The 60,948-nt window shown below is 37.7% G+C and overlaps 1 protein-coding gene and 1 pseudogene across 1 annotated transcript; both read left to right on the top strand.

The window, feature by feature from the left end:
- Window positions 1-213: 213 nt before the first annotated feature.
- LOC140227396 (uncharacterized) lies at window positions 214-25,779 on the top strand. The gene is made up of 14 exons (XM_072307803.1): window positions 214-338; window positions 5,741-5,876; window positions 8,654-8,707; window positions 9,452-10,004; window positions 11,757-12,071; window positions 14,279-14,355; window positions 14,948-15,099; window positions 17,225-17,342; window positions 18,277-18,463; window positions 20,205-20,405; window positions 21,626-21,757; window positions 22,812-23,187; window positions 24,199-24,325; window positions 25,247-25,779. The coding sequence occupies exons 1-14, from the start codon at window positions 271-273 to the stop codon at window positions 25,289-25,291; spliced, it is 2,541 nt and encodes an 846-aa protein (XP_072163904.1). The 5' UTR covers window positions 214-270; the 3' UTR covers window positions 25,292-25,779.
- A 7,458-nt stretch (window positions 25,780-33,237) lies between these two features.
- On the top strand, window positions 33,238-34,978 carry LOC140227395 (very long chain fatty acid elongase 6 pseudogene; annotated as a pseudogene).
- Window positions 34,979-60,948: the final 25,970 nt, after the last annotated feature.

The raw sequence follows: 60,948 nt of genomic DNA, 5'->3' as shown, positions 1-60,948 counted from the left end.
CTCTGAGTGAGGTTGATGTGATTTACACTTTTGTATGACAAGATTTACACTTTGTTGTACTGTGTGAGCCATACATGTGTACTGGTATGTATGCAGATCAAGAAACAGCTAGGTATGGTACAAAACATTGTAACCTTCTGATTCTTGCTATGAGCATCTGACACAGTTCCTGTCCCTCCCCACAAATAAGTTTTCCCTTCATCTCTTACTGCAGCGGAGCAGCAGACACCCCCTGTCTTTGTTACTTGACCACTGACCACTGGCACCAAGATGAGTGACCATCCAGACCACGGATCATATGGTACCATGGCTCCTGATACCAAGTACTGTAGCAACTGGTGAGTGAAATGTTACTAAAAGTTGTATTTTATAGAGATATTTATGTCTCGCAGTCATACAACTGAATTGCACAAAGAATGGCATGGTAAAAAAGACAATGATTACACAAGTATTCACATCAAATAAAGAGTGAAGTATACAGAAATGAATAAACTGAGATGTTATCACAGAGGATGTACTGACGGGGCAAGCATTGACACACGTCACACAATGACTGCTTATTTATGGACTATGTATGCATGTTGTTCTCTGCTTTTACTTTTAATACTGATTTGAGACTGGTTTCTTCTGATTTAGCTGGCTTGCGTGTTCTAATATCTACAGACATACAAATATACGCTGTAGGTAACATGGTATAGTTATTAAATCTTTCTCTCATCATGAAGAATGCATCAAATCAATAGAGGGACAACACATGAAGAAAATGTTAACTGTGTTAGAATAGTATATTGATAACTAAAGAGTATTGTTTATTTAAAGGAATGGTACAGTATTGGTGGAGATGAGAATTAGGCTTTTAACTTTTGCGAGATACCAAGAAAACACATGAAATAGTACAGAGCATACTGTTTTAAGAGGAATTCAAAGTTTACTTGATGAAAATTGGGTTTGGAATGACTGAAACATCCAAAAACAAAGTAAAACAAAGCGATCGTAATAAAAGGTGGATCCCACACTTTATTAGAATCGTTCTATTTTGGATATCAGCCATTTCAAAACCAATTTTCATCAAATAAACGTTGAATTCCTCATGGAATTACATGCTCTTTCATAAAGAGGTTTCTCATTATCTCACCAAAAAAATGTTCGAAACCTGAAATTAGGTCTCAACCAAAACTATACGATCCCTTTAAGCCAGTATTAAAAAATGGATATATTCCAAGCAAAACAAGAGAAAGAAAGAAAAAAGTAACAAAAGCAAAATCTTGCTTTTTCACCTTTTTCCACAGTGTTATTGTGGACATTGTTGTACAATGTATTATAGTGCTTAATGTGAAATCAGACAAATTTTGATATTATTGTCATTGACAATCTTTCGGAAATCAGAAAAGTATTGAAAGAACTATGTATGTACAAACTGTATGTATCACGATGTATACATATTAGCAGATCCATAACAAAACTCTGAAAGTCATATTTGATCAAAAGTTTTAAATGAGTTACAAAATGACTTGGTATGCCTTGTAATATTTTTATTTTGATATAAATATGTTTACAACTCAAGTCAGAGATTGATGATTCCTTTATCAGCACACATTTGTAATGTTGATGCCTACTTTAGGTGTTCTCATCATGTTGTAAAGCTTTTTGTTGCACTAAACACACATTTAAGGAGTCGAACTCCTTGAACACACTTCCTGCCCCAATGTACAGTGCACCCACAGGCTTAAGGTCCATAGGGCTGCTGAGTGTACATAGTATCACACCTTTCTTGGGGATTCCCAGGGATACAAAGGCCATGTATTACAAATAGCGTGACCTCGAGCCCCAACATGTAGAAATCGATTGCACAAGGTGCATTTGGCAGCTTAGTTTGCTGTGCAATGATGTTGCACAATAGATTTCTGACATTCAGTGCATGATGCAATCTGTTGTGTTTCCAGTTGATTAAATCTGATGACTGATTACTCTCGATTTATGAAAACATGTTGATCATTGGGGTCCTTGGGCAAATATGGAATATACACAATGTACAGTATACATCTGTATTCCCTTCAAAAGCTGTCATTGATTTTTTAATATGAAATACTACACATTCTTTTAGCCTAAAGTTCATCTTGGGCAGTATGTAAAGTAGCATCAATGTGTACAATATGAAAAACCCTTTCAGCAGCTAAATGGATCTATGAGTTTTAGCTACTGTAAAAGTGGATATTTTTTGCGCTTGATTGCTTAAGAAGAGTTCCGCGTGTTTTTAATTCTGTAGAATGAAGACAGAACTATTGGAGCATATAGCGAGCAAAAATATTTGTGTGCTTTTATTTTTGCGCGAGTTTCTGATTGCGTGAAATGCGCGAAAATTTCAACACTGAAAATTTCCACTTTTACAGTATATCAGCCCTATGATGTCGTTTGATTGAAAGACTTCCTGAAAGAAGCATAGAGATGCAATAATAATAATAATAATTCACAACATTTATATAGCGCGTTATTACATAAAATGTCTCTAAGCGCTATGGGAAAAAGAAAGCCATAGAAAGGGAAGAAGAGGAAAGGAAAGAGAGAAAGAAGAAGAAGGTACAGTTTCAGTAATGGTATAAGACATGCGACACAGTCATAATACTACTCAATAAACAAATACGTTTTTAACATGGATTTAAATTTGTCTACTGAGTCTGTTTGTTTCAGTCATTCAGGTAAACTGTTCCAGAGTTGAGGTGATGCTGACTGAAAAGCTCTAGAACCATAAGATTGTGTATTGACAGGAGGAGGTATTAAAAGTGATTTGTTGTTAGACCGCAAGTTCCGGGAGGGTAGATATTCAGTTATCAACTGTTGAAGATAAACCGGTGCAATATTTCGCGAACATTTAAAAGTTAACGAAAGAATCTTGAAGTTAATTCGTTCATGGATTCTTAACATATGCAGTTCTCTCAGTAGTGGGGTAACCGACTCACGTGAACGACGTTTAGCAATAGGCCTGGCAACTGAATTTTGAACTCTCTGCAATATTAGTACTACAATTGATTTTCCACTAAACTGCCTGTGGTATTCTCAGTAAATGCATGTAGGACTAAAAAGTAGATTACTACATCTTTGACCACATGACAAACTTTCTAAAGCAGCTCCTACAATTGTACTCTCTTTACCATACCAACAGTGTATAATGTAAACCCCAGTTTACAATGAGGGAAATGCCGTGGACAGATAAAAGCAATATTCTTGTGTGTAATGCCAGCTGCAATCACTTTTCATGTGTCGTTCGTCATGTGACCCTGCACCACAAAACCAACAAAAAGTCGCCAGACATGGATTTTTAGTTAAAGGCAGATTCTTAAAGAGCAGACTCTAAGCTTTAAAATGATGTATAACTCAATTCAAATGAACCCCACTAACCTATCTAAATACTAGAAAGAAAGCACACACTCTAGAAAAGTGTGAACTGAGAAAAGAGGCTCTGAAGTACATGTACAGGGTCTATTAAACCAAGCTGTGCTAGCTGTGTAATGAAAGGGACAAAACACAGGATGTAAACCAGTGGAGCAACAACAATGAAGGGATTATCAGATTAAGCTGAAAGTGAGCATGTTCTATTTACACATTCTGTCCATGATTGATGCCAACTTTCAAAGCAGTAGAGTTATCCTTTCAAAAGTTATTAGACTGGAGTGTGTAAAGGATTTCAAGACATGAAAAGGGGACTCTAAGACATACCTGATTATTCTCCCCAAAAAAAGGGTTGTAGAAAAACTGCTGAAAATAGGCATGTACACTTTCCCATTCATGTTATGATCCCAAACTAAAGAATAAGTATCTAATAGCTCTGTCAGAAAATTTGAAAAACTCAAGATTGACTCGGTTGACCCATTTCACCTTATTTGAGTCCTCATGTAAAATCAAGGGGTGTGACTTTTTGTTCGTTTTGTGATGCACAGTTACATAATATGGTCTATTGCTGATCCATTGGCAGTATGGTCAGGTTGTCACTACTGTTGGTGCGGAATCTTTATTGGGTTTATGGGAACAATTTCAAGTTTGTGATTGCTTCATTCCCTTCGAGTGGCCCAAATGAGAGTCTGCTCACAGAAATGGGAGTCCATGGGCCCAATTTTTTGAAATTATTACAAATATGTTCTGCTAATACATTATAATTTTCCTTGTTTATTTATTAAGTGGAAATGAAAATAGAATCAAGAAAAAAATAATAAAAAGATTAAAAAAAAAAAAATAAGGTCCAAGGGCCAGGCCCTTGAGGGCTCTACCCTAGATCCTTCTCTACCCTAGATCCAGATGTAGTAGAGTACATATTGTACCTACACATAATATAGATGTTAGTGGCAAGTTAAGATAAAATGATGATATGTGATAGACAGTGGTAAATGTTCTTTGCTGACACTTGATGTGTGTTTGAATTACAAGCACTAGCTAAGAAGAAAGTCAGTGGATGTGCCATTTAGCCAACAGCACACAGTAAGGTTTTTCAGAAGTGTGTATTTTGCATAGATTCAAGGTTTAAAGATAATAAAAAGTTTTGGTACCTCAAAAATTTCCTTGTCTTAGTTTGTGTTTCAGGTTAAAGTACCTTTCATATAACTAACACTGTGAGACTTACTCACCCCAAAGTGCTCTCATGTCTTAGTAATCATGCAATTAACTGCGACCAGCAGCCCCATACGCATAGCGACCAGCAGTCCCATACGCATAGCGTAATCGGGCTTCGCATAGTAGCATTCAGGATCATGACTGATTTAGTATCGCGGGATAAATGTTAACTTAAAATCCCAAAAATTCTTCAATTTGAAGACTTACCAATTAAGGTGAAGTATTGAAAACAGGCTTAGGGCAACGTTTGGTTCTGCCTATAGTCCCTTTCTTTTCGAATTCATGACTGAATGTGACTCGGCCGAGAGGACCTTGGGAGAGCTACATACACCATGTACACTGAATACTACAGCCAGTGCATGCGAACACATCACATGCGCACCAATTTCAAATCCCATATCAACGGATAAGATGTTTGTGTGCGCATGCGCTGGCCATAGTAGTCAGTGTATGCATCGGTCCATGGTGTATGTAGCTCTCCCAAGGTCCTCTCGACCGAGTCACATTCAGTCATCAATTCGAAAAGAAAGGGACTATTGGCAGAACCAAACGTTATTCAAAGCCTGTTTTCAATACTTCAACTTAATTGGTAAGTCTTCAAATTGAAGAAATTTTGGGAATTTAAATTGACATTTACCCGCGATACTAATTCTGTCATGATCCTGAATGTTACAATGCGAAGCCCCATTACGCTATGCGTATGGGGCTGCTGGTCGCAGTTAGCTATGCGTACAATGGGCTGCACGCTGCTGGTCGCAGTCAGTGGTTTCGTACAATATTTATCGACGCTGTACGGCGACGGCTCTGGTACGAAACCATTATTGCATGATTACTAAGACATGAGAGCACTTTGGGGCGAGTAATTCTCACAGACAACGTACTTTAACGTGAAACACAAACCAAGACAAGGAAATTCAGGGAAACTTTTGAGGTACCAAAACTTTTTATTATCTTTAACTGTCAACTTCAGTTTGAGATGATTAACTGTGGGATATGTCACCAATGTTTTAAAGAGGTTTCTCTATCAATGAAATATTAGTTCATGCTCTTTATCATATTAAAATGCTGATGCAATGTGTTCTCTAAGATATGTGTACAGAATTTCTTTGACTTTTTCTCCTATATTCCTTATGTGCAGCAAACGTGACATAGCCTCCAGTAACTTCTTGATGCATGAGGTTCATTGTAGAAGGAATATCAGCCTCTGTCAGACATGTCAAGAACCCATCCCAAGGTCAGAGATGGAGACTCACTATGAGGAGTATCACAAACCAGTGAGTAACAGCCTCTACACAGCACTATTTCAAGGACTAGATGTGACTTGTTGGCTAGACTAATTCCTCACCAAAATGTCATATTGCTGCATAGTGTTTTATAAAGTCATTGTATAGTGAACAAATATGCCATGCACTGAGAGCCTCTAGTTGAAATAATGGACTCTGACTTGGCAGAGATATCAGCTGTTTCCTAAGGGGAGCAGCCCCAAAGAAAACTGTGCAGTTTCTGTCACCCCTGAGTCCATAATTTGACAACAATGTAGAGGCCCAAAATTTGTTTTATATCTCCAAATACATCTTTAACAGAATTACAGAACATTTTACTGACAATAAATGTTCCTCTGATTTTATTGTTTGTGTACACAGTACAGATGATCATACAATGTACAATGCACAGTGGACATGATTATTACTATGCCCATTGGCCTGATATCGATATTACACGTACAGCTCACTGTACACAGGCTGTCAATGAAAATACCCTGAATATATGCCATCATACTAGTGGAATAGTTTGACAGTACAATGCATACCATGAATATGACATCATGATATGGCACATTTTTCTTTTGACATTTTGTCTTTAGTATAGCAATGTTAGCGTATGTTTGGCCACATAATGCTATGCAGACCAGTTTATAGTGAACAGAATTTCAGCAATGAAGGATATATCAATAGTAAGATATAATTTCTAGCCATGGTCATTTATTGTAAATCTACATTCTGATTGTTTCAGTTGAATAACAAGAAGGTGATAGAAGGCATTTGTTCCCACATGAATACCATAAAGTCATTGGGTGAGAATGATAAGGGCATTACGGTGCCTCGAACACCAGAAGCGGGTCTAGAGGGGGGTGGGGGGGGGGTTGCAACCCCCCCCCCCCAAAAAAAAAATAAAATAAAAATAAAAATAAAAATAAAAATAAAAATCTGGGGACCATTTTTTCTTAATCTTATCTTTTTTTTTAAACTTGTATGTTTATTTTTTTCTATTTATGGCAATGACCTCTATACCAAAAATAGTGGTGTTTTAGATGCAAGAAAACGCCACTTTCACACACAGATTTTCAAAAATTCTCCCTACTGTGGGAGGGGGGACACCCCCCTCCCACACCCTCCCCCCCCCCCCCTTCACTCGCTCTGCTCGCTCGGGCTCGGTCGCTACGCTCCCTCGCATACCGCCCCCAACCCCCTCCTTTATAAAAAGCTAGATCCGCCCCTGAACACTGTGGCTTTAGTGGCAACTTAAAGGGTGCGTACAGTTCTGGTTGAGGTGAGGATTTAGCTTTTAACGTTTTGCAAGATGTTCAGAAACTACTCTATGAGATGTCAAAGAGCATGCAATTCTATTAGGGGTATCAAAAGTTTATTTCATAAAAATTGGTTTTGAAATGGCTGAGATATCCAAAAACAAGGTGAAACAAAGAGATCCTAATAAAATATCACTTTCTTGGAGATCTCAGCCATTTGAAAACCAATTTTCATCAAATAAATGTTGAATCCTTCTTAAAATTACATGCTCTTTCATATTTCATAAGAGGTTTCTCATTATCTCACTTAGGAATGTTGAAAACATGAATCCCCACATCAACCAGTACTGTAGAGTCCCTTTAATGTAATACTGTACATGCAGTATAAATACAAGCTGTAGAAGCTAGAGTCATCCCAGCTGGCCAGAGTCTCACAGAAGAAACTTGACACAATCAAATTATCACTCAAATCCTTACTAAAAGTAAAACATCTTTTTCATTCATTACTTCCAACAACTTTGGATTATAACATGTCACAGTCGAGTAAATACATGAATCCTTTTATGCACTGATTTTTGGTGTGGGGAGACTAAGGGATCGCCTGCGACATCTGTCCGTCCTCCGTCCGTCCGTCGTCCGTCCGTAACGCTACAAAAACTGGAATAACTCTCTACTGAGGACTTCAATTTCAATGAAACTTGGAGGGAAGAGTGGTTATGCCAAGTTACACATTTTACTAAACATGAAGGTCACCTCAAGGTCAAAGGTCACAGGCAGAGGTCAATGAACTTTAGGGGCCAATGTTAAGTTTTTACGGCGTGTTTCGATTATGGCACATAACTTTTGATGTATATGTCCGTTTGTGACCAAACTTGGATGGTAGATGTCCCTTGGGGAGTTGAAGGTCACCACAAGGTCAAAAGTCACAGACAGGGGTCAACAAACTTTTAGAACCCAATATTAAGTTTTTATGGTGTGTTTTGATTATGACTCATAACTTTTGATGTATAAATGTCCGTTTGTGACCAAACTTGGATGGTAGATGTCCCTTGGAGAGTTGAAGGTCCCCACAAGGTCAAAGGTCACAGACAAGGGTCAACAAAGTTTTAGGACCCAATGTTAGGTTTTTATGGTGCGTTTTGATTATGGCTCATAACTTTTGATCCCTGTGTCCCTTTGTGACCAAACTTGGCTGGTGAATGTCCCTTGGGGAGTTGAAGGTCATCAAAAGGTCAAAGGTCACAGACAGGGGTCAACAAACTTTTGGGGCCCAATGTTAATTTTTTAGAGCGGGTTTCGATTATGGCTCATAACTTTTGATCCCTTTGTCCATTTGTGACCAAACTTGGATGGTAAATGTCCCTTGGGGAGTTGAATGTCGCCCCAAGGTCAAAGGTCATAGGCAGGTCAATGAACTTCCAGGTGTTAAGAAAACATTAATTTCTTCTACTCAAATGGGCGAGACACAATTTGGCACTTGTCTTGTTTAATAATTTCTTGTATCTTCACCATATTCTAATCCAGGTGCCCTGTAAATGTGGACAAATGATTGAGAGGAGTAAATTGGAAGACCATGAGGTAATTTTTCATGTTTCTTCACTTTTCCTTGTTTTGTGATCTTCCTTCTCTGTCATTTTTTTCTTTCAGAAAATCCAAGAAAAAGGGAGGAATTCAAGGTTGTACTACAATTATAGTTGTACCTGTACTGTTTACAAATTCTTTTCGGGAATGCTCCAAATTGTAGCACTTAACCACATTCTATTCCAGCTGTGGCATATTTGATGCAAATGTGTAATAATAATTCCCACTCACATAGAATAATTGTTTGTGTTTGCTTGTTTGTTTTTTTGTTTGTCTTAGAGGGTAGTTAGTGACAGATCATATCATTGTTGTACAAAACATAACGTCGCTGGGGCAACAAGAACTCGTATCTACAAAAACTGAACGTCAAATGTTCAGGAGAGCAATAAAACATGGCTGTCAAAGCACTGTATCGAATGGGAAAGCCTTTCCTTTGACATGCCGTGGTGGCTTTATTTTGGGGGTAAGACAGCTATGATTTGGACCGGATATCACTTAAGAATATCTGACCATTAGTCCATAAAAGTCATTTTCACCGAAATTCAGATTCGAGGTCTTGTTGCCCCAGCGACGATAATAACAAAATGCTCATATCATCTGTCATGAAAATAGACCATCATCAAAATTGAATGTATCATTCTTGTTATGGGTTGCCTAAATGCAAGAGACCACATACAGGGTTGTTTTATCTTGTCTGTTAATTTTAATACTCATTGAATGCTTCCCACATTTCTCATGCAGACAAATGATTGCCAGCAGAGAAAAGAGCACTGTGAATACTGTGAGCTGGAACTGCCCCATGTTGAAATGGTGGAGCATCTCACGTATTGCGAGAGTCGAACTGAGCATTGCCCGAAATGTCAGCGATACATCCAAAATCGAGACAGGAAGCAGCATGAGCTTTCTGATTGTGCATTCCCAGAACACAAGCCACCAGCCAGGCAGACGTCCTCTTCATCCACTGGATTTGGTTTCTTTGATGATGATCTTGAAGGTTATGATGAAACTACTGTTCATGCAGTCACCAATAGGTTTGCACTTCCACAGTATGTTGAGAGCAGCTATACCCTGCCCAGAATGAACAGCAGGACTCCATACAATGTGAATACTAGTCACACCATGTCTCGTGACCAGTTCTATGGAGCAAATGCTGTGTCTCGTCTTGACAGTGAGGGCAACAAACAAGAAAAGGGAGGAGAGGGTCGTAGTCGAAGGCAGCGAAAAAATCAAGACCGCGTCCAGAACATCTACAAGAACACAAACCAGAGGAGACCTGTGGCTAGCAAGAAGAAAGGTGTGATTTAACTAAAATGTTCTCTTTGTTTGTTATTTGCAACAAAAGAGAACATGTACAGCTTGTAGAAATATCATAAAATAATGCACTAAAGCAAGAGTAGCCTTGTCCAATGTAAACAATGCACAGCTCGCTTAACCTCAATCTTAACCCTAAAGAGGCCAATCATTTTTGGCTATGCTAAATCCACATTTAGCATAGGTGTGGTATCCCAGCTTATTGATTGCCACAAAGCATGTAAGAATGTATAAAAATCAGTGCTAGATGTGTTACAGATGAATCAACACAAAGTTAGAAAGCATTTTCAGAGTGTCATGTACATGAATGTAATCACTGTCTTATCCAGTCACACCTCGTCAGCCCTGGGGATACAGTGCAATTAACTCACTGATAGAGGCCAAAGCTCTTGAATTCATAATGGTCATCGAGCACTGCGCGGAGGGAAGGACAAAAAAAATCTCGAAAGTTCACCTCCTCATATCTCCCTTATTTTATCACAAAATCCCTTGAAACTTCACACATATATCTAATATGGATATATCATCCTTCATATGATTTTAGGGCGAAAATGCTGATGTATATTTCGAGATATGTGTGTTTTTCTGTTTGAGTCGACCGTGGGAAAGGGTTACAATTTTTTCTGGACATGAAAGTCTCCGCCTCCATGATGCATTTGATTAACATATTGCTAGTCTGTATACACCAGACTCACTACCTGCGAAGTTTCGTGTTGGAGCAATTAGTAGTTAGGTGAAAATAAGAGCAAAAAGACAACCAAATTTAAGAGAGAATACTGGACATGCACAACTAGATTATCCTCCTGCACATGCGTTCTCTACTGGTCAGTGCACGCTTAACCAATCAGCGGTGTCAGGTTCGGCGCAATGCGACAGGGTTCGGTTTTCAGTCCACAGGGTGGTGAGTGGGCAAGAGAGGAACCCTGCAATGTGCTTCAACTGTTTCAGGCAGCATGAAAACCGATACATCGGACTGCGTACTGCTTACGCTGTGGGTTTTACGCGGGTCACAAGTGACAGTGATCTCAATTTTTTTCTGGACATATCCGTGCGCCAAACGATACAGAAAAGATGTTTGGAACACAGTATGGATATACTACCATATTAGTCATATACCAAAGTTTCATTTTGGAGCAATGAAGGAAAATGCGAAAAAATAACACTTGTTTTGAGACCAAATTTTCTGTTTTGGAAGCTAAGTTTCAACGTTATTTTCACAGGTTTATCCTCAATAAAACCCAAAATAACTAACATTGCAAGTTAGAGAATAGTTTCTTCTTCAATTTGCTGTATAGATTTAATCATTTGATGGCTTCTGAGGTGAGATACGTTTGTATTGCGATTGTCCTGCAACACTTCCCCAGCGGTTTTGCGTACACGAGCTGTCTACTTTATGTGAATGTGGCTTCAAGGTCATGCTTTTGGCGAGTTGATTGCACCGTATCGCTGCGCCTGTCATGTTGAAAATAGGTATGAAATATTCTGACATCACTCTACCAGTATGGGAGGGAATCGTGCATTATGTATAGTTATGTATTTCAGTTATTAAAAATTATTTGCATTATAATGAAAAGTCTTTGCTGTGACTGTTTGCATCATTTTTCTCTGGTTTTACCACTCTTCCTATTGTTTATGGTCTACATTAATGATGTGAAATCAATTTGATTTATTCAATGAGGAAAAGGAATTAGAGGGAAATGTTTCTTAAAGGATTCTCTGATTGTGTTGTTATCAGATGCCACAAAGCCCTCAAACACCACAGCAGCTGACCAGTTGGAAACTGATCGACTTCTGGCCTTGCGTCTAGCCAACGGTGACAGTGACTTCCTGGTTTATGACCCCTTGGTTGGCCCCTTGGTTGACCCCTTGGTTGATGTAGATGACCTTTCTACAGGGGTTGACCCTCCAAGGAGAGAACCAGACAATGACCTTTTTTCCCAGCTGACACAGATGGGATACGGTAACACTTCCCCAACCAGAGGAAGGACTGGTAGTTTGAGCCGCTCTCTGTCTTGGCAGACTGGCTCTGAGGGAGGTGTAGATGATGCAGGTAACTCTCCTTTCTCCACACTATGTCATTCCAGACATGAAATCAGATTTGAACATCATTTCCTCTTTGTCATCATTAACTGTTTCCATCAGCTTGAGAGTTATTGCTGTCATTGTCATGACAGTGTAAGCATTTGAGCAATCTGAGCATTTGTCATTAAGGCTAGGTTCACATAGGAGTATACTATTCGGGTATATGGTGCACGTTTTCGAGGGCACAGGAATGGCTTGACTCGAACAATAGGATTTGCTAATACCGGGTCACATAAGAGGGCACTATTCGAAAATGCGGTATAACTGCGTATAGTATAGTATAGTGGGAATCATGCTTGTTCGATTTTCGTGCAGCGTATACCATCCTGTTCGGGTGTGACAGCTGGTGTTCTGAATGTGTGCTTTGGTTAGATAAGGTAAGTTACAAATTACAATAGGATTTCTTGGTACTCTTTTTATCGGAATATTTAATTAATTACTTGATTATTCTTATAATAAGTTGAAAATAATGTGGAAATAGATTTAATCCAAGAAAACATTGTTTATAAAATAATTTCTTTATTATTTCACTTTTGCTATGAGTTTACAGAGCTGGGATGGGGGAGTAGAATTAAGCTACCCCACCCCCCATAAAAAAAAAAAAATGATGTCATCAAAGTAAAAATAGGAATAACTGATAAAATCAATTAGGCTGATACATGTTTGTTAAAATAAATATTTGGAAACATAAGTGCAGTATTTCCAATCACATTCCCCATCCCCCCCCCCCAAAAAAAAAAAATACAATTTTAGTTTTCAGTGTGTAAAATCATATGGCTCAAATAACCCCATCTCGATCGACTGGCTGAACTAACCCCATTAAAAATCATTAAAAGTTGTATTTAGAAATTCAATAATTTGCAGGAGTGATTTCTTTGCTGTAAGTTAGTCCAAAACAAGTTTATTTTCGAATATCAATAAGTTACGTAGAAAAAAAAATGTTTTCCTTTCTTTTTTTTTAACAGAAATTAACTTCAGGTAGACGCCAAAAAAAGTAGGACATGCATGCTACCTTATGTGACGTATTGAATAGTGAATAGCGAATACTGTATACTTCTGTGTGAACCCAGCCTAACAGTCTTTGCAAGGAAATCATTTAGATTGGAATGTTTTTATCAGTCTGTAATAAACAAAGAATTATGCAAAATGTACTCCATTAGTGAAGGTGGGCATGCCAACAGCTATGGAGTACTGAAATATTTGTTGAATCATAATTGTATCAGCTATTACTCACTGATTAGTAATGGAGACTGTGAGTAACTTTATTGGCTCCATATGTTGTGAGGACACTCCTATGTCTGAAATGTGTTGGATTCTCTACAAATGTAATGATATTTTTTTGTGGTAATTTGATATAATGGCTTTGTTATGGTGTTGGAAAGATGGTAAATGCTGATGTCATAGTACAGAAGACAAAAGAAAAATCTATTTGATGCTTAAAAGAAGTGTGGATAACAATCAGTTTTGTTATTTTGACCGCAACAGGATTGTATACTGAGTCGTCTTGAGTCATAAATGCTGAAATGTATGGTTGGTAATCAGCAGAGTGTGTGCTAATCTTTGCTTTGTTTGTAGTATTGATTTATGTGTGACTGTCACTGTATGTCTTGAGTTTTGTTTTGAATAAGAAGCAGTATTGTGTGTTCAAAACTAGTTATTATACAGGTTTATTCTTACATAACCATATTGTACAGTGGTAACACTCCACCCTTCATATCATGTACCAATAAATCCAGAAATCCCAGAAAATGGCAGTCATTTCCCATATTTCTCTCTCTCTATCCATTTCCCATGTCGTGTAGTTTTGCACTGTGTGAAGAAAATTGCTGAACTTTGTAGAAAAACTATTAGACAAAAAGAGGGAAAGATAAACTAAGAATGAGAATGTCACATCTAATACATTTGCATTCACAACCATGATAAGAGCATGTTTGAGTTCATCAGTTTTTTTTTTAAGCTTTAATTCCAAACATGAAATCACTCATCCTTTTTTTGTTGTGGTACAGCTTTTATGGTCACAACTTGGCAAAATATATTACTCTATCAAAATGTGACTCACACAGGGTGAAATGGAAATAAACTAAAACATGTGCCTCTCCCCTACACAATGACTAAATGAAGACTCCAAGAAAAGTCTTTGGTACCACGCATTTACCTTTCTGATTTTGTTCCCAGGTGTTTCTGATGTTGTGATGGCTCCATGTGAATTCTGTGGAAATGCCTTTCCACTCGATGATCTAATACAGCATCAGGTAAACTATTATGAATCATGGTGTGCATAATATACAGTAGTTTTATTTGCTCAAGATGTGTAAGGAAATTAAGACTAGAGATGCCAGCCACTTATACCCTATGCAAATGGAAGAATGTCCATGAGCGAAAAAAAAAAGGTGTCCCATCACATTTTTTATCCACAAGAAAATAATAATAATGTCATCATATTTGGCATTAACCATATCACAGGAGTGCTCAATTTTTATCATCTCATTGTTTGAAGCAAATGTTGATAAGTTGCCTGTGTGTTTAACCATTCAAAGTCAATATTAGCCTGTTGAAGACTAAATAGTCCCAAGTATACTCGGGCAGGTGTCTACGGGAAATGTGTTGTGTAGCAGAATCAGCACATCCTCAACAGGTTAAATCTGCAGAGTATCGTTATACTACAAAAGATTTAGCATAACGTTTTCTTTTGATGTGAATTTAAAAAGCAAACCTTCCTTATTAAAAGTAGTGCAATAAAGACTTTCCTCACAATAGACTCAAGTCAGAAGAATCTCCTGCCCTAGTTTCCAATAGATGACTGGTATGATGACTTGTGAACTTCTGTTTATTTCCTGTTCTCAGTCTGGATGTCAGCTTTATAATTATGAGGGGCTCCTTGAGCCATTAATGCCAGCTACAGAGCTGTCCAACAACCAGCGAAGCTCTCGTCTCAGCTCCACGTCTCTGACACAGACTCCTATGGTGGATAACCTTGGAAGGACCAACCAAGAACGGTATAAATTAATCATGTGACTCTCAGTCGAGACAGGCACGGAGATCATAGCAGCTGTATGACTGATGTACCTTATGTGGTCCCAAGAAGTGTGAATGAACTACGTGTGTGAACTCCAGTAAAGCATAGTGCTGTTGACTGAAAGGCTACTGAATGCTGCCATTGATGTGCCCTTAATGTGTGTGGAGGGCGCTGTTCATATGTATAATGTGTGTGTAGCGGATGCTGTGTGTCATCTAGTAGATCTGCTGAACTAGGGAGGCAGGAATTGGCTTTGTGACTGACAGGAAAATGAATGATGACAGAGGAGCTATTGGCGTATCGTCCAATCAGAGCAGTGTCTGAAAATGGTATGCAGTTGTATTGTTAGTGATGATGAAAATTGAAATGTTGCAATTAGGTCATTATCTTTGAAAATGGTACTGTAAAACAAGGAATGCTTGCATGCATTTTGATTTTGTGAATTTCGCAAGTGCCAATATTTGTGAAATTAAAATGCACGCGAACGTTCTGGTCTACACGATATGTGACACGCTACAACAAAATGGTCCTAAAGTCGCGCACGGTCGAAGCCGTGAAAATCGAGTTTGAAGTTAGAGCATTAAAATTGGTCAAAACTTACGATTTTCTGAATTTGACATATTATTAGAGTCTGACATGTCTTCTATCATCTGTCTAAATTTTGAAGCAAAATGATGAAAGGAAAGACCAAAAAATAGCGTTTTTCTGGGCCATGTTTTTTTGGCGTTTCAACGAAGCAGAAACTGGTTCGAACATTTGGATTGAGCGCCACACATAGGCTCCGCCCCTAACAACGACCAGACTGATCTCATTGGTCAGTTTGCTGCTTGCCGCTAACCGAAGCGTGAAGCTCGCACACTGCCCAGTCGACTGGTGCGTGCGGGCGGGTTGCGCTATGCCTAGCCGCTTCTCCTGACATCCTGGTCACTGATTGGTCGGTGAGGAGACCGCCGACGCTGTGTTTGAATGAGCATTTCGGGGGTTGCTAGGGCTTAACTTCTATTGTCCGGAGGTGAATACTGACTTGCGTGTCTCTTGATTGAGATTGCGTCGCAAGGAGAACTTTTAGGGCGCTTTTCTCGAAATAGTGATTTCCCAGACGTCTTGACATGTTCTCTTTTAAACATCGATATCTCCGCAGCCGATTATTTTTATAAGACGTGTTATATATCAATTTAAAGCAGAAAGATTAGGGAATTGTGTCATGCAATTTTCAAATAATCAACCTTGCCCGACTTAAGGATCATTTTGTTGTAGCGGGTCACATATGCATTGAATGGCAGAGTGGCAATTTGGGTAAAATTCCCTGCCGCAAAAAGGGCGGTCGGCTCCAATTCGCGAAAATTTCGTGCAGGGAATATGTCATGTTTTACAGTATACAATACAGCTTTATTGTTTGTGATGATGAAATGATGTGTAAGGTCAGTGTCTGTGAAAATGATGTAAGTATGTATGGTTTGTGAAGATAGAATATTGTGATTAGGTCAGTGTCTATGAAAATCATGATTACAACTGTATTGTTAGTAATGATGAAATGTTGTGATGTAGTTGATGACAAAAGGACTGCACTTTGAGTGGTATCCTGCTGTGTAAGCTTTCCCTGATTGATGTAATTCCAAATGAAAGGAAGTGGGTACAAAATAAGTGTTGTGTTTGTGTTTGTCTGTGTGTAGACAGACCATTTGAAGTAAAATTATGTGCCTAGTGGACACACTCAAGATCTCAAATGGATTTGAGAAATGCAAAATTGAATGTTGTAGTGAGGGAAATTAGCTTTTAATTTCTATACCAAGTTCATACGGGAGAAAATGTGCTAAATGTATTTATAAATGGTCCAAAATTCTTGTGATGTTACTGCAAAAGGCAACATTTCTACTTGAAGATATTGCGTAGGGATTAGAGTTACAAAGGAGTATGAGTTATACTTTACTTATGGCATCAAAGAGTGCAAACTTGCTTTCTTGTAGATTTGTTGTTTACAATATGACTTAGTGGTATAATTTTTCTTTTGAACATTAACTATCAATTCTGTATATGAATAGAATTTCACAGTCCTCATGTTCCTCTGTACATGAAATCTTTAACCTTGACATTTGACTTGGCAGGTTGATTAGTCCTGACTCAGTCTTCCCTGACCAAGACTCGCCAGATGAGGGCGTTGTCATGCTACCCTGTGAGTTCTGTGGTACCCTTCTTCCCAGTGACGCCATACCTTATCACCAGGTAAACACAGACTTCATACTTCCTCTTCATGCTTCTTCATTCAAACTTGGTGACTGTGGTACTGATATACCATGTGTTTTATATCCAAGAAGTTCTTTCTCACAAGTCTTTTTAATTTCTGTCTCATTCCTTCTTTGAAGTTTCGTTTAGTATCAGGATTGCATGAAGTAATTTTCAGCCTGATCTACCAATAAACTTCGCTTTATCAGAGGAAAACTTCTTTGGATTGTCAGATGTTCTTTGACTGCATGAGACTTTTCCTTTTCTCTGAGATTAAGGATCTACAGCCATCTTCAATTTTACTGTCTTGTATCAGGCACTGAAGTCACATTCACCTTGTGGCTTCCTTGAACAGATGAAAATGGAGTTTCACAGAATGAGCATTTATGATTCTGAGCATTTTATATAAGTGACCCTGCATCATAAAATCACCAAAAGTTGCAAGACATGGATTTTGATTTATTTACTTGCAGATTCTACAAGAGCAGAGTACATAACTCAATAATACATAACGAGTATCCTAACCTATCTAAATAATGGAAGTAAAGTACGCTTTCTGGCAAAGTGTTTACTGAGAGAAGGGGCTTTTAAGTTGAAGGTCTGTTCAAGCACGTAATCCTCATCAAGCCCTGCTCTGTGCAATGAATGGGACAAAAAACAGGATTTTAGAGTCCATAGTAACCACAATGAAGGGATTATCAGATTAAGGTGATATTTTACAAGGGCAAGGGTACATTCTATTCATGACTACCTCCAGCTATCAATAAAGTATACTAAATGTTTAGTGCAGAGGCAGAGTGAAAGTCTTGTGTGCAGTTCATACTCCATCGTCATTTAATTTGTTGTCTTCATAATCTAAGACAAATGCACGAGACAACTTGAATATTTTGGTGTAACCAGCATGAGCTGTTCCTGCTTGAATCCTTCCAATTAGTATCACTGTAAAGACACCAATCCGTCCAATGAAGAAGCCATACAAGATGTTACAAACAGCCACGTGGAGACCATGTTAGCCTCAAGTAGGACCAAGTCATGGACCAGGACCCCTGAAAGTCCACCGAGGGAGAGGAACTCAAGAAGAAGACAGGGGGATATAACCTCACATAATCTTTTCTCTTCAGGTAAACACTCAGTTTCTTTTATTTCTAATAATAGTTTTGTGTGTGTTTGTGTTTGCTTAGTTGCATATTAAAGAGACGGTATAGTATTGGTGGAGATGAGGATTGGGCTTTTAACTTTTTGCGAGATGCCTAGACATCACGTATGAAATAGTACCGTGCATACCATTCTAAGAGGAATTCAAAGTTTATTTGATGGAAATCGGTTTTGGAATGGCTGAGACATCCAAAAATAAAGTAAAGCAAAGCAGTCATAATAAAAGATGGGTCCCATCTTTTATTAGGATTGCTCTGTTTTAGATATCTCGGCCATTTCAAAACCAATTTGCATCAGATAGATATTGAATACCTCTTAGAATTACATGCTCTTTCATATTTCATGAAATGTTCCTCATTATCTCCCCCCAAAAATGTTAGAAACCTGAAGTTAAGTCTCAACCAAATCTATACAATCCCTGTAAGGTTAGTAGTCTAGATAGCATACACACCAACCAGAAACAGACGAACTTGTCAGATAACCAAGGAAAATTTGTAAGAAACTTGCTTTAACTACAGAGAATCACAAGAAAGCTTCTGGCAGAACAAGTTCTCCAAAGCTTACACAATACTTCAATAAATATGTTGTAATGTGAATATACAGTGCATGTATATTCATAGCAAAGCAAGTAAATCATGAAAAATTCTCTAATAGTTTTTAAACTAGATGTTAACCCGTAAAGGACGATTCCCGAGTATACTCGGGCAGGTGGGTATGGGAAATGCATGTTGTAGCAAAATCAGCCCGTCCTCAACGGTTTAATGATTTATTGTTCACCTGACTGGTAGCAGTAATTGATCTGTTGTACATTCTTTCTACTGATTATGTTCCTAGCTGATGAGAAGAAGTACAAGTGATGAGTATTTGAAATGTTCATTACCACACAACCCGAATGTATTCTGTTGACCTACCTCCATGATCCTGTCTGTGACATTTGTGGTAGAGAGATAAGTCATCTGGTACACTATGCATCTTGGTGCCAAAATTCAAAACAGTGAGGGCGCTGTCACTGAAAATAAATGGCAGCTAGTCCGATTTCCATGAGACACTCAATTGCAAATTTCAATAAAAAGATGGCAAGAGTGCAGCTGGTGAAGTGTGTGCAAGAAATGTGACTTAGCAGTCTATGGACTACTGTAAAACGAGAAATTTTCGCGTGCATTTTAATTTCGCGAATTTCGCGAAATTAAAATGCACGCGAAAGCTTTTGTCTACACTACATGCATTGAATGCCAGTAGCAATTCGCGAAAATTTCATGCCACGAAAAAGGCTTTCGGCTCCAATTCGCGAAAATTTCATGCCGCGAATATTTCATGTTTTACAGTAATTCATTGCACTCATAAAGCAGTTTATCAGTGGGTCATCAAGTTAAGGTGACCTTTGACCCTGTTAAAGATTGATCAATGATAGGCATGTCTTGATGTAAGCATTTTTCAAAGTACAACAACAATCTAGTGTTTTAATGTAGGCTCTCACATAAGTTCCACCAACAGAAACTGGTGAAATGAAGAACGACTCTTGGAGGTACAGATATCTGGATGACTATCTCTGATGTTGGATCTAGGAAGCAAAAATTATATATCACTACTCATCACCACACTTGTAAGAAATACATTCTGTGGATAGACATCAGAAGTGTAGATTACGACATTCTTATATTTGTTCTCCTTGTGTTTAGCCATTTGCAATCTTTTGATTCATGACAGACTTGGAATCCACAGGTGAAAGCCAGAAAAATAGCACCCTCTCCAGGCAGTCCACAAGGCAGTCTGCCAAGACCAATCGGCCCTCAGGACAGGGAGAACTCTCCAACAAACTTCGCAGCAAAGGCATCGGAGCCACTGGCAGTAGCAGAACTAGGAAAGGTCCAGGTTTCAACGAAGGCAACAGGAATAAAGCTAAGCCAAGTAAGAAAGTAGAGAAGGAGGAGCTAAACAAACCATATTAAGAACACAGAGAAGAAGTAGGTCCTGACAAGACGTACATGCTAATAATTATGTACACTTTCTTTCCATCAAAAAAAAGAAAACAATGCTACTTGTGATGTTGATTTCTGACAGTGACAAAATAGTCTGTATGTTTGAGAAATAGAATATAGGGAAACTTTGAACTAACAAGGTTTGATATGATGAGAGCTGTTTTGTATTGACGGCATTGGCTAAATTTGTGTTTCCATGATGTTTATCATAAATAATTTGTGTTTAATTACAAATTTACATCAGTGAAGGGCAGTTATCAATCCATCATCAATAGACTATCTAGTCTTCGTGAAAGAGTGTTAAACAGCTAGACTTAAATCTAGTAGCCAGTTTTGACTCATCACTTGACACGCTTTATTTACACAGCTTTAACCTAACAATCTGTACTTATTTTGGCAAAATGCCTGCTTACACACAGACACATGCACATGCATACGCACACACATACAATATTGACAATCAAGGGGAATTCCCCTGTGTGAATACTTCATGGCTATGTTTGCAAATAAAGATTTTTAGAGTGTTCTCTTATTCCTTACTGGAGTGACATTGTCTAAAATATTCTAAATCAATGTGGCATCAGTGGTTGACTTCGAAATGAAATCAAAACTTTGCTACATACTTCTAGAAATATCTTGACGAGAATGACATTACATCTCTGTACATAATCCAAATAGTCCACCTTAGTGTATTATAACCAGTGATCATAGCACACACGCACACGCCATGATATGACAGTAGCCAGTGTGACGGCCACCATAGTATTACAGACTGTAATACACGCATTACACTCATACGCACAAACAAACACCTTGGCCCGAATTCACAAAGGTGGTCTAAATTTAAACCATGGTTTATGTAAATTTCTTCTGCGTAGATATGATTGACAGATTGCGTACGCTAACAGGCATCCAGTAAAACAACGTGCATTTATGCGCGCATGTATTGGTACGCCTATTTAACGATTATTTTAGACCATGGTCTAAGTTTAAACCATCTTCGTGAATTCGGGCCCTTCTGTCTCTTGTGTTGATAACAATTTGAACTGCTTACATTTGATCCATGAATTGCTTGTTTTCTTTCATCCAGCCTAGATATTGTCATTGCAATGAACATTACACATCTCCCTGTGTTTTCCTGCTTTGCAGATCCTGTGTATGAGAATAGATCTAAAGAAAATGAAAGCAGTGACTTGGATTTGTCAGGGTCATCAGACTTTTTGTTACCCAATCAGATTAAGAGAGAAAGCACCGTCCCTTTCAAGTCAAGTAACAGGACAAGTAAGTTTCTACGTCACATGAACCAAGGAGCAAGTGAGCTATTGCAATCTTTTGCTTGTCTGTCATTCATCCTGTATAAACTTTTTGACATTTTCAGCTTCTTCTTGAAAACCCCATGATGGATTTTCACCAAAAGCAGGTAGCATCCTTAGGGCGATAATAAATGAAGGAATATTTGAAAATCTTTTTCTCTAGGACTAGAAGTGATATGGCTAACTTAGTGCTATGAGTAAGTACATTGGTGACTGTAGTATCAGGTGTGTGCATGGCTGATCTCCTGGGGGTGCCCCCTCAGGGCCATGAGGTGGAGGGGGGGGGGGGACCAAATTGGAGCCCAATTTTCATCTTCTCCTTGAAAATGCACAGACACATTTTCAGCAAATTTATCAGGTATTGCTTGGAAGCCGGAATATGTATTTGTACAAATGAGCACAATGCCCCATTTGGGAGCTCCCTAGGGGGCCCAGAGTCCCAAAATTGAGAATCTATAAGAACTGGCATTAAAACTAGAAATTCTTTGAGTGAATACAATGTACACATACATATGTAAGGGTACTTTCAAGTTTGCTTATGACAGATCCAGAGATGGGCCCCCTTCGGGCTGGGACCAAATTGGGGCCAGATTTCACATTTTGATCTTTATTATTCAAACCGTGCATCACATTTTCTAAAAACATGGCAGGTATCATTGCCAGTATGATGGAATATAGAAATGATCCCCATACCCCCAGGAGGTTCACCAAAGTCCCCAATGTTTGATATAGTCTGCAAGAATGCGTAGAAGGTGAATATGCAGTACTTGGGTAAATGCTCGACCCACTAGGTCTCTTGTGGTCTGTATTTGTGTGTGTGTGTTATGTGTGTGACACAAAGCACCCTCATCACAAATCAGTCCTCTTCAGTCGTATATCTAGTTGGAAGTTAGAAGGATTGTCACCCCACCAATTGTATTGTCTGAAATGACCCGACATTATCTATAGTGTACATAATTAGGCCTATACACCAACGGTAATTGGTGTAAGTATATTCTTGCTTTAATCCATCTCCCGCACAGAGTCAAAAACAAGTGCCAAGAAGCCCAGCAACAGTGATGCTGGCAATGACAACATCTTCTCAAGGCCATCCGCACTGAATCTCTTTCCTCCAGGGGATTCCAGGCTCCTGAACAATAGCAGCAGGCAGGCAGACAGTCACTCAAGGTACCAAGGAGACAGGTCTGACTTTGTCTCTTGGCAGGAGGAAGATGATCAGCCTGTTGGTGGTGCAAAGAAGAGAGGCAAGGCAGAAAGACAGGCATTCAATGGTGTTAGGAGCCCTGCCAGTGGGGGTTATGTGCCCAGCTTTGGGGAGGTTGAACCTGGTGGAAACAGGGTGGTTGGAGGAAGAACAGGGGGAAGAATTAGGAAGACAGCTGACACACAGTCGGTGAGGTGAGTGAGAACTACCACGATTGCAAAGGAAACAGCTTACTTCATTGAAATACTGGCACCTCCTTCTGTCACTAGGACATTGGTATTACAGTCTTCATCAATAGTTTGGTCAAAATATTCAAGTGTTCATTTGTCTTTGACATTTCTACCAGATAGAGTGAATCCGATATTGATGTAGATACACAGTGATGACATGGACGAATAACCAATTCACGATTGTTCAAGTAAAATCTAGTTATGATTGGATATCTAGAGCTCTGTAAAATGGTAAAGAAAAGATTTGTACAATTTTGTTATAACAATTACTTCATAGGATATTACATTCACATATTTTATCAAATGTGTTATTCTTAGGAGCTTGAGATGTGGTCTGTACACAAATGTTTCTTGTGATGAATTTAAAATGTTGGCCAGTTCATGGTCATGTTGTTAAGTTGAATAAAATTGATTTTACCTTCATCTATATCATTTCATTCAGTGTGAATGAAAACAAAAAATATCAATGCAGAGCAATGGCAAAGAGAATATATAAACTACCTGTACTTATAAGCAGGTTGAGGGAAGGGTTCTCTGTATGAGCCTTACCCTGACTACAGGACATGAATAATGCATTTGATATTATGCCATATACAATTCAGTATATTACAAAATCTGACTGTTGCAGCTGCCCTACAAACTATGTGAATTCATAGCGAAAAAATAACAACTTGTATTTTTTTATCTTTTGCTCAGTCCAATAATGAGACCGAGCAGGTGATTAACTTTCACCATTAAATTTCAATTCATGAGGTTCCTATTCATGCCAGTCTTGTGCATGAAGTGTCTGTTGCTTTTTGAAATATGTCAGATGTTAGTATGATTGCAACACCAGCTACCTGTGAGAATCCACAGAAACCATTAGACATTTTGTCTGACAAGTCTTGTGCAGGCAAACTTACTGCAATCATATCTATAACTCGAGACTAAAGATATTGTGAGGAATGAGTCATTTCTTTGGGTTCCATCGTACAGGCTGGCAGCAAATTTCTCCTCTTCCAAAAGTGCAGACAAGTTGACGGATAGTGTGCAGGAACTAGAGCCTGGGATAACATCAGCCGCTTCGGCAAGGTCAAAGATCAACAACAAACCAAATTCAAAGGTGTGAGGCACTAAATTGTGTATCTCTCATGTAGAGTAACCATGACATGAGAGAAAGTTGCCAGTTCCAAGAAGTTTGTCTTTCCTTCAGTAGATTTCTGTTTTAGTAAATGATTTAATAAGTATTGAAGTGAGACACTGAATAAGAGGTACTGCAAGATTACATTTTATGATATTTGATGATTGAGTCAGATACCATTAAGGAATGAATCATCATATTTTGTAAATTTTTCAGAATATTCCAGTTCAGAGAGACACTTCCATTGCAACAAACAATGTGATAGGCTTTTGTTTGATTTACCATCAAGAATTAATTCTTCTCTTTACAAGTTTGTCAATAGTCAAACAGAAATAAGATATCTTGTGTCAACACCAGTCATAAGAAGTATTATCATTTTCAATCCCCTTTGATGGGCAGAGCAATCATTATTGTGGCTTTGCAGATATGTCACTTAGTATGAATGATTAGGCCCTACCAAGGAGCTATTCTGTCAGAATGTTTCCAGTCACAGTTTCCAAAAGACAAACTTCACAGCCAAGAGTAAAGCATGAATTGTGACCCAGTTTTTACAATATTTATGATGTAAAAATGTCTGAATGTCACAAGTTTTCCAGTAGCCTGTGCTGCAGATTGAAATGAAAACATGGCACTACTCATTTCTTGCTTTGTTCCTTGTTTCTTTATTAATTGCTGAAAAACATGAAGTAGACCTAGGATGACACAAATACCTGCAGCTAAAAATCAGAGAGCTAAAACCATTGTTATCCAGTCATTTTCAATGTTTTGTTGTATACGTATTCAATTATGTTGCTTTGTTAGACACACACATACTTCACCGAATCATTTGACATTCCTGTTTTATCTTGGACTCTCAGGTGTTGTTACTATATTGAAATTCTCATTCCTTTCACCGTGATACAGGGAAGGTCCAAGCCAGCGAGGAAGACAAGCTACCCACCCTCATGAAGACAGGGAGAATGTGACCCAGTTTACTCTCATTCTATTTTACCAAAGTTGTGGTATCAAAACTTGTGTCATTACTAATCTCTCTGAGGGCATGTAGTAATAAATGCTAACTTGTATCCATTTAATAAAGCTTCTAAAAATAGATCAAGGAAGACCAGACAGAGAAAGACATCATGTCAGAATGTTTTGTAGCCAGAGGTTAGTGTGGATGCTGTATTACATGCCTACCTTGTCATGACAATCTTACCAGAGAGCCTATGATACACCTAGCACTGATAGAGTCAATAACCATGCTGAATCCACTGTGAGCTCCATTGGTCTCTCTCAATTGATGCAGTGGTTTCCACCTTTCATCATAATATTCAAACTGGTGTGTATGACCATCATGCCTAATCTTCGCACCCTTCTTGTGTTTGTATGTCACGGTGGATTTCACTCTGTGCTAACCCTGCCTACACTGGAGGCGAGGCAAGTACTGTACGAGCTGATATTTTTGTGAATTGCTACTTGGAGGACATTTTCGCGTGTTGTTAATTTCGCGGTTGCGAGGATCTAACTGAACTAAGCTATTTGCGCGTTGTTATTTTCGCGTGTTGTTATTTTCGCAGTTCACAGGCGATTCGCGAAATTCGCGAAAATAAAACCACCGCGAAAATTTCAGCTCATACAGTGCTTTAAAACCAGAAACATTTGTAGCATGAAACTCCCTTGAATTGGAGCAGCCTGCCTTTTTCAGCAGCATTCACTAATTGCTGATTATGAAAAATTATGAGTATACTGCATGTACTAGCATTCAATGCATTGTGTAGACAAAAACTTTTGCATGCTTTTTACTTTCATGAATCTTACTTTAATAGCTCCTTGCAAAATTCATGAAAGTTTTCATACATGCAAAAATATCTAGTTTTACGATACCATGATTTGATTGTGACATCTGGAGAGAAACTCAGATTATGAGGGCTTCTTGTGTGACAGTATCTCATTAGAAGTGATAATAAGTTTGCAAAATGTTTTTTCCCCGACTAAAATGTATATTGCTGGAGATTGATTTTTTCAAGTATTACACAGACTCTTAAAGGTTGAATATCCCTTTTGTAAATGTCCTGAAATTTTGCGTGGTTGAAGAGTATTGTCTCAAAATGTTGTGGATATGAAAATGTGTGGTAATACGCCTAAAGAGTTTAAGAAAAAAAGAAATGAAAAATTCAACTCCATTTCACTTGAGAATATGCTCCCCTTTTGTACTAAGAATAATGGATGAAAAATGTTCAGGGTCCAAATTAATCTACTGGAAATCTATAGTATTCTTTCCCCCTCCATCATGAAAAGAAGTAACTAGTTGTATCATTCTGAGGAAAGGTCTGAATTCCCTACCTCTACAACAAGCGTATGAAAGGAATCTAATTTTCAGGGCTGCAAAGTGACACACAGACTTTAAGACTGTATTTTCTTTCTTGCACTTTAGAAATAAATGGTAGATAAAACCTGTGCTGTTGGACCAGTATATCTATAACATTCCTTTGTCTAACTCTATCATCGTATGGAAATTGCCAGTATGGCTGAATAATGTACCTTGCACCAAAAATATATCAACAATAATGCCTGTTCAGTTTTAAGGCAACGAAAACAGCACATTTGTGATTGAGGAAAAGTGCATGATGCAATAAAAACCATTATGTTAATGTAGAGACTCAAACCCCAAGCATCTTTTTAACTGGAAATTCTCCCACCTGGACCACTACAGCTATAGAAACTGCGATAACGTTAACATGTACCCAATACCAATATGCTCATGCACCCCAGGATGGTTTGTCCTTTTAATACCCAAAGAAGAAGAATATATTATGTGTGTGTGGCACACATGACGAGTGTAAAGCATGACATCCCGAGGTCAAGCTCTCGGGTTATAGATGCTCTCTGGTGCTGTCTTAGCCTTAGCTTTGAACATATGATGAAACTTAAAGGAGAACTCTGGATGATTTTCAGATTTAAACACTTGAACAACTGTAGATTGGTTATACTGGGTACAGAGTTTCAAAGGTAAGGAATAAGAATGTTTTCAAAATTCATAACAAATCTCAATGTCAGAGTATGATGAGATAGCAGCTGTAACATAAGAATGCATCAGTGGGGGCTCAAGGAAGCCGAACAAAAGAAGAAAGCATGCATTCATTTTTAAAATACACGGGTGACCTTGTTAAGCAAGCGGTATTGTAATGAAATTACATTGCTACTTTTCTTGAAAGTATGAGCCTCATACTCATACATTCTTATTGAGAAGCAGTGAGTTGAGTTGAGTAATGGAATTACATTGCTACTTTTCTTGACAGTATGAGCCTCATACTCGTACATTCTTATGGTGAAGCTGCTATGTCATCATCCTTGGTCAGTGTAATTTGTTCTGGGGTTTTTTCAGAGTTGGTTTCTCTACTCAAGGACCACAATTAATTCCACAAATCTAAACATGGAGCTGTCAATTTATGTATTACATGATGTGAAATTATGAAAATTGCCTGGACTTCCCCTTTGAGTTGGGCAGAAGAAATCTGAATTTTAAGAGAAACAAAATGAATTTTATGCTGCAAATACACAGCTGGAGAGGGAGAAATTCAAACTCGAATGGGATATTTTTAGAAAATGGCCACAAAGTATTAGAACTCTCATAGAAAATGGGAGAGTTTGAGTCTTGTCAAAGGGGCCTTTCCTTTCATCGGTAGTTACTATGAGTGGAGGGTTGTTTCTTGGAGTGTTGGTGAGTTTCAGACCAAGAAATTGACTTTAATATCTCTGTAGCTCATGTGATGAACTTGGGTAATATGGGAAGAGTGTACAGTACTTGCAGATGCTTTTGCTCCCATGTGAGATAAACTTTGTATACCAGATAGATATGGTTGAATCATAAGGGACATAAAAGTATAACTTGTTTCATTCTACGATATAGACTTTGAAGTGGTTGTACATTATTTCATATGCTGTGCATACTGTCTTATTTCTCTACTGTCTTGTTGATGTTGTTGTTAAGAATGTTTAATAATTGTGTCATTGTTTTTCTTTCTGAATGGGATTGCCAGTGGGATGAAACAATCTTCTGTTATATTCGCAATAATTTTAACAGCGTGTCATTTCTTCCCCACTGTATCTATGCATCCAAGCGAAATTTGACCACCTGGCAGTGAAATAAACTGTCCTCAAGAAACTTTACTCACAACCCTCTTGCTTTAGCCCTGTAGATCAGGTACAGACATAATAAAATTTATTTAAGAGAATGATGCTTGTGTCAGTCGTTAAGTGTGTCATGCTTAAACTGAAAATCCCTTCAAGTTTCAGTTGACTTAATTGACAGAGTCAGTTCAAATGAATAGAGCTGAGAACACTTCACATTAGACAGAAAATGAGAAAGTGCTGGAACTTTGAAGTCTGCTAAATTGTCTCCTCTCAATGATGTTGTTGAAGCCATCTGGAACAGTGGAGTGGTATTGATGTATTCTTGTTAATTGTAGTGTAACATGTTTTCTGATTGTGTCTTCTGTGTATGCTTCTATTTCTTGATAGGCACAGTCTATGAATTTCTTCTCGATAGGCACAGTCCATCTTTGTTTTGTTCATTTCATTTTTTTATTCTCTTCAGCTAGCACAAAACATAGCTGAATAATTTGTGCTGCTTCCACTATGTTAGTTGTGATTTGTTTGGAGGAGGTTGGTGAAGAGGATTGAAAGCACTAGGAGGGTTATACTTCTGCATTCTTTGCAGTAACATTCGTCAAATGCTTGTAGATTTACAACAGTGGTTTTGAGGAGTAGCCTACATGCCTTGCATTCATTGCAGAGAATTATTTCCCTGTATGTGAAGTAGAAAATATAAAATCTTCCTCAGCAGTTATCAGGGAAGACAGAGATGTAGTATCCAATATCTTATATGATGGAGAAAAAAAAAAGATTTAATACAAAACCAAGTTTTCTAAGCAAGAAACTGAATGGCAGAATGTACTGATCCATGATGTATCTGAAGAGCATGTAGGGATCATATAAGTGGGAATTATTCAAATTGAGATATTCATTTCCTCATGTAAATGTCTTTATTTAATGTTGGGAGTTTATAATTTCAATAAGAAAATGTTGAACTATGTGGGATCAAGAGCTCCTTCCTGTCTTTAAAGCTTGTAAGTGTGCCTGACTAAAACAGACCAGTGTAATAATCCGTATGGTGTTTGATCATGTCACACAAGTGCAGCTATAGTTGCGTTTATTTCTCTCAGTTCAGACTGATTATAATTTTACTTTTGCTTCAGTTTCTATCTACAGTCACTCCAGGAATGGATGTGACGGAAGGTAGAATTTCACCTCCGAAGAAAACTTTGTGGCCTTTTAGTACTTGCTTGGGATTGCTTAATACTGGACTACTTATATCTTCATCCATGTAATTAATGCATCATGTTCAAATATATCCAATGACCTTTCTTTAATAATGTGTTTCAAAGCAAGTAAGCTGCATTGATATACAACTGTGTACAATGCACTCCCGTTACAGCAAACACAGTTATAACAAAATTCCAGTTACAACGAATAAAAAATTCAGGCCGCAACATTATCCACTCTATGTATTTTTATTGCTTATTTGTTCAGTTATAACAAAATTTTGATATAATGAAAGAAAACTGCCGGTCCCGAGGACTTTGTTAAAACGGGAGTCCACTGTATCATGAAATGAATTCATTGATGTAAATTTCATCTACCCAGGTATCATCAAGAATGTGGTGTCACTGAAAAGTCAGTGTTTTGCAGATTTTCCATGAAATACTGCTCCATAGGTGTTTTGTTTACTTCTGTTTGCTATGTAAAAAAAAAAAGAGAGTTATATTTCAGAATGCAGTGAAAAGGTTCTGTGAAATGCTTATAGGAATGAATAAATAGTGTGCAGACAATATGAGAAATTTCTGTGAATTGTTATTTAAAACTTATGACTGGTCAGATAATGTTTTTGGATGTACTTGTGCATAAACACAGTAATTGATATGAAAATATGATGTATTATATAACGCCTGAAGAGATCCTTGTAATTTGATTGGTTGTTTGACATTGATTATTCAGCCCATTTCACTATGACGTCATCATCCGTTCAATTGTGGTTCCATTTACCGTGCAATTTTGGATCCATACGATTTGCTCCATTGCACGCTCACTGAGAGCCCGGCATACTACGCGTATACGCTTGCGTTTTGCAGTGTATGTACATGCGACAGCACGCTACATAGCGTAAAGCACCCAGTGAGCACTCTCGCGATCTCAGATTCTCTCTTGTTTCTAAATTAATAAAACATGAAAGGACAAGGATCTCTTCTAGGCGCGTTATATAAAACAAATAAATATTTTTCATTCGTGCAATGGACAGAATATTTCATTCGGTGAAAGATGAAATTTTTGATCCATTCAACTCGGCTGCGCCTCGTTGAATGGATCATTTCATCTTTCACCTCATGAAATATTCTGTCCATTGCACTCATAAACATTCATTATTTGTATATTATGATACTGTGATAACCAAGTGTATAGTGGAAAATTGTCTTGGTACATTAATTTTTCACATATTTCGCGCTACTTTTGGCTAGCACAAGTTCTAAAATCCTCAAAAATATCTGGAGAATTTCTCTGTACATTTTGCGCAGCACTAATTCAGGGACCTGCAAACATGTTTTTGAGCCTTGCAGCCTGAAAAATTAACCACATGAATATATATCAATGTTTACAAAATGTGATATATATACCCAAAACTGCTCCATAAGTTTGTGTTTGCATGATGTAGAAAAACATAGGTTTTTCATTGTAAATGTTTTTCATTATATATCTTTATATCTATATGTACACATATTATGTGTGTGTGTATTGATATGTATATATATATATATATATATATATATATATATATGTATATATACATATATATATATATAGAGAGAGAGAGAGAGAGAGAGAGATCAGGGCAGTTGATAGAAAGAGATAAATTTATATGATTGTGTGTGCATTTGTGTGTTTACTGTGTCTGTGTGTTAAATTGCATCAGGTCAGCTGGACTGTAGATAAGATTTTTTTTTTATGTTACTGTTTGACATATTTTGTGTTATCTTGGCAGCAAAAGAAGGTCAAACTACCCAAAGAACACACACATAAAGATACTGTAAAGAACTTTCCTTCATAGAGGGATGTTTTAAATGTAGGATAGGATACTGTTCAAAGCAGTAAATGCCATATCATCGACACTGATTTTTTTTTTTTTTTTTTTTGGCTAGCACTTAGAGACATTTAATGTGATAATGTGCTATATAAGTAAACCTATTGTGAAGTATTATCAATATTATTATTATTATTATTATTATTATTATTATTATTATTATTATTATTATTATTATTATTATTATTATTATTATTATTATTATTATTATTATTATTATTATTATTATTATTATTATTATTATTATCATCATCATCATCATCATCATCATCAGTAGTAGTAGTAGTAGTAGTAGTAGTAGTAGTAGTAGTATTGAACACACTCTGGATAGACAAGGAAGTGATGTTTGTGTATTGCCTGACACATCATACTTCATAGGGATGGTAGAGTATTGGTTCAGAGTGGGTTTCTAACTTTTTGTGAGATAATGTGAAACGAAGTAGCATATAATTTAAGAAGAGTTCAAAGTTAATTTGATGAATGTATTGTTTTGTAATGGCTGAGATATCCCAAAAGAAGTGTTCCTAATAAAAGATGGAACCCACTTTTTATTAGGAAACCTTTGTTTTACTTTGTTTTGGGATATCTCAGCCATTTCAAACCGGTTTTCATAAAATAAACATTGAATTCCTATGTTCTTTAGACTTTGTACTTTCAATGGCACCTCGTATCAAAACTCTTGTCACATGACTGTGATACTTTATTATTATTATTATTATTATTATTATTATTATTATTATTATTGTTATTATTATCATTATTGTTATTATTATTATTATTATTATTATTATTATTATTATTATTATTATTATTATTATTATTATTGTTATTATTATTATTGTTATTATTATTATTATTATTATTATTATTATTATTATTATTATTTGTAGTTCGCGCACATCGCTTTCACTCACTAGCACTCGTATTCTTCAGAAAGTGGGGGTTCCTGTCTTCTCCAAAGCAAAAATGATAATACATGTACTAAAAGGTACGTCCGTCGACCGCTGGCTAAAATCCTCCCTGGACTTACTGGACAATAAACTCAGACCACATGGGCAAAGGCCCTCCCATTCCGTAAGGAATAGACTTGTGTATCAGGCCATTTCGGCCATGCGCCATAAATCCGCTTTCCGTCTTATTCCACAAAACATTTGCGGGATCTTACCAATACAATACAATCGAAAATACTCGCTTGAGTGAATCGCAAATTAGGGTGTGCCCAGATTCTTTGTCCATCAACGAAAACTATAATTACTTGGACGAATACAATCTTCAATAGGGGTGCAATTTCTATATTTGGTACGTGCGTCCTGCTCCTTGCTAAAGATACACAGTGATGAAAATAATCACAGTAGTTTTATTCCTGTGAAAGGTACAGACACATGTCTACAATGATAAATACTTCAATATGAGATAAATCTACGCTTAAAACCATTCATAAAACTAACTCTGTTTCTCTTACAGAAATCGCTCTTCTGACTAACAAAGACACCAAGGCAGACACTACCTTGATATACATCGTAGTGTCCCTGCCTAGTCAATGACTTCTGACCTTTGGTACAGCACCGCCTCACCGGTCGCTGCCCCGGTAGTGCAAAGCATGCGCGTGCTCGTGATTAGGCTTCCCATCTCTCGCGTGCAGCTCAATGCCCCAGCGCAGCGCAGTGTGGTAGCCGAGCAAAGCGTGAGACCAGTTCGTTGGCCAGAAAGAAGGGAGTGACTTTACACACTAATCGCCTTTACACAGCTTAATCTACCGTCTGTGCCTTTGATTCGTGGGAAATAATCGGGGTGATGCCTTATGTATTGACGATAAGGTGAAAGTCGGAACTTACTAAGGTATATTGGAAATATTCCGTTGACGGATTACCGGTTGTGTGAGACAATCTCACTTTTTCTTGATGTCATTGACAACTTGAATGTGAAGCCCCGTAACCGCGGTGCACAGTGTGAGGAGAACTCGGAACTCGAACCGCCCTGTTCATATTTTTCTCCAACCGACTCCGCTACCTTGTGTTGGAATTCAGTCACGCATTGCAAGAGCTTTGTGCATTTATTTCGATTGCTTGTTTTCAAAAGTATACAGCATGTTAGATTATCTTCCAGCGAAATTTCAGCAGACAATTTTTTGGTTCGAAGAAGACTTCGACCACAGGCCCGGTGTGGCATGGCTTCTGGCACACTGGCATTGGTCGATCTACATCAGCATCGCCTACGTGATTACCATCTTCGGTATTCAGCGGCTGATGCGAGATAGAAAGCCGTTCAACTTGCGAGGTCCACTCGTCTTGTGGTCTGCTACTCTGGCTGTCTTTAGCATCGTTTGCGCCATACGTCTTTGGCAAGAGTATTTCCTCTACCTAAGGGATTATGGCTTCAAGGCCACCATGTGTGATGATCGCTATGGTATGGATGGTGTCAATGGTTTCTGGGCATGGGTTTTCATCCTCAGTAAGCTCCCAGAACTTGGGGACACCCTCTTCATTGTTCTCCGCAAGCAACCACTCATCTTCCTCCATTGGTATCATCATGTCACTGTCTTCATCTACTCCTGGTACAGCTACCCTCTCATTGTAGCTCCTGGCCGCTACTTCATCACTCTCAACTCTGCTGTTCACGCTATGATGTACACCTACTACACCCTGAAAGCTTCACGCCTCGTTCGCATACCTCGTCAAATTAACATCTGCATCACTTTCATGCAGATGTCTCAAATGGTGGTAGGATGCATTGTAAACTCCCTGGCATGGAAGTATCGCAGCCAGGGAGAACACTGCCAGACGACTGACAACAACATCAAAGTTGCTCTACTCATGTACTTCTCATACTTCCTCCTGTTTGCTCACTACTTCTACAAAACATATTTTACGAAGAAGGCTTCTCAGAAGGCAGTAGAAAAACCATCGTACAAAAATGGAGTAGGACACCAGAATGGCAGTGCACACTACTCTAATGGAAAGGCAGCTGTCAAGACAGATTAATGCATGGTGGATCATATTCATTTTTTATTTTCCAAGTAGAGTCAATTTTTTTAACAGTTCTTTGTTTGGTAGTCTGTGTATGGAATCTGTATTCTGCATTTATAGGAACGTCATGCCTTCAAATGAAATTTCAGTTGTCATTTGCTTATAATGACAGAAAATGAAATAGAGGCTTTGAAGTTTCCATTGTTACAGATCGTATGTCATGAAGTAGATAATTTTTCAAAATGCAGTTATGAATATGGAGAATTCATTTTAAAAAAAAGGTAGAAATACTATAATCAAAACTTAAAAATCCAAGAGCAATGGACAGTGAGGAAGGATTGCCTGCAGTGCTGATAAAATATGAAAACAAAATGAAAGTGATAAAGAATAACATTGAGTGTCCCAACTTCAGTAAAAAGTATTATGCTGTAAACTGATTACAGTTTATGATCGTTTTTGGCAATTATGTTTGCCCAAATGTTAATGCTTGGGTGCAAGGCAAATGTCACTTTTATTATTTAAAGTGAGAGATTCACTGTTTTACACTGAACATGGGCATGTCATGTCATTTTATGAAGTTCCCTGATTGTGTTTTTACTGCAGAGTCTCACTCTTAGCTACATCATTTCTTGGTATAGGCGATTCATGATATAAATGCTTATATAGTAGTAATTGTTCCATCAAATACTGTGATGAATTGAATTGATGAAAGAGTCACAAATATGAATTATCACAAAGCACTGAGTAAATAGACTGATTAGGCCAAGCATCCTTTGTTTATTTTCTGTGCAACACCTACAGTACCTCACTGTTTCCCAAACTTCCATTTAAAATTTCTTCCTTCCATTCCAGCAATCACTGAAATTACATTAGGTGAAGGTCAGCATTCCCTCTCCAGATGTGTGTGCGCAGACCTCTTTGTGTGTTAACATGAAATTTAACAGTTTGCTGTCTCATTGGTTGGCAATGTTTGAGTGCTAGCAATATTAGTCTGGCTCCCCATCTCATGTATTACCCCACAAAACTTTTTACAAAACTTTTTTTTTTTTTTTTGGTGTCATACAGCATCTGTGAGTGGAATTTGAAAAGATGTATTACAACCTCTTAATGAAGACAAAGACTGGCAGTACACTGTCATGTTTACCAAGTATTCTTGATGAATTGCAGAGTTGTTCTGGAGACAAAGCCATTTTTGCCCAAAGTTTTAATCTTGTAAGAATTCAGGGGTTAAATGATTTATTGAGTTCAAACTTCAGAGGTTTGATGTCCGGTCCACTCTGAAGACACAGTTATTCATTGTAAAAAACCACAGCATTTCCAGCATTCAGTGAGGTGATGGTGTCAAATCATATCAAGAGATCTCTGAGTCAATATTGACCTGTATTGAAGTCTTGTAGTGGCTCTTCTTCTTCTTTTTTCTTTTCTTAAACTTGTGTACAATTACTGATAGCCAATCTGGAGTATTTGCCATTGTATGGCACACTGTAGAAAGAATTAGTGTCATAAAGAACATGTGTGAATCTATCAGATCCATCTTGTATGAATTCATGCACATTTTCTGGTATTAAGTGTCTGCTCCACAGTGCACTAATTGTTTCTTTAACTTTTAATCTTTTATTTTAAAGATATGGTTGAATAAAACATACACGTTGTAGGCCCTATATACTGTACTAGGTGATCACTTTTGAAAAATCACTATTTTTTAGACATTTCCCTCCCTTTTCTGTTAAAACAAGTGCAATGGACAAATCTGTAGGTTCCAAATAATCATGCTGTTGTTTAAGTTTTGAACAATTCAGTCATTCAGTTTCATTGAAGAGTGAAATATTAGATACAATGCATGTATCAATTGTCAGAATGGCTTTGAAAATTGGTTACTACACGTAAGTATCTCTCTGCCTGTACAAGGGTCAAATATTTACATTCAGTTCTGGGTCTAGTAATTAGGACAGAAAATTGCTCTAAGGTGATACTGAAGAAGTTGTCTTCAGGGTCTAAATTGTAAGTGGTGATGACCTACAATGTACTTTTTAGAGCACTTGGGTAGACAGCACTCTCAAGCATTTGGAACCAGAAGTGAAGAGTTTGCCCCGATAAAGATGTCATACAGTGTAAGTAACTCTATGACGGTTGTAGCAAGATTTAATGTGAGGGAAACTTATGCCATGTAGAGTTTTACTCTAGTCTTTGAAGCAGCTTTTAACAGTACATTTATTTTAACTCCATGAAGTCTGTGGAATATCAGAAGATTGAAGGTGATATGACAGATGTTGCCACAGACATCCTTTGTACATTGTAGGTGCATTCATCTACAATTAATGCATTATTTTGATGTGGTCCTTTGTGCCAGTAAGTGTAAAGTAAACGTAAACTTCATTTGAACACAAAGTATAGCTCAAAAGACACTGCTCATGAAGGTTGGCATTGAGTGCATAGTTAGATGCCCTAAGCACACCTCTCATCACTCACGAGGAGGGAAAGTTCCAATGCAGTATCACATTAAAGTTCATTTTATGTTCTGAACAGGGAGGTGGGAGGTTTCCACCTCCCTGGTCTGAAGAAGGAGTGCTCTAGGAATGGTCACTGAAGTTTCATAAGATCCACAGATAAAGTTGTGCAATGAGCAGAAAAGTGTCTGTGTCTCCCACAATGCAGCTGGTGCTATAAATGGATACCTTTGCGCAACTTGCCTCGACAATAAGGGACCTGGTCTGTGTACAGCATAGCTTTATTTTTGTTGTTGGTAGTTGGTACAGTGTACTGTTTAACCTTAAAGTTCTTCATAGTCTTTGTATGAAGACAAGTGTATCAATTTTTTTTTTTTTGCAGATGAATTAGGAAGTCCTCAGTTTACACATGTGATCTGTTTTCAGCATCTGCACAATCTAATTTAAATGTATGTCATTTTAGGTTGAATAGTAATGTACAATAGTACCTACTATTGTCTTCTTTTTTTTTTTTTTACTTTTCATCTTATCCAGGCAAACTGAATATGGCGCACTCACAAAAATGACTGAGATATCCATCAGAATTATTTATGCTTGGACGATATACTGTAAATCAAGTTATATTTTGCAGCCATTTAATGAGACAAATGACTCTAAAAAGCTGGCTCTGTCTCATTGTCATAAGAAAGAACACTTCACCTGTTGACATGCCTTCATTATCACACAATGTAATATATTGTAAGAAAGACATACAATGTATCTAAAGTTTGTTCAGCTTCACTAATCATGCAGTGTTGCCATGACAGGAGTAAAGCAAGACCCAATCAGCTTTGTGCATTCTAGTGTTTGCTATGTTACATGCAAGCATTAAAAGGACCATTATGTATCCAGTGTAGATAAGGTTTATGCAGTCATAATGTTTGCGAGTACCAGTAGGTCTCTGTAAGTGATATAATTATTCTCGTAGTGATGTCACAAAATCATGTTAAATAGAAATTAGCTTTAGAAACACTGACCCAAAGAGCGTAGAGGCGAGGTAAAAGGTGTGGTCACGGGAGACTTTAAGCCCCAGTGGTCTAGATAGACTTTGTGTACTCTTTTCCTATCGTTATCAGGAGCTCCATGCTAATTATCTAACCCTCAGTCAATTAGCAGGTGCAGCATTCTCAGGAAGACCTTACTTGTTCTTGTTATCTCACTATTCATGTACATAAAGAACCCTGTTTGGGTTGGGAATACATGTAGTTCGAATGCTGAAAATGTCTTTGCTATGGGTGTGGGGTCTGACTCTGGAGGTAGGGGAACACACATATTAAGAGCAAAGACAAAGTAAAGTGAATCATTGGAAGTGATAATCATAAGAAATAGGAAATTCCAAGGGTTGGAAATAATACAAGATGGTTCTTCTCATGTTTGAGCAAGAAGGCTCGTGTACCGTCACCTAGTACCTCCTTGGTTTTAGATAATGGCATTAGATACATACAAGGACTGCCAAATAAACTGGAGATGGTTGGTAAATATTTTTATATGAATGATGATCACCTATGCTCTCTACTGTTAATGTTTATTTTACAAAATCATTTTCAAATGTATTAAATGTTACCTTCCACTTTCAATACTTAATGGGAGTTTCTAAAATTATACTCTCTTCAACATACCACTGTATTTATACAACTCTTCATTTAAGGCATGCAAATGGGATTCCCTACCTTTAACACTCTTGCCATATAACTTACATTACAAAACTGTTCATGGCCAAATTGGAAGTTATCCAGTGTAGCTGTTGTAATAGTGAATTTCATATAATTCAGTGATATAGATTGTGCATCAAAGTTCCACATCCATTTGACTGCTAACATCATGTTTCTGTGGAATGGGTAATGTGAATCATATCCATTATGGTATCAAATTTGTAGTACACGAATGCCAGTATATTGGACTACACACAGACTGTTGAGGCTGTCTATTACTAAGTATTCTAGCGCAGCGTCTGTCATCGAGAGTTAATCTTTTTCCTATTTTTCTTTTTTATTTCATTTTCTTTCTTTTTTTTTCTTTTTTTGCTGAGGAGAATAGGGAAAATAAATGCTAAATTGCCCAACAGTAAAGTTAAACAATGAGTAACTGGTCCATGTGGAATATATGATGGATGGATACATCCTGTGCAATTTTGCCCAGTGCCTTCTAAAACCTGAGAGTTAGTGGTCGTCTAGGGTTGATAGCTGATAGACCTGATGACACAGTTTTCAGCTACCTGGTACGATGCATATTATCTATTCTATACATGAATTTCACGCACCTCATCCTTCAATGACACTGTGTTGTGTATGTGTACCAGTAGAAATCATATGTTTTATGAGTTGTTACATCGTAGATATTCTGTTAGCTTTTGTTAGCACTCAGCTTAAAGTGCCTTGACAAACCTAACTAAAATGTGATATACTCTTCTTGTTATTTCAAAAAAAGTATGTAGATAGTGTTGATAATAACTGATCATGAATGCATCCTAGTCTTTTCTGTGAGGGAATTACAATATACTGTGTACTGGTATTTGATGTGTGAAGGCATTTTCCCCATGATGAAGGCACTTTTCCAGTATGAATCTTCTGTGTAGAAGACATGATTTCTGGTGTAGAGATCACCACCTTTAGAAACACACACTATTTAGCACTGAAGATATAGACTTTCTAAAAGGACATGCATACCGGGGATGTACATTCTTGGATGCTCTTGGTCTGGATTAAAAAGAAGTCAAAACAGACTTACAGATACTGTACATTATACCATAGTAAATATCATACTGGTCAACTACAAAGTCAAACCAAAGTACAGTACTATGTTCTTGGTTTCACACAAACTTCCTCAGTTTCACTCTCATTTACTTCATGTCACAGACTGTACATTATTAAGACCTTTTGAAATTCAGAAGTTAGATAAAGGCCTTCTTAATGTTTGCTCATGACTCCTAAATGTGAAATGATTACATGTCTAAGTATTTGGAGTTTTCTTGTCATCACTGTATGTGTTAGTGATGTAGAATGACACACAGGGCTTTATCATTTGTTGAGGAATGCACCATGTTGTTGAATGTACACAATGTATGTCACAAATTATATCCTGTGCTGGAAGAAGTCTAGTAGCTTGAAGGCAGTGTTGATCACTAGCTGTGTTTGTCTATATATGATGCTGTCTCTAGCTAACAGCATTAATGACTCATTTCCCAGTTGGCCTGAACCAGTGGGAAGACTGCCAAAGAGCACACTAGTATACTGTAAACATCAGCAGAAGAATTGGAGTTGGCGTTTTAAGCAGCCTGTCTTTTAAATCCATGACCTTTATTTTTCATTCAGTATTAAAGGTATTTTACCTTGTATTTTGCAGCCATAGAGATTGATTTGTATGTGCAGACTGAGACATCACAATTGTATCTGGTATTGTGATTAATGACCGGCCTGCCTGGAGTGTAGAGCTGAAGATAAAGAGATTACAGATGTTTCTATTCAGTTTTCAGTGTAGTGCTCAAAATTTGCAGTCTTAAAACTGACAAAGGAGACTTCACACCGACATAGCAAGGTTTCACCAAGGAGGTACTAGGCTCGCCTAGTACCTCCTTGGTTTCACTGTGATCAAAAGATAATTCATTGTACATGTATGTGTATAAGATGAGGTATGGGTATTGTACTAGTATTTAAATCCAAGGAATCAAGTTCAGTTGTTTGGGAGTGTATGAATGGCAGTTTTCAAGTAGGAAATCATGACTGGGTGATATGTTACTACTGAGTAAATATGAGTTGCCAACCATTGCAATCATGGCGGAGGAATGTGAAAGTAGACCAGCAAAATGTTTGAGAAAAATTGTAAAATTGGTCCATAAAACTCGGTTGTAGCTTTAGAAGCTACTTGTTGGCCCTAGATTCCTTGTATGATATGCCCAAGTGTTGATGAATGCATCACTAGACATAGTGGCGTTGTTTGAAACACAATCAAAGAAAGACTGATGTGGAACATACCTCTGATCAATCTCGTTCATGACAAAAAAAAAAAAAAAAAAATCATTGTTGTCTTAAGCCTTTCACTCTGGATGTAGCCCGTTGAAATGTACATGTATTTTCACCATAGTTTGATAAATGTAGCCCATTGAGATGCATGGTGCACCATGATTGAATGGATGTGTAGCCTATTGAAATGTACACTGTATGATGCACCATTGATTTAATAAAGGAATCTGTTGGTTGAGAGATGAGAAAATGATGGCTTTCATCTCGTATGTTGTTGTACATTAGTGTTAGTCTTTGACTGCAAATTACAAACACCCCAGCTTTCTTACCTGGTTGAATCCTAACAGTTGTGTGGGTCGAGAGTTGATGACATTGATGATTAGTGATATAATGAAGCACAATATTAATACACAATTGTTGTCTTTGTGTTGAAATGCTTGCTTGACTGATGACAAGTCAAGGCAAAAGCAATCAAATCAATTGTTCATCATCAAACATAAACTGCCTTCAAATAGAGTCATATCGTGGTATAAAGGACATAGCAAGTGTTACACGTATATAGCCATAATATTTTGTGAGGAATCCTCATTTCAAAAATACCCGAGAATGATTCATTATGATTTACATGAAAATATGCTCTACAGGAATTCAGATTGTGGAGTTAGTGTGTGTGTGTGTGTGTGTGTGTGTGTGTGTGAACAATCATTTTATCCCAGATTTTCTGTATTTTATTATAGTTCTTTTCTGTCAAGTGGTGAAATCTCGGTCCCTACTATCTCCCATTATACGACGAGATAAGACTGCAGCAGCTCTCTTGATTTGTATTTGTATAACTGTGTAGTAAGTGTGATATAAAGGTGATTTTGTGTGTGTGTGTGTGTGTGTGTGTGTGTGTCTTTTGAGGGCAAACACAACAACAAAACACCAAGTTATGTCAACTTTCCTTTCATCTTGCCAACCAACAAACTTTGGTTCCACCCTCCACATTTTGACAGCGACACAGATGATGACCTTACATGAAATTACCTGACTCTCTATGTAAATGAGCCTTGGTTGTATCTAGTATGTCATCACAATTTTATGCTTATTTTTTGGTAAATCATGTGGAATATGTTTTCAAATGAATTTGAATGACAAGTGGTTAACAGCCTCATGTCCCGTATGGATTTCATTTGAATCCTCACATATCGACCTGATCTAGGCAGTCATTACGAGCAACTGTAACATATCACACGAAGTAAATCGCGCTCTGCTTATTTGAGTTACAGACATAATAGGAGTATTGAGGCGCCATATACACTGTAAATTATTTCATTTGTTCATAAAAAGGCTTCTCCTCAGGTAGATCAGTATATTTTATTTGGAGTATTTAAGCACAAGGAAAATGATTATCTTGTATACTAACGCCAGCACGAAAAGACAGAACTGACAAAATCAATCATGAAACCAAATCAGGCAAAATCACTTATTAATTGTGGCAAGTGACAAAATGTCCAAACAAAGATGCGGAAAAGAAGACAATGTGAGAAGTTGTTGACCTGTCTAACTTCCATGTAGTAACCATGCACATACCTTGATTATTTGACTAATGGTTTAAGATATGCATTATATTTTCTATCACTTTGATATATACATGCATGTAAATGATAATGATTATAGCAGGCATATAAGGACAAAGAAAACCTGAAAGAAAACACAAGAAGGCGATGTTCTTGAATATAATATATGGGAAAGATAATGCACACAGTTCCTCTAATTTTTCACAACTTAACTGAGACACATTTTGTGAAAGCATTAAAGTAAAGGGCACACAGATTAATCTTTTGGTTGTCTGTCTGTCTGTCTGTCTGTCTGTCTATCACGCTGTGTATGTCTTCGTTGATGAAACAACGCTTCAACTTCCAGATCACTGATTCAGAAGAATAAACTTCATTCTTGAAAACCACTAACATGAACAAAACACATGTCGAGATATTGAAAATGAGCTATCAAGAATATTCTCTGTTTTTCTTGTCTTTATAAGTCCGACCTTCCTTTGGGAATCTGATGTTCTACAAGATCACTTCATTATTAATAGGAATTACTAAAGTGATTTCATCTAATATTAAATTTTTGTTCGCAATAACCTGATACATTTTGCTGACTGGTAATCCATGATCGGCATCGTTCGTATACTGTAGAAAATTAACAGTTATACAATACAATATCGGTAAGTAGGACCTACCCCTTTCGCATTTTCATTCGGCACCTTTATAAAACTTTGATATTTGATCTTTTGCTCTTTCTACCTGGCAGCCCCCTGATGTATGGACAGAGCGTCTTGATGGAAGCTGCCCTGATTGATTGATTGATTGATTGATTGATTGATTGATTGATTGATTGATTGATTGATTGATTGATTGATTGATCGATCGATCGATTGATTTATTTTTCCGTACAAAAACAACAACGGCTGGATGGCCCATATTTAGCGATGCTAACATGGCGACGCTGATCGTTCACAGCGCACTGTTCAGACTGTAACCTGAACTCATCCCATCTGGTTATATGGACCTTTTGTTTCCTTGTCTATACTGTTTTCCCGCCCTTTTACAATGGAGAAGAGCTCTTGTTCCTCTGCACGTTAGTCATTGATCAGTAGTCTATGAGTGTGTATGGCACTGTAGAGAGTCTCAACGAGATGCTTGCCCCTTCTATACTCCCAGAAGAACACGTCTGTTGGCCATCAATCAATGCCTTCAGTTTACCATGGTAGTTTAACTTACTCCGGTACCAGGAGAACACGACTGTCGATCATCGATCAATGCTCTAACCCAGACGGTGGCAAGGCTTGCTATAAGTTCATAGATGATTAGACCTTTCGACAGATAAGTTTAATACCAACGAGTAACAAAATAAAATCGAGTTATGGTATGGTATAACGGAAATGTCCATCAGTAAGATCCAACAAGAACTTCAGAATGTAGCCTCAGTCACTTTACCATAATGCTTCTGCCATGTCTGCAGTGTACCATTTTTCATCGATTTTTGTTTTGTTATGTTACGTATTGTTTTGTTTTGTTTTGTTTTTGATTATCAGTATTTCAAGTACTTCTTGACTATTCTCAAAATTGAAATAATAGGCTGCGGTACAGATGGCCTCTTGAATTGGCCTCTGGGCCGAGCCATAATCTCCTAACAGATCAGGGCCCTGTTTCATAAAGCTGTTCGTAAAGTTACGAACAACTTACGAGCGATTGGTAATCAGTTTTGATGTGCTATACTTATCAGAATTTTCATAATAAGCACAAGAACTGATCACCAGTCGCTCGTAAGTTGTTCGTAACTTGACGAACAGCTTTATGAAACAGGGCCAAGAACGTCTAGTCGCGTATAATACCCATGCATGCTTAAAGGTCCTGTTTACCTTTGGGAGCAGTAATTTAAAAATGTTCGAGATTTCGCATTTAATACATATATGTAGGTCAGTAGTTGTATCACAAAACATCCTATCATGTTAAAAGAAAAATATAATAAAGTCTAAAATATAAGGAGATAGCACTATTTTTCTCAATAAACCGTAACTGTAGACGGTTTAGTCTATAAACATTTTTACTACGACTATTGTTTCACATTTTGTAGATTTAACAATACTTATTATTAATTATAGGGACTCAACGTCACATTTTAGAACTATTTTGAAGCACTAAAGTTGGGTTTTTGTTTCATCTGCAAATGGTGAATTATGCCTTTAGCTCTAATTCGGACTGCCCTGAATCTTAAGTTTAGTTTTACCAGTTTCTACTTCTTCTCTCATCCCTTAGTTGTTGTTGGGGAATTTTGTACTGTAATTCTGCCAAAATGCCAAGTCTATTAACTGAGATATGTGTATTGCTTTTGGTCCACACTTTGAAGGCGTCGGTGATATTCTGCCCAGGTCTCTCTTCCGACCGGAAGGAATGCTAAAAGCGCTCAGGAAACGTCCAACCCCTAGACGAGATCAACTTGCTGAGCTCTGGATAACATGCAAGTCATGATGAAGATAAAAGGGCTCCAAGTCAAATGTGTACTATCCATAAACCAACAAATCTTGCAACTATACTGCCATATGCATTCAGTACTTCTGCAAATCCTACAGATGGTAAAGATAGTTTTTAAAGGATTTTGAGTTGCCAGCATAACTCTTCTTCCTTTCCAAGAAAGAGAACTCAATAACTTAATCATATATTATTTCTATTATATTATGTGGATACGAAGTACAATGAACTCATGTGTTTAAAGAGTGCTACTTGAAGAGAATTGTGCCATTGCGGTATGTGTCTAAATAAAACTAGACCAAATTATTTTATTTAAAAAAGATAGTTCTATTATGTTAGCAGCATACTCTATACTTCGTGCGAACGATCACACTTTGTCATGAAAACATGGGAAACGTTGACATGCGATTGTTATCCTTGCAAAATGCGATAAGCTGATACAACTTAAAGGGTTATAAGATCAATATTTCCAAAAATAGATTATAAACATCCTTCTTTCAACAACCAAAAATAACAATACATTACAAAACTATGTTTGATCCATTTTCAGTTGGAATTATATTATTTACAGTTTGATCATTTTCCCTATATATAGAAAGGTAAGAATTATTTTTGCAGTTTACCTCGTATATGCTAGTTCAGTCTCGTACTGTTTAACTCAACCGCTTTAGTTTACATGTCTGCTTACCACAGACATCCTAACAAGCCTCAAGTATCATATCGCCTGTAATGTCTAAAAATGTCCAACACGTGGTCGGTTCAGCAAAGCTCGAATACCAGCAATATTTCCACGCTTGTTATGCTTCGGTTGATTCAGAACCTCGAATTATCTACCATGCTATGTTTGAGTACAACAAAAGTAAAGGCATGCTTGTGTTTGGGTTGTCATGGAGGAGAGTGCTGCGCGTCTTTTTGTGCTGTTAATAACATGTTCTTTTCATAGGTCTATATTTTCCCGTTGGCTTCATATCGATTATTTTCATGAATTAATCATTAATTGTGTGTATTGATCATTGTAATACAAATGTCACTTTTTTAAGGGAATGTGAGAGGGAAATCAAAAAGAGGGAAGGCGAAAATGACTGACCTTTGTAGCCCTGTTCGATTTAGGAGCTGTTTTTATGCCTCCGCCAACGAAGTGGCCGGAGGCATTATGTTTTCGGGTCGTCCGTCCGTCCGTACGTCCGTACGTCCGTACGTCCGTACGTCCGTCCGTCCCGTTTTGTTTTTGTCGATATCTCAAGAACCGTGTGGTGGTTTTGCATCAAACTTGGTATGAGGGTATATCCTTGGGGGATGATACTTTGTGTGGATTTTAGGGTCACAGGGTCAAAGGTCAAAGGTCACAGGTTATTTCGTGAAAAAAAAAATTGAAATTTCATGTTTTTCTCCATATCTCGCAAATGGTTCAAGGTATCTTCATGGAACTTAGTATATATGCTTGTACCGATGGGCAGTGATTATCTAGGGAAGTTGGGGGTCATGGGTCAAAGGTCAGGGGTCAAAGGTCAAGGTCAACTCCTCAAAATATAACTACTTTCCTTACATTTATGCAGTGCCTGAAGGATGTTTTTAAAACTTGATGTATGCATGTATAACCCAATATGTATTCTGTGGGAAGTTTCTTGCCAAAAGGTCAAAGGTCAAAAGGTCAAAGGTCAAGTGAAAGTGCTAAATTGCACTTTTTCTTCCATATCTCAAAAATAACTCAAGGTATTGTCATGAAACTTACATATTTATGCATGTTCTACCTAACAGTAATTCTCTTTGGAACTGTGGGGTCAAAGGTCAAAGGCCAGGTTTCAATAATACTATTTTACCATTTGATACTGAAATTATACTTTTTCTCAATACCTTGAAAATTACTCAATGCATAAACTTGTAAAAGGGTCAAAAGTCAAGTGAAAATCATCAGTTCCCCCAAATACCTGCACTCTGACGTTTTAATCATTCATCCAATTGAACCTAGTTCTAGGAAAGTGAACATTCAGCACATTTGTGGCAAACCTGTCATTTTGATATTTTGCCAATTGTGTGAAACTGTCATCACACATTGTCAAGACATTGTACTATAGACCTATTAGGAGAACCATGTATTATGGCGGAGGCATACACCAGTCGCCGTAGCGACATTTCTAGTTTTTTTATATTAATGTTTAGTTCAGTTACACATGGGGATGGGGGGCTTCAGCATGCGTAAGAAGAGTCGATTTATCCACTGACATAGCAATGTACCTGATTCATTGCATAATCCATTAAATTATCTTTTCTTCATTTTTTAAGCCCCCCAGCTATGGTCGACATAAGTCAGTGTTTAAAACTGAATGGGTCCATAGATGCCGACAAACAACAGTTCGACCTAGCACATGGAGTCGTAGAGGTTGTGTTTCTATACGATTTCTAACAAACATCAAAATTACTATTAATTAGGAAACGACAAGCCTGACACGGAATGGAGAAGAATCAGTCGTTTACACACCAGCAAACTGTTCTGTGCCAGCCATCATTGTTCACCACGTGATGATTATGATCTGACTTTATTATTATTTGCCTTGCTTCGAGACGTTGTGAAAAAGCTTCTTTAAGGATGGGGGTACCTGTTTTAGTGGCAGGAAAAAGTAGATTAGAGAAATGATGTCGTCATTCATTTTTGATGAACTCATTTCAGTATAGGCCTAAAGCTGACATTGTGACTGTGATTGATGAGCACCGTTGCATGCTAGACTGAGGGCAGTAAATATGAATTCGACAAATATTTTATTGTCGGAAATGGGAAAATTATAAGTTGGAGATCAAAGCTTCAGTTCGAGATAGATTCAATGTCATTTAGCTTCTTATTTTCGTAGCTTGTAAAGATGTGTGTGAACTTTATACACCGCACCAAAAGTCGCGCAATGTGAATGATGTCGCCTTTTTGGAAAGAAGAATTTTTGAGAAATCTTTAATCGGAAGCACTGACCACTTCAAGAGCAATGCACGGAGACAAAGCAACTCTGTATCAGAAAAACTGGGAATTAACATGAGAGATATGCTATTTCATACCAGGAACCATTTTCTGCATTTGTTTTTTTAGAGAGAAAGAGATGCATTATTTTCGTCATGTATATACAAACATGAATTACTAAAGAGAGCACGGATTTTTTTTCCTGCAAAAGTAGAGTGATATATTAAAAAGGTCGAGCAAAGACAATGAAGAAAGGTTCAAAGTTTCGGACAATAATCGGGAATCGGGTGGGAAAAACAAAAGCAACATCTCGAATAAAGAAACAATTTAAGGTTCCTGCGTTTGATTTATTTTTTTTTCTTTTTACTTTAGTCGACTTGTCCGATTAAAATCTCTTACAAAGTTCCCTCAACTGATGTCTCCCAATATCTCTATTTGTCATCTTTGTGTTAGTCTAGTAAACGTAACCATAGTAACACGTTCATGCACATCCAGTTAGAAAGCCACTGCATGGCGCCCCCCCCCCCACACACACAGACACTTGTTAGCAAACAAACTATATGAAAATAGTGCTACCAAACTTTATTTTTGAAGAGTACATCTACAGCAGCCGATTACATCGATTCCATTGACTTGGGCCTCTTCTCGTCTAATTGTGATGAAATATAACACATGATAATCAAATTTTAATGAAAATATGTATCATCATGCATTGCGGGAAGACACTTCTCAACCAACGGTGTGGATTAAAGAACAGTGGTGTTAAAGCTGAATATAGGTTGTAATAAGATTCAGAATCGACACATACTATTTGTTTTGTAGATATACCAGCTCCCTGTGGCTGAAGATGCACAACGGCAGTGTATTCTTCAGAAATAAGAAAGGAAGAGCTAAGTAAGCCATATCGGATAGAGTGCCCATATTTTCATAACAACTATATCATATTTCTCTTCATGGTAAGTACACAGATGTTTTGAGAGAAGCTGGTATATACATTTCCGTCCTTTTCCGGCTAGCTCCTCTCTATCCTCCCCCCCCCCCCCCCTCTCTCTCTCTCTCTCTCTCGCTGCATGTCATTTTACTTTCTGCTTTGCCGAGGAAGATAAATTTATGTATGTATAATAAAGACTCATGAACACAACAAAGTGAAGAGAATTATGGCTCGTACAAGCGGAAAGAAAACAGACGAAAGTCTGGAAAGACCAAAAAACGCATATAACAGTCCTGTTACTTATTTAGTTAGTTCATGGACCTGCAAAGTATTAGGTCAATGGTTAGTCATATTGCAGTGACTTTGTATGGATGTGATCATGGACCCCCACCAAAGCTGAGGATATTAGGCTGACAACTTTGAAGATAACTTAGATGCACGAAAGATTCTGAGAATATCCACACTTTTAGAGAAAATACAATTTAGATATTCTCAACGAATTGGACGTTAAACAATATTGCAGGTTTGTTTGGTTGTTTTTTTTTAACAAAGATAATTGTGATACTTTTCTCATCTTAAGATCAGATGAATCCAAGAGATCCTTCTCCATGGTTAGGCTATATGCCACCGTAGACGTCATTGCAGACACTAGCAGAGTTATAGGCAAAGACAATGCAGAAAATAAAAACAGATGAACAGGACCGTATGATATGAAATTAATGTAATAAAGTTCACAAGAGAAAGGTGACTTCAGGAGTGAAGTGGTGATCGACACATAATTACGAGAAGTCTAAGACGTAACGATCGATGCTCATAGATTACATAACATTTTATTTCATGTTGAAATCATGTGTAGCTGAAATGAACGTATCACTCTTTTTGTTGCTGTATATAACCCTATTATGGTTGTACAGTGAGATGAAAATATAAACCAGAAAGTCACAATCCGTGTGTCTAACATCAGCCTATAACGCCCAGTGTCGTGTGCTTGACACTTTGTAGTCTTTAGGTCTGGAGCTCAAGATTGCCATTGTTTGAAGTACCTTGGGTTGATGATTAATTTCATCAGAAAACAAGGGCAACCGACTTTAATGTTCGCTTAAGACTGGAGCGAGCTAGTCATTATCTCTATAAATAGCCCTTAAATTTTCCAATCGCTCCATACACGGGCAAACTGCAGCTTTTCACAGGTCCCCTCCTTTCTATACTCTATGCCACAATGGTATTAGACTGTGTAACCAGCTGACGATGATAAATCAGCATGGTTTTGATCCATAATCTCGACTTATCATGTTTTACAGAAGTAAAGTGCAACACACCATCATGTTCAAAAGTGATTCCATGGATATTTTCAATCAGACGAACTGGAATGATAGAGGTTTTATTAAAACACACACACACACACACACACACACACACAATAAACTTATCGTAATCACCTGAGTTTGTTTGATGGTCCAGATTCTCAGCATGGATGATTTGAGGGACATGGAAAAAACAAAAAGAGAAACAAAATCAAAGCAATCTCCCTCAGAGCCAATTCGCAAAACCTGAACAGGAAAAAACAATTACAAATCCTCCTTGATTTTTTTTTCTTAATTGGAATGGAACAAATTGAAATTTACTTGTTGTGCCTTAATTGGGTACTATCAAGTTTTAATGGTAATGTCTCTGTGGTAAATTATTTACAGACTTGAGATGAGAAAAGTATCCGGAGAGATAAGCGCCAGTTTGTGGTCATTAATCATCGACCGAGGGCGCTAACAAAGTACGGATGGGCATTCATTTGGTTGTCATAGTTCATTCTGCGTGTTGAATGCAAACATTTGCAATTAAGATGCACACACACGCACGCGCGCACACACACACACACACACACACACACACACACTCAATGTAAGTATACACTATACACGCATACAAATTAACAGATACGCATTCATGTAGAGAGCACAATGAATAGTATACTAGTAGTGTATATTTTTATGGGAGTGTGTAAAAGTTCAACATCACTGAAAAAAAAAAAACCCAACTAAACATTTGTACAGCGGGAAAGGGTTGCGAGGAGCGCTTTTACAAGCACGTATGCAATTTGCTAAATCTTTTTTTTTTAAAAGAAAACTTTAAAACCCTAAGAAGGTAAAAACGATAATATTATTATTGCTTCATTTTCACGCAAATGTTTTCCGTAGAGCATTTATGACATTGCACCCATGGATTGAATTACTCGTTTGTGAGGCCTGGAGAAAGACCACGTGATGGCAGTGACGTCATGCAGATTACCTTGAAATACATGTATTGAGTTTATGAGCAGGCCCTTATGTACCTCAGCAATTACTTTCTATGTGATGTGTGTCAGTGGGAAATACGTACAGCCAGAGTGATGCAAGCCAAATTAGAATCGATAAAGAGCTGCGGCTATACAGTATTATGAGCGACATTGAAATCATTACATGTGACGCATCTGCCTTATCCTCTCGATAAGATTCCCTCAATGCACCACAACGTCACCTTGGCCCCATTTCATAAAAAGATGAGAATATTATTATGATAGCAACTCTTGCTGGAATGGCAGTTGTCATAGTAATGATAATAATAAAAAATATTATCATAAAAGATCTTCTTTATCCAGGGTAGCCTCTTCAGTGTTTCCACTGCTCTACCAGAGGGCCCTGCCATTATTATTACCCTAGCGTTGCCAGGTACCCATTTATATACCTGGGGCCCGTTGCATAAAACTCCAACCGGATTTTTTTTTCCGGTTGAAATCACAAAATTCCGGTTGGAAGCTCCCAACCAGAGTTTTTATGCAATGGATTTTACATTCTTAGGTTAGCAACCTTAAAAAATTCAGGTTGGGCAAATCCCAACCTGAATTTTTTAAGGTTGCTAAAAAAGTTTTATTCAACGGGACCCTGGGTCGATAGGGACATGGTGGGTAAAACATTTTGTCCAAGATTTAAGCACTGGGTGGGTATCGCACTCGGGTCCTCCAATCGAGAGCTGCCGGGAGTCGATGCCACAGCGTAACGGCAAGAATCCAGCTTCCCGATTGGCTGTTGCTATATTGGAAGTTGCCATTCCAGGAGGAGTTTGGCATGGATTGCCATCCTAACATATTTCATGAAATATGGCCCAGGAGGTGAAAAGATATACTTTCCTTGATTATGGTGGTGGATTTCGTGGATACCAATCCGCTCATTATTCACTTGTTTCTGGAGCAGTAAATATGCTTGTAAGTATACTGATTGAAAGTACACATAATCATTATACTCATTCAGTTTAGTCGTGACAGGTAGAGCGCCCTCTCTTGGCAGTAGACTGACTGGCAATAAAGCTAACAGTTTGAATACATCTGTGCTGGTATTGTTAGAGCTAGAGTGAAAGGAGAGTCGATTATGATACCTGTAGTTCTTATTGCCCATTAGGTGAGGCTGAGAATGATCAAGAACTCGAGAAATTGGTTGGCTCCACAAAATACCCAACATTGCTACAATAACCGGGGTTGTACCGCATTGTTTGTTATGCATAACGTTAAATAATACTTGCATTACAGAGCTATATACTCAGCAAAAGTGATGGCGATCCCGTTAACATACATCGATAATAATCTCTTCCTCTCCCTCTTGTTCTTCTTACCATGATCACCCCTACTATTCTAATCTACCTATTATACATTTTAGACCAAAAATTTATTTTCTACCGATTGGTTGAAAGACCTTCCCATGATAAAGGACTTTTCAACTATTTCAGAGTGTTGGGATACTCTGACACTCCATGGTATACCGTTTGGGATATAACGTCACTGTTTATACGACATTTTCAAAATAGTGCACTAGTTTGTGAAAGGATGTCACAAAGCAATTCTGACATCGCTCGATCGCTGCTTTGTACAGCCACTTTGTGAAATGTAATAAAACAATTGACATCGCAAAGTAATTCAGACATCGCGCACTGCTTCGTACGGTCACTATAAGAGTTTTGAGAGTTTTTACAGATTTTCCCGACGCGGATATTAGAGAAAAACTGGTCTGCGCATGCGCAAGACCGCTTATAAAAACTGATCTGGCGTCGTCTGAATTTTTACGACAGTTTGGAGCAATTTTTAAATTCACGACGCAGAGAGCTCAGACAGAAAAATGCGTCTGTCCGAAGGAGTCTTTTATCATTTCTTAATTACTTTTACGGTTCTCCTCCGTGAAGCCAGACGCAGTCTCCGCGGAACATAATACCCCCGGCGACCAGATACAGACCAATCTTTCGTTCAACAGAGAGCAGTTATGCACTTTATGGACCTATGTTATTATGTCGAACGACATATGGAGGCGCTATGTTACTTCGTATAGGCTGCGTCTTTGCAAAATATAGAGCTCCTTTGCAACGCGACGCGGCACGACGCAGGGAGAGAAAACAGTCAACACAATCGTCGTTTTACACAGGAAATCCATCCCAAAAATAAAGTCTGAAAAAAGAAAAAATCCCAAAAGAAGATTTTAGAAAAAAAAAATGACAAAAATCAGAAGAGATATAAGGAAGATTATCATATCTAAAAATTTTACATTTTACGGAAAATACCTCTTGACCACGAGTCCCAATGAAAATTCAAACGAGCAAGTTCATGATGTCATGCCCTCACAATGTTTCATGTTGATCTATGTTATTCATGAAATTTGGAATGATTGTTATTTTTTGCTTATACAATGTACAGGTAAAACCATGTTCGCATGATATTTGTTCTTTTTTATTTTGGGTAGTTTTCAGGAAGTTTTAACTTTATACAGCTGAAACATGAGATTTCTGTCATTTCTGTATATGAAATGAATAAGAAATTGTGAGAGCATAACATCATCAACTTGGTAATTTGAATATTCATAACGACTGGTCAAGAAGTGTTTTCCAAAAATACTTCGAAATTTAAGAATGTCATAACTTCCACCATTCCGATTTTGATGATTTTTGCACTGGTTTGTAGGGATTTTTTCTTTCGTATGAAATTGATAAAATCTTGGACTGAATTTCTTCTTTAACGTCTGCGTCGCAAATCTAAATCTCCCTATTGTGACATCGCGCGTTGCTTTGTACTGTCACTCTGTTACATTGTATTATAACAATGTTGTTGTTGTTTGAAAGAAAAACAAGGAAAAGTAGAAATTACGCGGTGCGTAATATATGTCCCCGCCGGAAGTAGCATTTTGCAGCACAATGTACAATATAGGTCAAAAATCAAGGTCAAAGGTCAAAGAAGTCAAAGGTCAAAATTCTGTGTAGAAGTTTTGAAGCGCTCACCTAGTGACATCACATAAAGCAAACGGAATCGAAACCGGGTTAGAAATAGCGAAGGAGTAGCATTTTGTAGCAAAATGTACAACAAAATGTAGGTCAAAAATTAAGGTCAAAGGCCAAAGAAGTCAAAGGTCAAAATTCTGTGTAGAAGTTTTGAAGCGCTCACCTAGTGCCATCACATAAAGCAAACGGAATCGAAACCGGGTTAGAAATAGCGAAGGAGTAGCATTTTGTAGCAAAATGTACAACAAAATGTAGGTCAAAAATTAAGGTCAAAGGTCAAAGAAGTCAAAGGTCAAAATTCTGTGTAGAAGTTTTGAAGCCCTCACCTAGTGCCATCACATAAGCAAACAGAATCGAAATCGGGTAAGAAATGGCGAAGGAGTAGCATTTTGTAGCAAAATGTACAATACAGGTCAAAAATCAAGGTCAAAGGTCAAAGAAGGCAAAGGTCAAAATTCTGTGTAGAAGTTTGGAAGCCCTCACCTAGTGCCATCACATAAAGGAAACAGAATCGAAATCGGGTTAGAAATGGCGAAGGAGTAGCATTTTGTAGCCAATGTACAATATGGGTCAAAATCAAGGTCAAAGGTCACGACTGAAATTCTGTGTAGAAGTTTCAAAGCTCCCATGTAGTGCTATCATATAAAGCAAACAGAATCAAAATTGGCTCATAAATGACAGAGAAGTAGCAAATTGAAGATTTTGATCACACACGGACGGACATACGGACGGACACACGGACACACACACGTACGGAGCCCGTTTCATAGTCCCCTACTCGAACTCGTTCGGCGGGGACAAAAAAAGGAAGAGAGAGAGAAAATTGGGGCCCTATACAAATAATTTGCCCCAGACAATACTAACATAAAGCAAACATGATAAATCTTAGAGATATTAAACAAGAATATCATATCAATAATATTATAACAATGTAATAGTGGCATCGCGCACTGGATCGTTCTGTCACTCTGAAATGTAAAAAAGTACTTCTGATATCGTGCGCATGCTTCTTACAATGTCGTATGGTCACTTTGTGAAATGGCACAAAGCAATTAACATCGCGCCTCTGGCCTGCTTCGTATGGTCACTCTGTGAAATATAACAAAGCAAACATCGCACACTGTTTTGCACTGAAATGTAAAAAACAACAACAACAACAACAATAAAAACCCCAATAGTGACATCACAAACCAATTGTGACATCGCGCACTGCTTCGTACTGTAACTGACGGATCCTTCCACAACATTTTGATCCCAAATATAAAACAGATATACCAGGTAGGCCCTACTCTGCTGAGCCTCGGTGCCTCCAAAAGTACGATTCACTTCGGGGCTGTGCCCTGCAATGAATAGCACTATTAAAGCCTATTTTGGAGTCACCTCTGTCCACAGTTTTAACTAGAAACTTTCAAGGGAAAGTATATTTGTCTACTACTACTACTACTACTACTACCACTACTACTACTACTACTACTACTACTGCAACTACTACTACTACTACTACTACTACTACTACTACTACTACTGCTACTACCAAGTACTACCACTATTACTACTACTACTACTACTACTGCTACATACTACTGAGTACTACCACTATTACTACTACTACAGTACTACTACTTCTACTAATACTACTACTACTACTACTACTACTACTGGTACTGCTACTACTACTATTGTAATTGAAATATTTCCATCCGTGTGTTGCTAAACATCGAGTTTCGAGTTTCGAGTTTCGAGTATCAAGTATCGAGTTTCGAGTTTCGAGTTTCGAGTTTCGAGTATCGAGTTTCGAGTATCGAGTTTCGAGTTTCGAGTATCGAGTTTCGAGTATCGAGTTTCGAGTTTCGAGTATCGAGTTTCGAGTATCGAGTATCGAGTTTCGAGTTTCGAGTTTCGAGTATCGAGTATCGAGTATCGAGTTTCGAGTTTCGAGTTTGGAGTCTCAATTTCAAATTTCAAATTTCAAGTTGCAGATTTTCGTTAATTGGTAATTGAAAAGCCAGCGATAAATCGGGAGCCTGTGTCTCCTTTCTCATTGAATACTTAAAGCCTTACAGCAATAGCTTTGGAATATGCGCTATTTTGTTATTGAATTACACTTTTACTGCAATTCCATATCAAATTTGTGTGATTGAGTTACGTAACAAGTGTACTGTTCAGCCCTTAACATTTGCAGCAAAAAAAAAAAAAAAAGAATAGGGCCCATGTCATTATAACGAGATCATCGGTCCTACTAATTTACTTCATTATGTCGAGACAATTGTATCCTGACACATGGAATACAACCACAATATCTTTTGTGCATTTATTGAAATGCCCTGGTGCAAACTGGTTACATGTATAGACGGATAGTATGACGCGATATTGATGAACAGAAAAAGTACATGTGACGGGGAAGTTAGGGAATTTACTCGCGAAAAACAAAGCAAACTTATTTTCTAGGCTTGTTATCAAATGTTTTAGATTTGACGATGCCGTAATGATATCGCAGACGGGACCTGCCTTTCGTTACACGATTACATAGCTGCTATACCTTGACCGCCGCGTATAAAGCACCCGACTTTAAAAAGAAAAGGAAAAGAAGAGGATAAAAGAAGATGAAAAAGAATGGTGAAACTAACAGAGCTGTATCGCGCTAACCCTCCCGAAGCCGGTTGGAAGAATACTCTTTATGTTCGGCAATTTGCTTAAATGTCTTTGGAGTTCAGGTCTTTGTCAGACAGCTTCATTTATTCTGAGTATATTATCATTATATTCATGATCGCCCTGCTCTTCCTGCTGTCATTATTGTCAGCGACAAAGTATTTGCAATCGAGCAAGAAAGAGGTAATTAATTATTTTCCTCATTGTCGATTCAGGAGATTCAAGCATGGTACAAATTCGAGTTCAAACTTTGTCAGCGAATTGCTGCTTTCCTAAAATACCAATGTGACATTTTGTGATTGAATTTTAAGTATGTAGCCCTTGTCTGGGGCAACATTAAGTAACATGTCTTTGTACTGTACTATAATCACATTGTGTAGGATAATCAGGACATTTTGACAAGAGAAAGTGGGCACTAGACCACACATTCCTGAGCACTGTGGTCACTACTGGTCATTCAAGGATTCCTCCAAGCACACGCCTGTGTTCTGACAGGTTCCGAAGTCCAGACTGTGTGGTTGTCAAGGCAATGCACATGATATATGTATATTCCAGCTTCTGGTAGGAACTAGCCTTTTGTCAAGGCCCTCTCGCTGTATGGTGAAGAGAGCCCAGCTGAGTGGGGTTGCTGGCGCGCTCGGCTGGGCTCGCTTCGCTCGCCCATTACAGCGAGAGGGCCTTGATAAAAGGCTAGGTAGGAACCTGCGTCATCACCCTTCTCTCTCTCTCACTCTCTCTCTCTCCCTCCCTCTCTCTCTCTCCCTCTCTCACCTCCCCCATGCTTTATTCACTCCCGCTGTTGGTTCCAATCTCCCTCTGTCCCTGTCTCCCCTTATTCTTTCAACGTAGACCACTTTCTCTCCCTACCCCTCTTATCGTCTTTTCTTAGAAGATATAGGGTTATTCATTTCAAGCGAAATGGACTCTTCCATCTGATGAAGCAAAGATATGCAAGTATTAACAGTATGATATTTGAAAGTAATTAGTTTTAGAAAATATTTCGTGTATTATGTGTATGAAAGTGTATTACATTGTGGTAAAACCAACCAAAAAATACGCTTCAACTGAAGACTCCACAAAACCCTCAAACTGCAGTATACCGTCCATCTAATTTAGCAAGATGGTACGTCTACCTCATGTTGCATCATTTTGGCTCAAACTTTCTCTTCTTTTGCTTCTGCTCTTTAAGGTGCGAGGATATGTTGAGCATCCCAACTTTTGACAGTCTTCACAACTTTTGGTATTTCAGGTCAACCCAACTACATTGACGTGACATAATGGCACGACGAGAAAAATGTCTGCAATAAAATCAATTTCTTGTAATGGCTCAACTAATGCAGAGGATATACAAATTTCGACTTTATTCGGAATTCCTTTGGCAAAACTGAACCATATTGTAAATAATGTATGATATTTTTTATTAGTACCATTAAAGCAAGATATACATTTCCTTTAAAGACAGTTGTCTACGTAATTCAGCAGTCATGGTTGGGAAGTTATTTAACCACTCCTTGTCAGCATTTTGTGTGGTGAATGTTGATGTTACATTACACCCATGTATTTTCTCTGTAGACCGAAAGGTTTGGATTGTGCTAAGTCGGTGTAAAAGTTAATTCTGTCTTGCATTGTAAGTTTGTCTTTGTCATTGAATTGCAGCTTTCATACTATAGCAATGTAACATTTTGTGATTGAATTGTGAATAGATTGTCCTGATCCTTATATTGACAGCAAAAACGGATTTGATATCGGGCAAGAAAGACTTGACTAGAATTTTGGCCATTTTCGAGTCTAGACTCGAAAATGGCAAAAGTTCGAGTTTCAACTTTGTCACTGAATTGCAGCTTTCCTACTATAGCAATGTAACGTTTTGTGATTGAATTTTGAATGGATTGTCCTGATCTTTAATTTACAGCGAAAAAGGATTTGAAATTGGGCAAGAAAGACTTGACTCGAATTTTGGCCATTTTCGAGTCTATACACTCGAAAATGGCAAAAGTTCGAGTTTCAACTTTGTCATTGAATCGCAGCTTTCCTACTATAGCAATGTAATATTTTGTGATTGAATTGTGAATAGATTGCCCTGATCTTTATTGACAGCGAAAAAGGATTTGAAATTGGGCAAGAAAGACTTAACTCGAATTTTGGCCATTTTCGAGTCTAAACTCGAAAATGGCAAAAGTTCGAGTTTCAACTTTGTCATTGAATCGCAGCTTTCCTACTATAGCAATGTAATATTTTGTGATTGAATTGTGAATAGATTGCCCTGATCTTTATATTGACAGCGAAAAAGGATTTGAAATTGGGCAAGAAAGACTTAACTCGAATTTTGGCCATTTTCGAGTCTAGACTCAAAAATGGCAAAAGTTCGTTTCAACTTTGTCATTGAATCGCAGCTTTCCTACTATAGCAATGTAATATTTTGTGATTGAATTGTGAATAGATTGCCCTGATCTTTATATTGACAGCGAAAAAAGATTTGAAATTGGGCAAGAAAGACTTAACTCGAATTTTGGCCATTTTCGAGTCTAGACTCGAAAATAGCAAAAGTTCGAGTTTCAACTTTGTCATTGAATTGCAGCTTTCCTACTATAGCAATGTAATATTTTGTGATTGAATTGTGAATAGATTGTCCTGATCTTTATATTGGCAGCAAAAACGGATTTGATATCGATCAAGAAAGACTTGACTCGAATTTTGGCCATTTTCGAGTCTAAACTCGAAAATGGCAAAAGTTCGAGTTTCAACTTTGTCATTGAATTGCAGCTTTCCTACTATAGCAATGTAATATTTTGTGATTGAATTGTGAATAGATTGTCCTGATCTTTATATTGGCAGCAAAAACGGATTTGATATCGGGCAAGAAAGACTTGACTCGAATTTTGGCCATTTTCGAGTCTAAACTCGAAAATGGCAAAAGTTCGAGTTTCAACTTTGTCATTGAATTGCAGCTTTCCTACTATAGCAATGTAATATTTTGTGATTGAATTGTGAATAGATTGTCCTGATCTTTATATTGGCAGCAAAAACGGATTTGATATCGGGCAAGAAAGACTTGACTCGAATTTTGGCCATTTTCGAGTCTAAACTCGAAAATGGCAAAAGTTCGAGTTTCAACTTTTTGTTTACAGAGAAACTACATGCAGGTAATATCAACATTCACACACACAGCATGCTGACAAGGAGTGGTTAAATAACTTCCCTACTATGACTGCTGATCAAAGAATTACGTAGGCAACTGTCTCCAAAGGAAATATATATATAGTGGTATATATAATGGTACTAATAAAAGATATTACACATTATTTACAATATGATTCATTTGCGCCAAAGGAATTCCTATCAAAGCCTACATTTTGTACATCTCTGCCTTAGTTGAGCCATTACAAGAAATGAGTTTTCATCGCAGACGTTTTACTCGTCGTGCCATTAAACCACGTCAATGTAGTTAATTTGACCTGAAATATCAAAAGTTGTGAAGACTGTAAAAAGTTCGGATGCCCTACACATCCTTGCTCTTTGAAGAGCAGGAGAAAAAGAAGAGAAAGTTTGGGCCAAAATGATGCAAGATGAGGTAGACGTACCATCTTGCTAAATTAGAGGGACGGCATACTGCAGTTTAAGCGGTTGTGGAGTCTTCAGTTGAAGCGTATTCGTTTTGGTTGGTTTTACCACATGTGTAATAAGCACTTTCATACACATAACACACGAAATATTTTCTTAAACTAATTACTTTCAAATATCATAATGTTAATACTTGCATGACTTTGCTTCATCAGATGGAAGAGTCCATTTCGCATGGAATGAATAACCCTATATCTTCTAAGAAAAGACGATAGAGAGGGGTAGGGAGAGAAAGTGGTCTACGTTAAAAGAATAGGGGGAGACAGGGACAGAAGGAGATTGGAACCAAGAACGGGAGTGAATAAAGCATGGGGGGTGAGAGAGGGAGAGAGAGAGAGAGAGTGAGAGAGAAGGGTGATGACGTATAGTTCCTACCAGAAGTTGGTATTTACATGATATATCATGTGCATTGTCATGACAACCACACAGTCTGGACTTCGGAACCTGTCATAACACAGGCGTGTGCTTGGAGTCCTTGAATGACCAGTAGTGACCACAGTGCTCAGAAATGTGTGGTCTAGTGCCCAATTTTACTTTGTCACGATGTCCTGATTATCCTACACCATGTGATTA

Source organism: Diadema setosum, chromosome 4, assembly GCF_964275005.1.
Source record: "Diadema setosum chromosome 4, eeDiaSeto1, whole genome shotgun sequence".
NCBI lineage: Eukaryota > Metazoa > Echinodermata > Echinoidea > Diadematoida > Diadematidae > Diadema > Diadema setosum.
The sequence above is the reverse complement of the archived record's forward strand: the minus strand, read 5'-3'. Positions and strand labels throughout refer to the sequence as shown.

Bases quoted from the DNA above. Each gene is read 5' to 3' on its own strand.
- LOC140227396 (XM_072307803.1), top strand. From the start codon at position 271: ATGAGTGACCATCCAGACCACGGATCATATGGTACCATGGCTCCTGAT. The intron at 8,708-9,451 runs GTAATTTTTCAT...TTTCTCATGCAG, and splicing joins GTAAATTGGAAGACCATGAG to ACAAATGATTGCCAGCAGAG. The intron at 15,100-17,224 runs GTATAAATTAAT...TTGACTTGGCAG, and splicing joins GGAAGGACCAACCAAGAACG to GTTGATTAGTCCTGACTCAG.